Source organism: Chionomys nivalis, chromosome X (assembly GCF_950005125.1).
Source record: "Chionomys nivalis chromosome X, mChiNiv1.1, whole genome shotgun sequence".
NCBI lineage: Eukaryota > Metazoa > Chordata > Mammalia > Rodentia > Cricetidae > Chionomys > Chionomys nivalis.
This window is the reverse complement of record NC_080112.1, coordinates 63,490,962-63,563,050: the sequence shown is the minus strand read 5'-3', so window position 1 is coordinate 63,563,050 and position 72,089 is coordinate 63,490,962. Positions and strand designations below refer to the sequence as shown.

The following is a 72,089-nucleotide window of genomic DNA, read 5'->3' as shown; positions in this document are numbered from 1 at the left end:
AACTTGGCCTTTTTCCTTTGCTGCTCTTAGTATTCTTTCTTTATTCTGTATGCTTTGTGTTTTGATTATTATATGGTGAGAGGATGTTTTTTTTTTGATCCAGCCTATTCGGTGTTCTGTATGCTTCTTGAACCTTCATAGGTATATCTTTCTTTAGGTTGGGAAAGTTTTCTTCTATAATTTTATTAAATATATTTTCTGGACCGTTGAGCTGCACTTCTTCTCCTTCTTCTATTCCTATTATTCTTAGGTTTGGTCTTTTTATTGTGTCCCATATTTCCTGAATGTTTTGTGATGAGAATTTGTTGGCCTTGCTGTTTTCTTTGATCAGCGTGTTTATTTTCTCTATGGTATCTTCAGAATCTGAGATTCTTTCTTCTATCTCTTGTATTTTGTTGGTTATGCTTGTTTCTGTAGTCTCTATTCGTTTACCTAGATTTTCCCTGTCCAGCTGGCCTTCTGTTTGTGTTTTCTTCTTTGCCTCCATTTCAGTTTTTAAGTCTTGAACTGTTTCCATTATTTGTTTGATTGTTTTTCCTTGGTTTCCTAGGGTATCATTCACTGATTTACTCAATTCTTCAAACTTTCTGTTATACTTCTCATCCATTTCTATGAGGGCATTTTTTACATGCTGTTTAAGGGCGTCAATCACTTTCATAAAGTCAATTTTATCTACTTCTTAATGATTAAGGTGTTCATGTGCTCCTGTTGTGAGGTCGCTGGGTTCTGGTGGTTTCATATAGTTTTTCAGATTGTTGGGTGAATTCTTGCATTGGCGCCTGCCCATCTCTTTCTCCGAATGCTCCCCTATGGATCTTCTTTTACCGGATCAGGTCTCCTTGCCTACTGATGTACTTTCCCAGTGATGGCACCCTGCAGTGATAGCTCTCCTGGTGCTCCAGTGATGTCTCTCCTGGTACCAATATCAGATCTCCGTGCCCAAAGACGGCTCTCCTGGTACCCAGATTAGCTCTCCCACTGATGGCTCTCCTGGTGCCAAGATCAGATCTCCGTGCAGGTTGGGTAGTTCGTAAACAAAGGCCTTACCTTGCTTGGTGCAGGCAGGCCAGTGAACCAAAGGAAGTCTCGCCTGCCTACTTGCCCTGAGGATTTGCCCCCAACGCCAGACAGACTGAGCTGGATGGTGTTATGTGCCCAAAGAGGAAAGGGGGCAGAAGGAAGAAGGGTTCTGGATGCAAACTGGGTGGGACAAGAAGAGAGAGGCAGTATGCAGGGTGTAGAGCCCCTGCAGGGAGCCCAGGGAGTATAGGGTGGGGGATGAGGAACTTCAGAGTTCCCTGTCCAGGGCTGCTTCCGCCGCCGCCAGTCAGGTCACAAACTCACCCCGCTGCTGTCTCTCCTGGTGCCTAGATCAGATCTCCGTGCAGGTTGGGTAGTTTGTAAACAAAGGCCTTACCTTGCTTGATGCAGGCAGGCTGGAGAGACAAAGGAAGTCTCGCCTGCCTACTTGCCCTGAGGATTTGCCCCCAGCGCCAGACAGACTGAGCTGGATGGTGTTATGTGCCCAAAGAGGAAAGGGGGCAGAAGGAAGAAGGGTTCTGGATGCAAGCTGGGTGGGACGAGAAGAGAGAGGCAGTATCTAGATCATGTTTTTCAACCCCATCTTCTAATCTATGTATTTATTGGGGGAACTGAGTCCACTAATATTCAGGATAATTATTGAAAGATATGTATTCTTGTTGTTAAATTGGTTTTGTGCTGATTCTTTGACCTCTGTTGATATATTGTCCTGGTATATTTATTTTTCTATTAGTTGTGTTTATTCTTCACTCTTGACTGAAATAGCCCTTTCAGTATCCACCATAGAGTTGGCTTAGTGTTCATAAATTCTTTTAATTTGTCCCTGTGGAAATTTTTATTTCTCTATGAATTTTAATAATTCTTCTGGGTATAATACTCTGGATTGACAATTATACTCTTTCAAAACTTGAAACACATTTTTCCATGCCCTTCTGACTTTAAATTTCTGACATATAGTCAGGAGTTATTCTGGTGGGCCTGTTTTTATAAGTGACTTGACCTTTTCTTCTTGCATCTTTCAATATTCTTTCTTTATTTTGTTTTTAGTGTTTTTATTATAATATGTTGTGGATAGTTTCTTTTCTGTCCTTATCTGTTTGGAGTCCTGGAGGCACCAGTATGGGCATCTCTTTCTCATGTGTGAACATTTTTATAATGTGATTTTACTGAAAATAGAGTCTATACCTTAGATGTGGTAATTCTCCTTTTCTCATGCCTATAATTTGAAAGGTAGGTCTTTCCATGGTATTCAAGAGTTTTCACTTCTGTTCATGGGAGGTTTTGTTTGTTTACATATAAAACATATCTCTAAATTTTAAAGTAATGTAGTTTCTCTACTTTTCTTTCACTTTTGATTTTTCCCATGGTTCACTCTATTAGTGAGGTCTCAAACTAAGGTTTTAATTTGACTTATGTAGTTTTTCCACTTTTGGCATCATTTAAGTTTAGTTTTTCTTCAGTAATTCTGTATCTTCTTGAATTCTGTTTTCATATTATGTATTAGCTTCCTTACTTCATTTATCTCTGATTTATTTTACTCTGAGTCTTCTGAAACCAATTTTAATCAGTCTTTTGAATTTCTTATCTGTCAGTTCTTCAAGGCCATTCTCATTGACTTCCATTATTATGGGACTTGTAATTTTTGGAGGACACATGTCTTGGATTTTTTGTGGATTTTACTTTCATTCTGTGTCTTTGCCAGTGTGGTGTGTCTCTTGCAGACCAGAAACAACTGTATCTTATTTTTTAATCCAGTGAGCTAGTGTGCATCTTTTAGTCATAAAACAGAATTAACTTTGGGGGTAAACACCGATTCTTGTAATTTTGTTCATTGTTTCCTTTCTCCCTTTTTTATTTTCGGAGTTTGGTTGCTATGTTGAGCATGTTTGGTTCTTTTCTTGTTCTTGTTTGTTAACTAGTCCTTTCGTAAAGTTTATTCTTTCCTGAGCACTTGTGTTTGTGACTGTCTTCCTCCTCTATGTGTATAATTCCTTTAAGTCTTTTCTACCATACTGTGTGAGTGGTCATTAATTGCTTTAGTGTGTGCCTATCTTGGAAGGTATTTATTTCACCACTGCTTTTAAAATATGACTCTCCTGGGAGCTAGGGGGAAGGGTAGTAAAAGTTTCCAAAACACATTGTATGGATTTCTTAAATAATTAATAAAAATATTCTCAAAAAAGAGAATTCGCCTAAATATAGTAGTCCTGTTGGACATTTATTTACTCTCACAGCTTAGATTACGTTATTTCTTACTGTTCGGGATTTTTGGTTTTTCTGCCAAGACAATGTTATTCTAATGAGTTTCACTTTGTATATAAGCTGACAATTTTCTTTTGTAGTTTTTACTATTGCTTTTGTGGTTTCAGTGTTTTAGCAATGTAACATAGAGAGGTTTGTAGCAGACTCTCTCAGCCTACCTCAAATAATGACATGGAGACTTATTATTAGTTATGAATGTTCAGCCTGATCTTATGCTTGTCCCACTAGTTCTTATCTTTTAATTTAACCTCTTTCTCTTCATCTACCTTTTGCCTCGGGGATTTTTACTTTATTTTTTAAACTCTGCATGTCCTACTTTTCCTGCTTCTGTGGGTGGCTGGCTGATGACTACCTGACTGTCTCTTTCTCCCTCATTCTCTCTTCTGGAACCTAGATTCCTCCTCCTCCTTATGCTCTCTGACTGCCAGCCCCACCTATTTCTCTCCTGCCTAGCTATTTGTTGTTCAGGTTTTTTTTTTTTTTAAATTTTATTTAACTTTTTATTATTAAGTTTTTTTTTTAAATTAAAAATTTCTGCCTCCTCTCCGCCTCCTTTTTCCCTCCCCCTCCCCATACTCCCCACGCCCCACTCCTCTCCCCCCTCCCTCTCCAGTCCAAAGAGCAGTCAGGGTTCCCTGCCCTGTGGGAAGTCCAAGGTCCTCCCCGCTCCATCCAGGTCTAGGAAGGTGAGCATCCAAACAGGCTAGGCTCCCACAAAGCCAGAACATGAAGTAGGATCAAAACCCAGTGCCATTGTCCTTGGCTTCTCAGCAGCCCTCATTGTCCACCATATTCAGTGAGTCCTGTTTTATCCCATGCATTTTCAGTCCCAGTCCAGCTGGCCTTGGTGATCTCCTAATAGATCAGCCCCACTGTCTCAGTGGGTGGGTGCCCCCCTTGCAGTCTTGACTTCCTTGTTCATGTTCTCCCTCCTTCTGTTCCTCATTTGGACCTAGGGAGCTCAGTCCATTGCTCCATTGTGGGTCTCTGTCTCTATCTCCATCCGTCGCCAGATGAAGGTTCTATGGTGATATGCAAGATATTCGTTAGTATGGCTATAGGATCGGGCCATTTCAGGCTCTCTCTCCTCAGCTGCCCAAGGACCTAGTTGGGTACATGTCTCTGAACCCCTGGGAACCCCTCTAGAGTCAAGGCTCTTGCCAACCCTAAAATGGCTCCCTTAATTAAGATATATACTTCCCTGCTCCCATATCCAACCTTCCATTATCCCAACCATCCCAATCCCCCAAGTTCTCCTTATCCTCCCCTTCTCACTTTTCTCTCCCCATCTCCCCTTTCCCCCATCCCACCCCACCCCCCAGTTCCCAAATTTTTGCCCAGCAATCTTGACTACTTCCAATATCCAGAGGGATAACTATATGTTTTTCTTTGGGTTCACCTTCTTATTTAGCTTCTCCAGGATGGCGAATTATAGGCTCACTGTCCTATATTTATGGCTAAAAACCAATTATGAGTGAGTACATCCCATGTTCATCTTTTTGGGTCTCGGTTACCTCACTCAGCATAATGTTAGCAGGCAGAGCAACACATCTTTTCATTGTTAAACAAATACAGCATGAACAAAAGCAACATCTCACATCACTAAACAAATACAGCATAAACAAATGTACCATACCTTTCCATAGTTAAGATAATATTGCGCAATGCAATTGTGTTCTAATTAGAAATTAAACTTTTAGAAGTAACACCTTGCAGTTTTGTAGCAAACTTCGCATCAACTTTCCATTCACATATTAGCAATCAGTCAGTAGCAAAAAGCACTCTGATCTTGGGGACATAGCAATGGTAGAGCATATGTCCAGTGTCTGATACCATTCCCACCAGGCTCCATTCCCAAGACCCACTCCAAGAACATATTATTATTGGAAAAAATAAGGATAATATAGCCACTTGGTTTTATTTTCTAAAAGACTAGGGGTACTTTTTTTTTTAACATTCTCTAAGTATTTAATGATTGTGTCCCTATTATTACCTACATAAATATTCACTCAGAATACATAAGAGTATTTTTTTCTTGGTTTTTGCATATGAGATTCAAAGTGTAGTTAAATTAGATGATTTAATTGACCTTCTGAACAGATGATACTTTTCCAGTGTCTTTTAGAGGAATTTCTCTACTATTTACAGTAAATGTTTGATTTATATAATTAAAATATATAATGTAATCTTAAATTTTTTTCTTTTCTATTTTTACTATTATTATTTTATTTTTTACTGGAAAGGCACTCTCATGCCTACAGTCTTTTGTTTACAATTTATATTCATTTATATGGACCTTGTGCCTACAAAACTTGCTTCCTTCCCAAGAGATAAGATGCCATTAGGGAGTATGCTGGATTTATCGCCTTGCACAATAATATTTCTATCTGTTGAAAGCTCAGTGTTTCTTTGTTCTGCTTAAATGGGTGCTTCACAAAACACATGCCTTAATCCACAATTATCTCTCCTCCATGTAGATGGATGGTGTCTTTCCTCTGCAGCAAGCACAGAGTGTGCCATAGACATTGCTTTTTCAACTGTCACAAGAGATCCATTAGCAAGAATGTAGGTGAAACTGCCACTCTTTATTTATTTATTTATTTATTTATTTATTTATTTATTTATTAAAGAATTCTGCCTCCTCCCCACCCCCACCTCCCATTTCCCTCCCCCAATCAAGGCCCCCTCCCTCATCAGCCCTAAGAGTAATCAGGGTTCCCTGCCCTGTGGGAAGTCCAAAGACCATCCACCTCCATCCCGGTCTAGTAAGAGGAATATCCAAACTGCCTAGGCTCCCACAAAGCCAGTATGTGCAGTAGGATCAAAAACCCATTGCCATTGTTCTTGAGTTCTCAGTAGTCCTCATTGTCCGCTATGTTCAGCGAGTCCGGTTTTATCCCATGCTTTTTCTGACCCAGGCCAGCTGGCCTTGGTGAGTTCCTGATAGAACATCCCCGTTGTCTCAGTGTGTGGGTGTCCCCCTCGCGGTCCTGAGTTCCTTGCTTGTGCTCTCTCTCCTTCTGCTCCTGATTTGGACCTTGAGGTTTCTGTCCGGTGCTCCAATGTGGGTCTTTGTATCTGTCTCCTTTCATCACCTGATGAAGGTTACTGTTCAGGAGGATGCCTATATGTTTTTCTTTGGGTTCACCTTCTTATTTAGCTTCTCTAGGATCACGAATTCTAGGCTCAATGTCCTTTATTTATGGCTAGAAACCAAATATGAGTGAGTACATCCCATGTTCCTCTTTTTGGGTCTGGCTTACCTCACTCAGGATAGTGTTTTCTATTTCCGTCCATTTGCATGCAAAATTCAAGAAGTCATTGTTTTTTACTGCTGAGTAGTACTCTAATATGTATATATTCCATACTTTCTTCATCCATTCTTCCATTGAAGGGCATCTCGGTTGTTTCCAGGTTCTGGCTATTACAAACAATGCTGCTATGAACATAGTTGAGCATATACTTTTGTTGTATGATAATGCATCTCTTGGGGATATTCCCAAGAGTGGTATTGCTGGGTCCAGAGGTAGGTTGATCCCGAATTTCCTGAGGAACCGCCACACTGATTTCCAAAGTGGTTGCACAAGTTTGCATTCCCACCAGCAATGGATGAGTGTACCCCTTTCTCCACAACCTCTCCAGCAAAGGCTATCATTGGTGCTTTTTATTTTGGCCATTCTGACAGGTGTAAGATGGTATCTTAAAGTTGTCTTGATTTGCATTTCCCTGATCGCTAAGGAAGTTGAGCACGACCTTAAGTGTTTTTTGGCCATTTGAAATTCTTCTGTTGAGAATTCTCTGTTCAGCTCAGTGCCCCATTTTATAATTGGGTTGATTAGTCTTTTACGGTCTAGTTTCTTGAGTTCTTTATATATTTTGGAGATCAGACCTTTGTCAGTTGCGGGGTTGGTGAAGATCTTCTCCCAGTCAGTGGGTTGCCTTTTTGTCTTAGTGACAGTGTCCTTTGCTTTACAGAAGCTTCTCAGTCTCAGGAGGTCCCATTTATTCAATGATGCCCTTAATGTCTGTGCTGCTGGGGTTATACATAGGAAGTATTCTCCTGTGCCCATGTGTTGTAAAGTACTTCCCACTTTCTCTTCTATCAGGTTCAGTGTGTTTGGACTGATATTGAGGTCTTTAATCCATTTGGACTTGAGTTTTGTGCATGGTGATAGATATGGATCTATTTTCATTCTTCTACAGGCTGACATCCAGTTTTGCCAGCACAATTTGTTGAAGATGCTCTCTTTTTTCCATTGTATACTTTTATCTCCTTTGTCGAAAATCAGGTGTTCATAGGTTTGTGGGTTAAAGTCAGGGTATTCTATTCGATTCCATTGGTCGACTTCTCTGTTTTTATGCCAGTACCAAGCTGTTTTCAATACTGTAGCTCTGTAATAGAGTTTGAAGTCAGGGATGGTAATGCCTCCAGACAGTCCTTTATTGTATAAGATTGTTTTGGCTATCCTGGGTTTTTTGTTTTTCCATATATAGTTGATTATTGTCTTCTCTAGATCTGTGAAGAATTTTGATGGGGATTGCATCGAATCTATAGATTGCTTTTGGTAGAATTGCCATTTTTACTATGTTGATCCTCCCAATCCAAGAGCAAGGGAGATCCTTCCATTTTCTGGTGTCCTCTTCAATTTCTTTCTTCAAAGACTTAAAGTTCTTGCCAAATAGATCTTTCACTTCTTTGGTCAGAGTTACCCCAAAATATTTTATGCTATTTGTGGCTATCGTGAAAGGTGATGCTTCTCTGATTTTCCTCTCTGCTTTCTTATCCTTAGTGTATAGGAAGGCAACTGATTTTTTGGAGTTGATCTTGTATCCTGCCACATTCCCAAAGGTGTTTATCAGCTGTAGGAGTTCTTTGGTAGAGTTTTTTGGGTCGTTTATGTATACTATCATAACATCTACAAATAACAAAAGCTTAACTTCTTCCTTTCCAATACAAATCCCCTTGATCCCCTTATGTTGTCTTATTGCTATTGTTAGAACTTCCAGCACTATATTGAAGAGATATGGAGAGAGTGGACAGCCTTGTCGTGTTCCTGATCTTAGTGTGATGGCTTTGAGTTTTTCTCCATTTAATTTAATGTTAGCTGTTGGCTTGCTGTAAATAGCTTTTATTATATTTAGGTATGACCCTTGTATCCCTAATCTCTCCAAGACCTTCATCATAAAGGGGTGTTGAATTTTGTCAAATGCTTTTTCAGCATCTAATGAAATGATCATATGGTTTTTTTCTTTCAGTTTATTTATATGGTGGATTACATTGATAGATTTTCGTATGTTGAACCAGCCCTGCATCTCTGGGATGAAGCCTACTTGATCATAATGGATAATTTTTCTAATGTGTTCTTGGATTCGGTTTGCCAGTATTTTATTGAGAATTTTTGCATCGATGTTCATGAGTGAGATAGGCCTGTAATTCTCTTTCTTGGTTGGGTCTTTGTGTGGTTTTGGTATCAGGGTAACTGTAGCTTCATAAAAGGAATTAGGCAATGACTCTTCTGTTTCTATATTATGAAATACATTAAGGAGTATAGGTATTAGCTCTTCTTGGATGTTCTGGTAGAATTCTGCATTGAAGCCATCTGGTCCTGGGCTGTTTTTGGAAGGGAGATTTTTTTATAACAATTTCTAATTCTTTGCGACTAACAGGTCTATTTAGATCGTTCACCTGTTCTTGGTTTAGCTTTGGTATATGGTACTTATCTAAAAAAATGTCCATTTCTTTTGCATTTTCCAGTTTTGTGGCATATAGGCTTTTGTAGTAAGATCTAATGATTGTCTGAATTTCCTCTGTGTCTGTGGTTATGTCCCCCTTTTCATTTCTGATCTTATTTATTTGCGTGTTCTCTCTCTGTCGTTTAATTAGTTTGGATAGGGGTTTGTCGATCTTGTTGATTTTCTCCAAGAACCAACTTTTTGTTTCATTGATTCTTTGGACTGTTTCTGTGTTTCTATTTTGTTGATTTCCGCCCTCAGTTTGATTATTTCCAGTCTTCTACTCCTCCTGGGCACATGTTCTTTTTTTTCTAGAGCTTTCAGGTGTGCTGTTAAGTCCCCAATGTATGCTTTCTCCGTTTTCTTTAAGTGGGCACTTAGTGCTATGAACTTTCCTCTCAGGACTGCTTTTATTGTGTCCAATAGGTTTGAGTATGTTGTCTCTTTATTTTCATTAAATTCAAGGAAGACTTTAATTTCTTTCTTAATTTCTTCCTTGACCCAGTGTGGTTCAGTAGTTGACTGCTCAGTTTCCACAAGTTTGTTGGCTTTCTGGGGTTAGCATTGGTGTTGCCTTCTAACTTTAATCCGTGGTGATCTGATAAGACACAGGTGGACACTGATATTTTTTTGTATCTGTGGAGGTTTCCTTAGTTTCCGAGTATATGGTCAATTTTCGAGAAGGTTCCATGATCTGCAGAGAAGAAGGTATATTCTTTCCTATTTGGGTAGAGTGTTCTATAGATGTCTGTTAAGTCCATTTGCTTCATTACCTCCAACAATTCTCTTAATTCTCTATTAGGTTTCTGTCTGATTGACCTGTCCCTTGGTGAGAGAGGTGTGTTGAAGTCTCCTACTACTAGTGTGTGTGGTTTGATGTCTGCCTTAAGTTCTAGTAATATTTCTTTTTTTTTTTTTTTTTTTTTTATTCTTTTTTAATTAAAATTTCCACCTGCTCCCCGTTTCCCATTTCCCTCCCCTCCTCCCAAATATTGCCCCCTCCCCCCACTCCCCTCCCCCTAACCCCACTCCTCTTCTCCTCCCCCCACACCATTCCCCCTCCCTCTCGATACTGAAGAGCAGTCCAAATTCTCTGCCCTGCGGGAAGACGAAGGTCTTCTATCTACGTCCAGGAAGGTGAGCTTCTAAACAGGCTAAGCTCCCACAAAGCCAGTTCATGTATTAGGATTGAAACCTAGTGCCATTGTCCTTGGCTTCTCATCAGTCTTCATTGACCGCCATGCTCAGAGAGTCCGGAATCAACCCATGCTTATTCAGTCCCAGACCAGCTGGCCTTGGTGGGCTCCTAATAAATCAGTTCCACTGTCACAGTGGGTGGGTGCATCCCTCGTGGTCCTGATTTTTTGCTCTTGTTCTCCCTCCTTCTGCTCCTCATTTGGACCTTAAGAGCTCAGACCGTTGCTCCAAATTAAGAATCTGTCTCTACCTCGATCCATCGCCAGATGAAGGTTCTAAGGTGATATGCAAGATATTCATCAGTATAGGATAGGGTCATTTCAGGTTCCCTCTCCTTAGTTGCCCAAGGTACCAGCTGGGGACATATTCCTGGACACCTGCGAACCCCTCTAGAGTCAAGTCTCTTGCCAACCCTAAGATGGCTCCCTTAGATAGGATATATACTTCGCTGCTCCCGTATCCATCCTTCCTATATCCCAACCATCCCAATCCCCCGAGCTCCTCCCATCCTCCCCTTCTCATATTTCTCATCCCATTTCCCCTTTGCCCCATGCCACCTCACCCGCAAGTTCCCAGTTTTTGCCCTGCAATCTTGTCTACTTCCCCCTCTCCATGCGGATGACTATATGATTTTCTTTGGGTTCACTTTCTTATTTAACTTCTATAGGATCACACATTATATGCTTAATGTCTTTTATTTATGGCTAGAAACCGATTATGAGTGAGTACATCCCATGTTCCTCTTTTTGGGTCTGGGATACCTCACTCAGGATAGTGTTTTCTATTTCCATCCATTTGCACGCAAAATTCGAGAAGTCATTGTTTTTTACTGCTGAGTAGTACTCTAATATGTATATATTCCACACTTTCTTCATCCATTCCTCCATTGAAGGGCATCTAGGTTGTTTCCAGGTTTTGGCTATTACAAACAATGCTGCTATGAACATAGTTGAACAGATACTTTTGTCATTTGATGGGGCATCTCTTGGGTATATTCCCAATAGTGGTATTACTGGATCTTGGGGTAGGTTGATCCCAAATTTCCTGAGAAATCGCCACACTGATTTCCAAAGTGGTTGCACAAGTTTGCATTCCCACCAGCAATGAATGAGTGTGCCTCTTTCTCCACAACCTCTCCAGCAAAGGCTATCATTGGTGTTTTTGATTTTAGCCATTCTGACAGGTGTAAGATGGTATCTCAAAGTTGTTTTAATTTGCATTTCCCTTATCGCTAAGGAGGTTGAGCATGACCTTAGGTGTCTTTTGGCCATTTGAATTTCTTCTGTTGAGAATTCTCTGTTCAGATCAGTGCCCCATTTTTTTATTGGGTTCATTAGCATTTTAAAGTTTAGTTTCTTGAGTTCTTTATATATTTTGGTGATCAGACCTTTGTCTGTTGCAGGGTTGGTGAAGATCTTCTCCCAGTCAGTGGGTTGCCTTTTTGTCTTAGTGACAGTGTCCTTTGCTTTACAGAAGCTACTCAGTTTCAGGAGGTCCCATTTATTCAATGTTGCCCTTAATGTCTGTGCTGCTGGGGATAAACGTAGGAAGTGATCTCCTGTACCCATATGTTGTAGAGTACTTCCAACTTTTTCTTCTATCAGGTTCAGTGTGTTCAGACTAATATTGAGGTCTTTAATCCATTTGGACTTGAGTTTTGTGCATGGTGATAGATATGGATCTATTTTCATTCTTCTACACGTTGACAACCAGTTCTGCCAGCACCATTTGTTGAAGATGCTCTCTTTTTTCCATTGAATACTTTTAGCTCCTTTATCAAAAATTAGGTGTTCATAAGTTTGTGGGTTGAAATCAGGGTCTTCTACTCGGTTCCATTGATCAACTTCTCTGTTTTTATGCCAATACCAAGCTGTTTTCAATACTGAGGCTCTGTAATAGAGTTTGAGGTCAGGGATGGTAATGCCTCCAGACGATCCTTTATTATATAAGATTGTTTTGGCTATCCTGGGTTTTTTGTTTCTCCATATAAAGTTGATTATTGTCCTCTCAAGATCTGTGAAGAATTTTGATGGGATTTTAATGGGGATTGCATTGAATCTATAAATTGCCCTTGGTAGAATTGCCATTTTTACTATGTTGATCCTCCCTATCCAAGAGCAAGGGAGATCCTTCCATTTTCTGGTATCCTCCTCAATTTCTTTCTTCATTGACTTAAAGTTCTTGTCAAATAGATCCTTTACTTCCTTGGTTAGGGTTACCCCAAGATATTTTATGTTATTTGTGGCTATCGTGAAGGGTGATGCTTCTCTGATTTCGATCTCTGCTTCCTTATCCTTTGTGTATAGGAGGGCAACTGATTTTTTGGAATTGATCTTGTATCCTGCAACGCTACTAAAGGTGTTTATCAGCTGAAGGAGTTCTTTGCTGGAGTTTTTGGGGTCGCTTATGTACACTATCATATCGTCTGCAAATAATGAAAGTTTAACTTCTTCCTTTCCGATTTGAATCCCTTTGATCCCCTTATGTTGTCTAATTGCTATTGCTAGAATTTCAAGCACTATATTAAAGAGGTATGGAGAGAGTGGACAACCTTGTCGTGTTCCTGATTTTAGTGGAATAGCTTTGAGTTTCTCTCCATTTAATTTGATGTTAGCTGACGGCTTGCTATAAATAGCTTTTATTATATTTAGGAACGACCCTTGTATTCCTAATCTCTCTAAGACCTTTATCATAAAGGGATGTTGAATTTTGTCAAATGCTTTTTCCGCATCTAATGAAATGATCATATGGTTTTTTTCTTTCAGATTATTTATATGATGGATTACATTGATAGATTTTCGTATGTTGAACCAGCCCTGCATCTCTGGGATGAAGCCTACTTGATCGTAATGGATAATTTTTCTAATGTGTTCTTGGATTCGGTTTGCCAGTATTTTATTGAGTATTTTTGCGTCGATGTTCATGAGTGAGATTGGCCTGTAGTTCTCTTTCTTGGTTGTGTCTTTGTGTGGTTTTGGTATCAGAGTAACTTCAGCTTCATAAAAGGAATTTGGCAATGACTTCTCTGTTTCAATATTGTGAAATACATTAAGGAGTATAGGTATTAGGTCTTCTTGGAAGTTCTGGTAGAATTCTGCATTAAAGCCGTCTGGACCTGGGCTTTTTTTGGTGGGAAGGTTTTTTATAACAACTTCTAATTCTTCGCGACTAACAGGTCTATTTAGATTGTTCACCTGGTCCTGGTTTAACTTTGGTATATGGTACTTATCTAAAAAAGTGTCCATTTCTTTTACATTTTCCAATTTTGTGGCATACAGGTTTTTGTAGTAAGATCTAATGATTCTCTGAATTTCGTCTGTGTCTGTGGTTATGTCTCCCTTTTCGTTTCTGATTTTGTTAATTTGCGTATTCTCTCTCCGCCGTTTGATTAGTTTGGATAGGGGTTTATCAATCTTATTGATTTTCTCCACGAACCAGCTTTTTGTTTCATTGATTCTTTGGATTGTTTTCTGTGTTTCTATTTTGTTGATTTCAGCCCTCAATTTGATTATTTCCAGTCTTCTACTTCTCCTAGGTGAGTCTGCTTCTTTTCTTTCTACATCTTTAAGGTGGGCTATTAGGTCTCCAATGTGTGCTTTCTCCGTTTTCTTTATGTGGGCACTTAATGCTATGAACTTTCCTCTTAGCACTGCTTTCATAGTGTCCCATAGGTTTGAGTATGTTGAGTCTTCGTTTTCATTGAATTCAAGAAAGACTTTAATTTCTTTCTTTATTTCTTCCTTGATCCAGGTGTGGTTCAGTAGTTGACTGTCCAATTTCCATGAGTTCATAGGCTTTCTGGGGATAGCATTGTTGTTGAATTCTAACTTTAATCCATGGTGATCTGATAAGACACAGGTGGTTACCGATATTTTTTTGTAACTGTGTAAGTTTGCTTTGTTACCGAGTATGTGGTCTATTTTCGAGAAGGTTCCATGAGCTGCAGAGAAGAAGGTATATTCTTTCTTATTTGAGTGGAATGTTCTATAGATGTCTGTTAAGTCCATTTGATTCATTACCTCCCTTAATCCTCTTATTTCTCTGTTAGGTTTCTGTCTGATTGACCTGTCCATTGGTGAGAGAGGAGTGTTGAAATCTCCTACTATTAGTGTGTGTGGTTTGATGACTGCCTTGAGTTTTAGTAACGTTTCCTTTACATAAGTGGGTGCTTTTATATTAGGGGCATAGATATTCAGGATTGAGACTTCATCCTGGTGAATTGTTCCTGTTATGAGTAAAAAATGTCCATCTCCATCTCTTTTGATTGATTTTAGTTTGAAGTCAACTTTCTTAGAAATTAGTATGGCCACACCTGCTTGTTTCTTAGGTCCGTTTGCTTGATAAACCTTTTCCCAGCCCTTTACTTTGAGTAGATGTCTGTCTTTGTGGTTGAGGTGTGTTTCTTGTAAGCAACAGAATGTTGGATCCTGTTTTCGTATCCAATCTCTTAGCCTGTGCCTCTTTATAGGTGAGTTGAGTCCATTGATATTAAGTGATATTAATGACCAGTGGTTGTTAACTCCGGTCATTTTTCCTTTCTTTCTTTCTTTCTTTCTTTCTTTCTTTCTTTCTTTCTTTCTTTCTTTCTTTCTTTCTTTTGGTAGTAGAGTTTGTGTGTTTCCCTTCTTCAAGTTGTGTTGGTGAAGGGTCATTAGATGTCTGAGTTATTGTGGGCATTGTTGGACTCCTTGGCTTGTGATTTTCCTTCAATTACTTTCTGAAGGGCTGGATTTGTGGCTACGTATTGTTTAAATTTGTTTTTATCCTGGAAAATTTTGTTTTCTCCATTTTTAGTGAACGAAAGCTTGGCTGGGTATAGTAGTCTGGGCTTGCATCCATGGTCTCGTAGTTTCTGCAGTATATCTATCCAGGACCTTCTGGCTTTCATGGTTTCCATAGAGAAATCAGGTGTAAGTCTGATAGGTTTACCTTTATAGGTAACTTGACCTTTTTCCTTTGCAGCTCTTAATATTCTTTCTTTATTCTGTATGTTTTGTGTTTTGATTATTATATGACGAGGAGATGTTTTTTTTTGATCCAGTCGATTTGGTGTTCTGTATGCTTCTTGGACCTTCAAAGGAATATCTTTCTTAAGGTTGGGAAAGTTTTCTTCTATAATTTTATTAAATATATTTTCTGGACCATTGAGCTGTAGATCTTCTCCTTCTTCTATCCCTATTATTCTTAGGTTTGGTCTTTTTATTGTGTCCCAGATTTCCTGAATGTTTTGTGATGAGAATTTGTTGGTTATGCTGTTTTCTTTGATGAGAGTGTTTATTTTCTCTATGGTATCTTCAGTGTCTGAGATTCTTTCTTCTATCTCTTGTAATCTGTTGGTGGCACTTGTCTCTGTAGTTCCTGTTCGTTTATTCAAATTTTCCATCTCCATCCTTCCCTCGGTTTGTGTTTTCTTTATTACTTCCACTTCATTCTTCAAGTCTTGAACCGTTTCCCTTACCTGTTTGATTACTTTTTCTTGTTTCTCTTGGTTTTCTTGGGTATCTTTGAGAGATTTATTCATTTCCTCTACCTTTTTGTTTGTAATCTCTAATTGGTTGTGGCAGTTTTTCACCTCCTGTTTAAGGTCCTCTATTATTTTCATAAAATTCACTTTTGAGTCGAATTCTTCTAATTCTTCTGAATTAGGGTGTACACTTCTCATTTCGGGATTCCTGGATCCTGGTGATGTCACGTTGCCTTTCAAGTTGTTGGGGGAATTCTTGCATTGGCGCCTGCCCATCTTTTCCTTCAAATGGAGCCAGGAGAGGCCTGATGTCTTGGACCAGTCTTTGCTGTGACTAACTCTCTAGGTGTATCTCCTCAGTGTAGGGGCAGGAACCGTTCCCTTCCAGATGAACTCCTCAACACCAAAACATGGATGCGTGGTATTCCAATGACCCGCGTAAAGAAGGCCGAATGCAAGGGGTCGGGCAAGGTCGAGTAGAACACAGGCGACACTGCAGTACAAGCTGGAGGTGCCTGCACTCCCTTTCGGGGGTTGCTGAGGCCTGCCTGCTAGGCAGGCACTCACTGCTCTGGTTGGGTAGCCTTAGTGTAGGGGTGCTTGTGCTCTCTACCGGGACCGTCCGCCCCAGGATAGTACACACTCACCCGTCCCGATGAAACTTCTCGGCACCTACACAGGAACTCCTGGATGCCCCAATGAGCCAGGGACTAAGGGATGTAGGGCGCAGGCAGAGCAGGTCCAGGAGATCACAGCAGAGACTGCAGCCCCAGCAGCAGGGGCCCGCTTTCCCTGGCGGGGACCTTGAGGCCTGCCCTCTAGTCAGGCACTCACTGCTCTGGGCTGGTAGCCTTAGTGAAAGGGCAGGAAACTGTTCCACAGCTAAGGACCATGCAGACAAGGCAGGCTTGGGGGTGGGGGTGGGGGCGGGTGTGTAGGAGAGAAAGCCCTGCAGCAGGAGCTGGGGGAGGGGCGTTTGTGCTCTCTACCGGGACAGTGCGCCCCAGGATAGCACACACTCACCCGTCCCGATGAAACTTCTCGGCACCTACACAGGAACTCCTGGATGCCCCAATGAGCCAGGGACAAAGGGAAGTAGGGTGCAGGCAGAGCAGGTCCAGGAGATCACAGCAGAGACTGCAGCCCCAGCAGCGGGGGCCCGCTTTCCCTGGCGGGGACCTTGAGGCCTGCCCTCTAGTCAGGCCCTCACTGCTCTGGGTTGGTAGCCTTAGTGAAAGGGCAGGAAACTGTTCCACAGTAAAGGACCTTGCAGACAAGGCAGGCTTGGGGGTGGGGGTGGGGGGCGGGTGTGTAGGAAAGAAAGCCTTGCAGCAGGAGCTGGGGGGGGGCGTTTGTGCTCTCTACCGTGACAGTGCGCCCCAGGATAGCACACACTCACCCATCCAGATGGGACTTCTCAGCACCTATGCAGGGATTCCTGGTGGCCCCAATGAGCCCGGGACCAAGGGAAATAGGGGGCAGGGAGAGCAGGTCCAGGAGATCACAAGCAGAGACTGCAACCCCAGCAGCAGGGGCCTGCTTCCCCTGGTGGGGACCTTGAGGCCTGCCCTCTAGTCAGGCACTCACTGGTCTGGGCTGGTAGCCTTAGTGAAAGGGCAGGAAACTGTTCCACAGCTAAGGACCTTGCAGACAAGGCAGGCTTGGGGGTGGGGGTGGGGGCGGGTGTGTAGGAGAGAAAGCCCTGCAGCAGGAGCTGGGGGAGGGGCGTTTGTGCTCTCTACCGGGACAGTGCGCCCCAGGATAGCACACACTCACTCGTCCCGATGAAACTTCTCGGCACCTACACAGGAACTCCTGGATGCCCCAATGAGCCAGGGACAAAGGGAAGTAGGGCGCAGGCAGAGCAGGTCCAGGAGATCACAGCAGAGACTGCAGCCCCAGCAGCGGGGGCCCGCTTTCCCTGGCGGGGACCTTGAGGCCTGCCCTCTGGTCAGGCCCTCACTGCTCTGGGTTGGTAGCCTTAGTGAAAGGGCAGGAAACTGTTCCACAGTAAAGGACCTTGCAGACAAGGCAGGCTTGGGGGTGGGGGTGGGGGGCGGGTGTGTAGGAAAGAAAGCCTTGCAGCAGGAGCTGGGGGGGGGGGCGTTTGTGCTCTCTACCGTGACAGTGCGCCCCAGGATAGCACACACTCACCCATCCAGATGGGACTTCTCAGCACCTTAGTAATATTTCTTTTACATACGTGGGTGCTTTTATATTAGGAGCGTAGATATTCAAGATTGAGACTTCATCCTGATGAATTGTTCCTGTTATGAGTATAAAGTGTCCATCTCGATCTCTTCTGATTGATTTTAGTTTGAAGTCCGTTTTGTTAGAAATTAGTGTGGCCACACCTGCTTTTTTTTTTTTAGGACCATTTGCTTGAAAAACCTTTTCCCAACCCTTTACTCTAAGTAGATGCCTGTCTTTATGGTTGAGATGTGTTTCTTGCAAACAGCAGAATGTTGGATCCTGTTTTCATATCCAATCTCTTAGCCTGTGCATTTTTATATGTTAATTGAGACCATTAATATTAAGTGATATTAATGACCAGTGGTTGTTTGCTCCAGTTATTCTTATTGTTTTTGGTGAGTTTGTGTGTCTCCCTTCTTTGAGTTGTGCTAGTGAAGGGTCGCTAGATGCCTGAGTCATTGTAGGGAGTGTTAGCAATGTTGGATTCCTTGGGTTGTGATTTTCCTTCTAATACTTTCTGCAGGGCTGGATTTGTGGCTACGTATTGTTTAAATTTGTTCTTATCCTGGAATGTCTTGTTTTCTCCATTGAAAGTCAACGATAGCTTAGCTGGGTATAGTAGTTTGGGTTTGCAACCGTGGTCTCTTAGTTTCTGCAGTACCTTTATCCAGGACCTTCTGGCTTTCATGGTTTCCATAGAGAAGTCAGGTGTAAGTCTGATCGGTTTACCTTTATAAGTTACTTGGCCTTTTTCCTTTGCAGCTCTTAATATTCTTTCTTTAATCTGTATATTTTGTGTTTTGATTATTATATGGCGAGGGGATGTTTTTTTTTTTGATCCAGTCTGTTTGGTGTTCTGTATGCTTCTTGAATATTCAAAGGAATATCTTTCTTTAGGTTGGGAAAGTTTTCTTCCATAATTGTGTTAAAAATATTTTCTGTGCCTTTGAGTTGTGACTCTTCTCCTTCTTGTATCCCTATTATTCTTAGGTTTGGTCTTTTTATTGTGTCCCATAATTCCTGAATGTTTTGTGATGAGAATTTGTTGGCTTTGCTGTTTTCTTTGATCAGTGCATTTATTTTCTCTATGGTGTCCTCAGAATCTGAGATTGTTTCTTCTATCTCTTGTATTCTATTGATTATGCTTGATTCTGTAGTCTCTGCTCATTGACCTAGATTTTCCATATCCAGCTGGTCCTCAATTTGTGTTTTCTTCCTTGCTTCCATTTCAGTTTTCAATTCTTGGACTGTTTCCATTACTTGTTTGATCGTTTTTTCTTGGTTTCCCAGGGTATCATTCACATATTTACTCATTTCTTCAAACTTTTTGTTATACTTCTCATCCATTTTTTATTTAATTGTAGTGGGGCGATCTGCTCTCAGTGTGGGCTTCACTGTTTCATGCTTGGACTATCCCACATCCGCTGGTCTCTGCCGCATCTGCGCGCTGGTCTTCGCCTGGCGCCTGCGTGCGTCTGCCGAAACTGCCACTCTTGCGGCCTGTTTTCTATATGAGTGAAGCTGTTTCTCTGTCCAGTGACTAACTATGCTGTTCTTTCCCTAGGGGATTCTAATATCAAGATACAATGAGCAGATTACTGAGACTGATAACATGTATGTGAAATCCTGTAAATCATTATTCTTATTTTGGATAATAATATAACAGAAGATCTATTTTTTTAGCCAATCCAGAGAATATTAAATCCTGAGGTCAGTAAGTGGGTAAAATTTGACACATTGGGTTAAAGATCTTGCCATATCATCCTAAAGAGCAGGATATCCTTCATACAGGCAAATGATATTCAATTGCTTATATATACTCCATTCTTTATCCACTAATCCATCTATGAACGTTTATACTACTTTCATATATTAGCCATTGTAAATAATGATCCCACCCACTATGACAGTGGAACTGATTTATTGTGAGCCCACCAAGGCCAGCTGGTCTGGGTCTGAATAAGCATGGGTTGAAACTGGACTCTCTGAGCATGGCGGACAATGAAGGCTGATGGGAAGCCAAGGACAATGGCACTAGGTTTCGATCCTAATACATGAACTGGCTTTGTGGGTGCTTAGCCTGCTTAGACGCTCACCTTCCTGGACATAGATAGAAGACCTTCGTCTTCCCGCAGGGCAGAGAATTTGGACTGCTCTTCAGTATAGAGAGGGAGGGGGAATGGTGTGGGGGGAGGAGAAGAGGAGTGGGGATAGGGGGAGGGGACTGGGGGAGGGGGCAATATCTGGGAGGAGGGGAGGGAAATGGGAAGAAAAGAAAAAAAATAGGGGTGCAAATATTTTTTTCATAGTCTTAATTTCTTTGGACACATGATTGCTGGGTCATATATTAATTGTGCTTTAAAACTTTTGAGGAGCCTCTGTGTTGTTTTCCATAGTGTTTATACCAATTTACACTTCTACTAACAGTGACAAGTTTGCTTTTAATCACCTTTGTCAAACAGCACTTGTCTTCCTTTGTTTTGTTTTAGACAATTTGACATTGTAACTTGTATAAGATCATATCTCAGGTGGTTTTTGAAAAATTTCCCCTATGATTAATGATGTTCAGTGATTTCTTCATATTTAGTCTTCTAAATGTTTTCTTTGAGGAAATTCCTGTTCATTTCCATTGCCCTTTTAATGTTAGCTTATTTGTCCTATTTATTTTGTGATATTTTCTAATTAGATTATAGGAATTACATTTATATAACCATTCTGTCAAATATATAGTTGACACAAATATTCTGTACATATGTTGTGTTGCATTTTAAATTTGTTAATTTTTTCTTTGATGTGCATACCTAATACACTTGAAAATTTTATTTAAAATTTATTGTTTTTTCAGTGTGTGTATATCTACTTATATTTTTAATATTTTTGGAGCTATACTTTATTTGTTTGTTACTTTAAACAACTAAAAAACATTCCATATATTGTTTTAATTACATTTTTAAATTTATATTTCTTTAAGAAGTTAGCATCTTAAAATATTTTTTAATATTCTATTCAACATTTAACAAAAGGGATCATTCTTCACATTAACCTGTACTTTTGCAAGGTAGCAGGCAGGTTCTTACCTGAAACATTTAATAGTGTATCGTTTATCAATTAGAATGTAATTAATGCCTTAAAATTTGAAAATGTACATGAAATGCAGACAAGAAAGTCAGCTGTCTAGAAAGTTCTTATACTGGGATGAAACTCAAGAGATCAGAGGGAAAATAATAAAACAAAATATAATGAGACTAAATAAAATCAAACACATAAGAATGGGAAAAAACAAACATAAAGAAGAAAAGGTGTCCAAGAAAAGGCACAAGAAACAAATTAGACACAGAGATCCGCTTGTTCACTCACTTAGGAATCTCATAAAAACACAAAACCACAAGCCATAATATATCCCCAAAGGGGGGGGGGGGAGAGAGAGAGAGAGAGAGAGAGAGAGAGAGAGAGAGAGAGAGAGAGAGAGAGAATATAAATGAATTTTAAAATAAAAAAATAAAAAGGAAATGCCTTGACATGACATTATGAGACCAGAAACTTCCAAAGATGCCATTGAGTTCATCTTGTGTAGGCCATCTACTTCTGGGCATTTGACTTGCCCTTAAGAGTAGTTTGTTTCCTCAGGAGACTCCCTTGGGAAAAAAACTAGATTTTCATTTCCAAATAGTTATTAATTGGAGATAGCTCCTGGGTAAAGGATGGGGCATGGCTCCACTTCTTTCTGCTCTAGGGCCCTATCTGATACAGACCCATACATGCTGTCTCAGTCCTGTGAGTTTACATGGCATTCGACGTGTTGTGTTTAGAAGGCCTAGTTTCCGTGGTGTCTTCCATCTTTGGTTCTTACACTCCTTTTGCCTCCTTTTCCACAGGGTTCCCAAAACCCTAAGGGGATGAATTTGATGAGACATCCCATTTAGGGCTGAGTGTTTCAAGGTTTCTAACTCTCTGCATATTGTATTGGGTCTCTGTATTTCCCATCTGCTACATGAGGAAACTTTTCTGATGATGGCACTGATCTATGAGTATAGCAGAATATAGAGTCATTTATCATGACCTGTCTTTTATCTTGTTCAGGCCAGTATTATTTGATTTTACCCTAAGTCCCTGGGCTATCTAGTCTCAGGTTCTTGGGCATTCAAACCGCTTTAGATATGGGTTTTACTTTGTGTAGTAGGCCTAAATCAAACCAGATATTGGTTGGTTGTGTCCACAAGATTTGTGCCACTATTTTACTAGAACATCTTGCAAGTAGGTCACCATTGTAGATAGAAAAGTTTGTAGCTAGGTTGGTATTTGCATTTCTCCATTGGTAGCATGCAGAGGACCTTCTAATACCAAGAACACTAGCCTGTAGGGGTGAAGACTCTAGGTAGTCACCAGCTCCACTTCTCCATGTTCAATGAATTGTATAGTTGTTATCTTCAGGAATGGGACCTTGCAGACAGTTTGTGGAGAGCAACCTATAGTCTTGGCAACAGCCTGGGTTGTTTGGGGTTCCCATGGGGCTCCTTTGGACAGTAACTCAATTAGATGTAATACATTCCCAGTACTGGGAGCTTCATTTGGTGAATAGAGATGTCTAGCTTGGGCTCTGCTTCTCCCATTATGTGGCAATTTTATTTAGATTGCCTTCATATATATATATATGAAATATATATGAAAGATATATATTAGGAAGCTTCTATTGTATTAGGTGTACCTCCCTGGATTCCCTTCCTTGTCCCCATCTTCCATCCCCATCCCAAGATTTTATTGATATAATTTTGTACATTTATGGGTACAATGTGGCAATTCAGTATGTGCATGAAATGTGTAATTATCAACATAGGCTCATTAGTAATTTCATATCTTTAAGTATTTTTTCATTTCTTTGTGGTGGAAACTGAAATCTTCTTTTAAGTTTCATAAAATATCTAATAAGATGTCTTAAAGCGAGTAACCCTGATGTGCTGTAGATCAATAGGTTTATTCTTTCTGTGCTACCCATTAATCAATTAATCTGTCTTCCTCGAACCATTTACTAACTTTAATTAGAACCATTATATGTTCTTTTATGCTCCCACATATGAGCAAGAACATATGGTATTTATCTGCTGTGGCTTATTTCACTTAACATAGGGTCAGCCAGTTTCATTCTTGTTGCTACACATGACAGGATTTAATTATTTTGTGGCTAAGGAGCATTCTATTGCGTATATTTTGTGGTAAAACATTCATGCCAAAACTACATAAATATGAGTGTGGAATTTTCACAAATGTGATAAACTGTTGCCTTTCTCAATAAATATAACCCATTCCCAACCCTTCAGTTAAATCTATTATGTCCTTTTAGTCTCAGAGTTTTTACTGTTCTTCAATGACTGCTTTGTTGACTTCTAACATTATGGATTTATTTTGCCTAATTTATATAATTTAGTAATGTATTGTGTTTTGCCTTGATTCATTTATACAAGCTCATGTTTGTGAGATTCTGTAGCATGATTAATAAAAACCCAGAGACAGAAATTGGGGTTCAACCTGAGGCCAGAAAAATAAAACAGCCAGCCACTGGCTCTTACCTCTACCTCAGTCTGAAGTGGTGATCCTGCCTCCTGGAATCTTAGAGAGAGACTGTCTGAAAGCTGTGTCCTCCCATTTTATTTTTCTCTCTAGGGCTGGGATTAAAAGCATTCACCACTACCACCCAGTTTCTATGGCAAACTAGTGTGGCTACTGGGATTAAATGTGTGTGTCACCACTGCCTGGTCTGTAAGGCTGGCCATTGTGACTGTTTTACTCTCTGAAGTTCAAGAAAGCTTTATTTATTAAAATACAAATGAAGTATCAATACAAGATTAATTCAAGTTACTGAATGTATAGAGTCATGCATTTGAATTTTTATATAGAAACACACAAGATACACTCAAATGTTAATAGACCTATTTATTATTTCTATATATAGGTTACAAGAAAGAATGTTTCTCATACTTATGTATATTTTGCTGTATTTTCCTATACTTAGAAGTTATGGATGGCTTTCCAAAATGGTTTTGAAATGTCTAAGTCAGTGATAGTATTTTATCATAGCTTAACATTTCATTTTCCTTATAATAGCATTTGATAAACTTTTCAAGTTTATTATACATACATTTAAATTTCTTATTTTGGAAGTACCTTTTCTAGTTTTATGTTATCTAAATGGGCAAGTGTTTTTGTCTTATTTTAGGCATCTAAAAATATATATGTTCAAGGTAAAGCCATGTATTAAAATAGGTAAATGGTAAACATGTTGTTTTACTCTTTTCTCTCTTGTAAATATTATATATCAGTGAACAGAAATTTTAATGTTACCCCGTTTTCACAGTAAAAAATTGTTTGTTTATTCATTTTTCTCTATTATTAAAAAACTATTGCTATTCCCAAGGCTATGAAGATTTTCTCCTGAGTTACTATGTAGAATCCACCACACACCTGAAATTAATTTTTACAAACTACATGAAGTACGCTACAACACTTATTGTTTTTACCATTTAGGTATGAAGTTTACCAAAAGTATGTATAAAAATTAAAAAAAAGTAAAAACCCAACTTTGTCTTGTCTTCCCTACAGCTGAGGGTACAGATAACAGTTGCTTTGGGAAACTGTGTGCTTAAGCATACAATAGGGAATTATTACCTATTGATTTATATGGATTCCCTCATTCAGAGTTTAACTTAGCTACTAGCAATTTCTAACAATCAAAGCTCTAGAAGCGTTTGTATTCCAACTTCTCAGTGGTGTGGGTCGACATGCTCCACCAGAGAGGTGGTTACAGAACATTATATAGATGTGCAAACAACAGAAATACTGTTATTTTTTTCTCCTGGATCATGTGCACCTAGGATGAGAACTTACTTTTGTACTTGACTTACTGAGCTAGTCATTTCTGTGACTTCTCTTTGGTTCTTTTTCTAAATGCCCATGTATGATTCATTTTTCATTCATATATTACATTGTTTCCATGTTATTCAGTTGTTTGTGTTGTTGTAGATCTCTCTAAGTTTTTCAAAAGTTGATCTTTGGCGTCTCTATACTTCTGGTTATCTATGACAGCTCTCTTCTACCACATGCTTCTACTGCCATGCTATTCTCCCCAAATTCTTGGAGCCAAGCTACTGTCACCCCTGTTAAACTATAAACTAAAATCGATCTTCCTCTCTTTTGAAATACTCAATCTTTATAATTCTTAAATATTTTAGATATTTTGATGTGTTTGGTATCTATTGTTAGTGTTATGTTCTTCTGGAAGTATGAAAATATATTCAGTATTGGCACAAGCACAAATCAACATAGAAGTATGTTTTTTCATATATTTGTGCTTTTTGTGTTTCAGGTACATCAGTTATCTTTATAACATATATAGATATAGATATAGATATAGATATATATTAGTTTTATGAAGAGACAGATGTCTCAGAAGATGCATCTTATGATATACATTTTTGGTGGGTTATATTTATTAGTGGTTAGCTACTATAGTAGTCTCTCACTATAGATTTTTTTGTTGTCATTTTGGGTTTGGGTGCATATTACACCATGTCAGAATTTGAGAACTACTATAAGTCATTTAAAAAGTACAGACGTCAACAGATCAACCTGATATGTTTCAGAGTGTATTATGTATGTTATGTTCAGTATGTATCTATCCCTACTACAGGAAGGAGGCCCCTATTAAATGATTTTCCTCACAACCTACTCCTACTCACCTATGTCATTAGCTCAGATCAGAGGCAGGGTAACAGTTTAGTTTGTTTTCCTTCTGATCTTTTTTTTTTCCTGCTAGTATGTGACCAGTAGTAGGTTGTGGTTGAATTTAAGCCCATTCGCCTTTGGTTGGAGTGGCTGTTGAAGTTAATGGTCACTCACAAAGCATACTGACATAAGGCTCATTTTCTTATGACCATCTCATTCTATGGCATCACAGCTCTGCTCGAAGCCAGCATAGTAGGCCCTTGTTCATTGGCAACAGTGGAAGCACAGACTTCTTTCACTACTCTGGTAGTGACTGGCACCTATGTGCAATAGCATTGGGGAAAATACAGTGATAATTTCATATGTAACTGCTTCATTCCTGACACTATCATGAATCTACTTATGACTGGACATACCTCTGCTCTCAAATAGCAGGATTCCATATCTCCACATTCTTGAAGATGTTGTCTTCCATTCTTCTCCCTACTACACTCATCTCCTGTAGTGCAACACCCTCAGTAAGTTTCTAACAGCAGTTATCTACATAGTCAATTCGTAGAGTTCCTTAACTTTCACAATTAATGGTGTTCTTTATTGATAAATAATAAACTATTCACCATTATAAACAAAAACTAGCTACAAACATTCTGACACACAACTAAACTCCTATACTTATTTACAAATTTCTAAGCAGATGCTAAACAGTTCAGGACAGAACAGATTCATATATTCAGTCTTGAAAGGAGAACATATAAACCAGTAACAGTCTGCCTGGCAGACTTTCCTTGGGAAAGAATTTTTAAAAAGCTTAAAAAAGTAAAAAAGCTTAGCAAGTTCATTGCCATGAGGTAAATCCTTTTTGTTTTTCTATTATTTTTTATTCTTTGTGGTTCTGAGAATTGTGACTATAGTTTCACACATGATAAACCTACCATTAAGCAACATTACCACTAGGCCAATCTCGATAAGTATTAGGAAAATAATAACATTCTACTAATAACATAGAAACAAGAGAAAGTGGGAAATTCAGCAGTATAAGTTACTCATACTCAGAATATGGATGTGATACTGACCATAGGGAGAACAAACTCCCACAGGATACTTATTTTTTTCAATAATATATATATTGAAAAAAATTTCTGCCTCTTCCCTACCTCCTATTCCCTCCCCCTCCCCCCACTCCCCTCCCCTTTCCCCCACTCTCTCCTCTCCCCTCCCCCCTTTCTTCTCCCCCTCCCTCTCCAATCCAAAGAGCAGTCAAGGTTCCCTGCCCTGTGGGAAGTCCAAGGTCCTCCCCACTCCATCCAGGTCTAGAAAGGTGAGCATCCAAACAGGCTAGGCTCCCACACAGCCAGTACATGCAGTAGGATCAAAACCCAGTGCCATTGTCCTTGGCTTCTCATCAGCCCTCATTGTCTGCCATGTTCAGAGAGTCCGGTTTTATCCCATGCATTTTCATTCCCAGTCCAGCTGGCCTTGGTGAGCTCCCAATAGATCAGCCCCTCTGTCTCAGTGGGTGGGTGCACCCCTCGCGGTCCTGACTTCCTTGCTCATGTTCCCCTCCTTCTGCTCCTCATTTGGACCTTGGGAGCTCAGTCCGGTGCTCCAATGTGGGTCTCTGTCTCTGTCTCCATCCATCGCCAGATGAAGTTTCTATGGTGATATGCAAGATATTCATCAGTATGGTTATAGGATAGGGCCATTTCAGGTTCCCTATCCTCAGCTGCCCAAGGAACTAACTGGGGACATCTCCCTGGACACCGGGGAGCCCCTCTAGAGTCAACTCTTGCCAACCCTAAGATAGCTCCCTTAATTAAGATTTATACTTCCCTGTTCCCATATCCACCCTTCCTTTATCCCAAACATCCCATTTCCCCACGCTCTCCCCATCCTCCCCTTCTCACTTTTCTCTCCCCATTTTCCATTTCCCCCATCCCACCCCACCCCCAAGTTCCCAATTTTTGCCCGGCAATCTTGTCTACTTCCAATATCCAGGAATAACTATATCTTTTTCTTTGGGTTCACCTTCTTATTTAGCTTCTCTAGGATAACAAATTATAGGCTCAATGTCTTTTATTTATGGCTAGAAACCAATTATGAGTGAGTACATCCCATGTTCATCTTTTTGGGTCTGGGTTACCTCAGGATACTTCTTTAAAATTATATGAAACTTAACTTAAAAATCAAAATGTTGAGGGGGTGTGATCTAAAGTGTAGAATTGTTGTATGCAAGTAATGTTATGTTGCTTTGAATTTGAAATAGTTGGTTATATGCACAGAACAGCCTCTTGGTAACCATAAAGCAAAAAATTTAGAGAAGATCACACACAGCAATAAAACAATTCAAAACCTGCCACTATAGAAAGCCCTCAAATCACAAAACAGAGGAAAGAGAGATAGGAAAAGAAAGCAGAAAACAAATTGTAAAATGACAGTAATATATACTTACCTATCAATAATTACTTTAAATACAGATAAGTTAAAGTTTCCCATCACTAGACATAATGGGACAATGGTGATTAGTTTGACTTGTCAAGTTGACACACTCTAGAACCACCTGAGAGAAGAACCTCTGAGAATGTATTTTAGGGATTATCTTGATTATGTTGAAGTGGGAAGATCCACCCACTGTGGGTGGTACCTTTCCTCTGAAGGAGATACTGGATTACTTAAGAGTAGAGAAAGCAGGTTGAGTATTGGCATGCATGCACTCGTTGCTGGGTATTTATAATTATGAATGTGATATAAGCAACTCCTTCAGTCTCCTCTCATAGCTGCTGCTGTGATTTCCTTGCTATGCTGGACTGTAAGCTGGAACTGTAAGCTAAACCCTTTCTCTCATAAGTTATTTTTGTCAAGGTATTGTATCATAACAATAAGGAAGAAACTAAGAGAGTGGTTGAATACATTTTTGAGGTAATAAATTTTTATTAGATTTTTAACAAATACCAATCCAAGTTCCCACTCCAACCCCCTCCTCCCATTTCCTCCACACATCCTTCCATCCTACCCCTATCCAATCCTCAGAGAGGGTAAGGCACATTGCTTTGGGGAAGGTCCAAGGCCCTCCATACTATATCTAGGCTGAGAAAGGTATCCATCCAAAGAGAATAGGTTTCCAAAAGCCAGTACATGCAGTAGGATAAATCCTGGTGCCACTGCCAGTTGTCCCTCAGTCTGCCCCAGCCATGCAACTGTCAACCATATTCAGAGGGACTAGTTTGGTCCTATGCTTGTTCCTTACCAGTCTGGCTGGAGTTGGTGAGTTCCCATTAGCTCAGGTAAACTGTTTCAGTGGGTGAACCCATCATAGACTTCGCCTCTTTGTTCATATTCTCACTCCTTCCACTCTTCATCTGGACTTTGGGAGCTCAGTCCAGTGCTCTGCTGCAGGTCTCTGCCTCTGTTTCCATCAGTTTCTGGATGAAGGTTCTATGGTGATATTTAAGATAGTCATCAGTCTGACTACAGGGTAAATCAAATTGGGCCCCCTCTCCTCAGTTGCTTAGGGTTTTATCTGGGGTCATCCTTGTGGATTCCTGGGAATTTCTCTTGAGCCAGATTTCTGCTAACCCTATAATGACTCTCTCAATCGAGATATCTCTTCCCTTCCTCTCATCTCAACTATCCCTTTCCCTCAAGTTCTTCTCAACCCTCCTTCTCTCTTCTTCCCCTTCCACCTTCCCTTATCCCTGGGCCCCTGGACTTCAAAATTTGTCAGGCAATCTTGTCTGTTTCCAATTTTCAGGTGGATCTATGTATGTTTTTCTTTGGGTTCACCTTATTACTTGGCTTCTCTCAGAATATGAACTATAGGTTCAATGTTCTTTGTTTATAGTTAGTATCCAGTATGAATGAGTACATACCATATTCATCTTTTTGGGTCTGGGTTACCTCACTCAGGATAGTGTTTTCTAATTCCATCCATATTTGCATGCAAAATTCAAGATGTCATTGTTTTTTACTGCTGAATAGTACTCTAGTGTGTAAATGTGCCACATTTTCTTGATCCATTCTTCAGTTGAGGGGCATCTAGGTTGTTTCCAGGTTCTGGCTATTACAAATAATGCTTCTATGAACATAGTTGAACAGATGCTTTTTTAGTATGATTGAGCATCCTTTGGGTATATTCCCAAGAGTGGTATTGCTGGATCCTGAGGTAGGTTGATTCCCAATTTTCTGAGAAACTGCCATACTGATTTCCAAAGTGGTTGTACAAGTTAGCATTCCCACCATCAATGGGGACAGAGAAAAAGCTTGGAAGAAGGAGGGAGAGTTGTCAGTCAGACACAGATGAAGCAAGGTGTTGAGGAGAAGAAGTAACAGCCATAAGCCATGTGGCAGGATGTATATTAATAGAGATGGATTAATTTAAATTATAAGAACTAGTTAGAAACAAGCCTAATATATAGGCCAAGCTTTCATAATTAATAATAAATATCTGTGTCTTTATTTGGGAATTGGAAGGGAAGAGAGAGACTCACTACAGAACTGTGACCAAATTTTACAGTCTCCTCTGAGCTATCTTATCAACTAGTCATAAATTTTGACTGATGTAGAGTTTAAGAAACATCACTTTTTTTAAAAAGTGAAAACTTCACCTTTTGGATGACTTTAGCTCACCGCAAGGTGCCTACTTTTAAAATACTTAAGAATTGATATTTGTTTCTAGCTTATATTTTGTTTTGAAAGCCTCCATGTAAATCGGGGTTTCTGTATCAGAGCAGAGTGAAGGGAGGGTCAAAGGGAGAGAGGAGAGTGAAAAGAGGGTCAAAGGGAGGAGGGGAGTGAAGAGAGGGTCAAAGGGAGAGAGGAGAGTGAAGGGAGGGTCAAAGGGGGAGAGGAGAGTGAAGGGAGGGTCAAAGGAGGTATCTTAGGGTTTCTATTGCTGTGAAGAGGCACCATGACCATGGAAACTCTTATAAAGGAAAACATTTAATTGGAACTGGCTTATAGTTCAGAGGTTTAATCCTTTAATATCATGGCGGGAAGCTTGGCAGTATGGAGGTAGACATGGTACTGGCGAAGGAGCCTAGAATTCTGCATCTTGATCTGCAGGTAGCAAAAGGAAACTGTGTCACACTGGGCATAACTTGAGGATATGAGACCTCAAAGTCCCCCTCCACAGTGACATGCTTCTCCAACAAGGCCACACCTATTCCAACAAGGCCACACCTCCTAATAGTGTCACTCCCTATGGGCCAAGCATTCAAACACATAAATCGATGGTTGCCATACCTATTCAAACCACCATAAGAGGGAAGCACAAATGAAACCCACAGAAGTAAATTTCACCCATAGTTGGAAATACTGAATGTAGTAAAATAATGTATGTAACAAAAAGAAGAACAATTGCTGCTTTGACTACTCCTACAGTAGGGTCTAAGTTACCCTCAGCATTTGATGAAAATAAGTCAAGTGGTAAATATGACTTCAATCAACACATGCTGAAATTACAGTGGTATTTGGATATCCCACCGAATTTAAGCAGACTAATTCCTTAAATCATGGGAATATAAGACATATAGGTATGCCTTACTTTAACTGTGCTAACTATATAGTCTTTTCTAAATTCCCCATGTTAAAATATGCTGTGGTTGTTATGGATAATCTTCTTCGATGAGTGAAGTCAAATGAATTCCCCATGGACCACCTCCCCTGGTTAAATAGATATATTCATATAAAGTAAATGGGCCTTCAAGGATTGAATTCTATTATAGAAGACCTGTTTAGAGGAGAGGTAATGGTCTTTAGTGTTTCTCCAGTTAGTAACCAAATGACCTGGTTCTTAACACTATGAAAATTGTTGACTTCATAAAATCAAAAAATATTTTACTATTATAAATTTGAATAATATGTTCACAAATTACACACATACAGATTTTTGTATAGTTAGAATAAAAAGAGAATAAAGAGAAAAATATAGAAATCTAACAGAGTCAGGAGGGTGCAAGTCACCCACAGGCTAACCTGTGTCCTCCAGACCTGGGCTGGTGGGGAGACATCCACAGGCCTGCCAGGTGGGTGGAGGCTCAGTTGATGTGTGTGGCTCCTATTGCAACCATGTGGTTGCCTGGGGTCTGATCAGCCACATGGGACCATGTTGGTGCCTAAGGGCCATGTTGCATCTGGAGCCATACAGATTTGTTGCCATGGTGAATTCCTGTCTAGGACTCCAGCTGGGGGCAATGTCTGGGTCTGTGACTCTACTGTTTCGGGGATCTGTGTTGATGTCTGAGGTTCCTCTTGCCATGGAGGCCATGCAGACTCCCAGAGGGCTGGTCTGCCACCTGTGACCATGTTGGTGTGTGAGCGGCATGCTGTCGTAGAGGCCACGCTGATCAGGGTGGTCTGCACCCCCACCAAGGGCCATGGTGACATCTAGACCTGGGCTTCTGCCAGGGACCATGTCTGAGTCTATAGCCCTACTGCAGCTTAGGTCTGTGTTGAAGTCCATGACCCATGCTGCCACCAGAAGCCATGTGGAGCCCGGGGTCTGGGCCACAACCTGTGACCTTGTTGTAGTCTCGGGTCCATGCTGTAGCTGAGGTCTTACAGATCTGAGTGGCTTGTCCTACCATCTGGTGCCATAGAGGCTGCCGCAGAGGGACATGTCTGCATCCCTGGCCCTATAGCACTCAGGGTCTGTGTTAATGTCCATGACTCCTGTTGCCATGACGAGGGCCATATGGATTCCCAGGAGCGGGACCACTGTTTTGGTGTCTGAGGTCCATGGCCATCCCAATCTGGTGGCTTGCACTGCTACTTGGGACCATGAGGATGTCTGAACTGGACTACTGCCAAGGACCATGTTTGGGTTTGTTGTCCCAGTCAGGGTGTGTGTTGATGTTTACTGATCTATGTTGCCAGTGAGGGCTGTGTGGATGCCCGGGGGTCAGGTCAGTCACTGGAGTCCATGTTGGTGGTCAGGAGCCATGCTGAAGCTAGGGCCATGCAGATCTGAGTGGCCCAAGCTGCTACCCAATGTCATGGTGACATCTGGGGCAGAGCTTCAGCTGAGGGCCATGTCTGGGTCTGTGGTCCTACTGTGGCCAGGGCCTGTTTGATGTCCCAAGTTCCTGTTACCATTGAAGGCCATATGGATGCCTGAGATCTGGGGCTGTGTTGGTGTCCAAGAGCCATGCTGCAGCTGAGTGGCCTTCTCTGCCACCTGGGACAAAGGTGACATCCAGACCCAGTTGCTGCCAAGAACCATGTCTGCATCTGTGGTCCTGCCATAGCCAGAGTCTGTGATGAAGTTTGAGGTGTGTGTTCCCACCAAAAGTTACTCGAAAGGCCAGGGTTGGGTTGCAACCTGTAGCCTTGCTAGTATCCAGGGGCTGTGACGCCAAAAGAGTCATCCTGATCTGAGCAGCATGTACATTCACAGGGGACCAGGATGTCTTCCAGGCCCACGCTGCTGCCAAGGGCCCTATCTGGGCTTATGGTCCTGCTGCAGCTGGGATCTGTGTTTATGTCTGTGACCCCTGTCATCTCAGGGAGCCATAGGACCTATGCATGATGAAATCAGAGGGTCATGCTAAGTCAGCCCATCCTTTGCTGACCCTGGAATAGCTGGCCCTGCCCATCACTGTACACTAGAGCAAGAGAGCTGGCCCCGACCCTCGTGGGCGAGCTGTGTCTCTCCACACACACACAGAAGAGATGGTGCCACCCCTCACCTTGGGTGAGAGAGAATTGACCCTAATGGCATGAGTGTAGGGGAGCTAACTCTGCCCTTCACTTAAGGGAGTAGCTCCAGTAGCCTGAACTGACCAACTCAACTATTACTCAGGCCCACAGCGGGCCTTGGGTTAGCCCACCGTAACATCTGCCTACCCCTTCTAGGACCTGCTGGAGCTCGTGGAGGGGCTGGTCCTGTGGAACGGTACCTACAGGATCTCCATGACTCAGAGCAGCTTTCAGATATTCCAGAGTTTGGGTGAGGTTCCAGTGATAACAGTGTATCAGAAACCAGAGGCCTTGAAGCAGACCAATGACAATGTTACAATGAACATTTGCTCGTTAAGCTGATTGGACAGGAGTGTGCTGTGTGACACACCAGGGCTCCCCAGGCCACCAGGATGACTGAAGAGGTGTTGGGGAGGTGGGAAAGATGGAGAAGTAAAGAGATTTTTTTGTTTGTTTGTTTGGTTGGTTGGTTGGTTTGGGGCTTTTTATTGTTTTTTCTTTTTGTTTTTGTTTGTTTGGTTTGGTTTGGTTTTATTCAGTATAGACCAGCTTCTGAATCTTTCGCTAAAACTTTCAGAAGGAGATGGAGAAGCCAAATGTCTAAGACATTAGAAAACCTCTCTCTGTGGTTATGGATGATAAACAAATTTTCTGTGCCAGGAAATCCCTGGTCATGGGTCAGTTAGGCATTAGGCAAGCCACCAAGTAAAAGAGTTAAGCTGCTAAAGGCACATTGTAAACATCTATGCCTAGTTTCCTTCTTTTCCTGCTAGAGTGCGCTACTAGCCACTCTGGTGCTGGAACCACAGCTTGCCTGAGAGCTCTCAAAATAAGATGGTAACCCACACAAACAATAACCTATTTTAGCAGCATTGAGGGGTTTTTTTCAGGTAGACATTTTGAGGTGAGTAGGCCTATTCTCTGGATGAATCTTTGAGCTGTTAGAAACTGCTAGTGTTTGGTTATAGGCCAAATTGGTGCTGGAGTATATAAGAAAGCAAGTTGAGCCAGCCATGAAAAAGCAAGTCAGTAAGCAGCATTCCTCCATGGGTTGTGCTTCAAATCCCGCCTCCCAAGTTCATGCGTTGAGTTCCTGCCCTGATTTCCCTTGATTACGGAAATTACAATCACAATCTGTGAGGTGAAATAAACCTTTCTTCCCCACATAGTTTTTGATGTTTTATCACAACAAAATGTTTACTATTAATGTCATTTCACCCAATAACAAAATTAGCATTTATGTTATAAATTTCAGGTGAAAATTGTGATAAGGAAAAGGCTTTTACTGGAGTTCATCATCATCACTATCATCATTGTCATCATTGTTATCACTATTACTGGCTTTAGAATATCTGAAGAAATCAGCATCGCCTATGTGATCACAGTCTCACTCCTTGTATTTTCCCAGGCTAGAAAATTTTAAAACATAATTTTTTGTGTAGTAGTTTTAATCCTTTCTCAATACATCCTTTAATTGAAAATATTTTATTGGAAACCATCTACTGACTGGTAATTCTCAAAGATTGACTCTGGAAAACCATATGTTGCTAAGAAGACTCATTCCAAGGTAGCCATGACTCATATAGTAGGAAAAGAGAAGGCTTTAATCATAATGCTTGTGCCAAATCATAGCATCATGGGACTCATAAGTGCAGGAGACTATATTATGGGACTCATAAGTGCAGGAGACTACATTATGGGACTCATAAGTGCAGGAGACTACATTATGCAGTTTTTGAATCACACAATCATCAGACCACCACTATTTTAGTGTTCTTTCCCCTCACATATAGGATGAAGCAAAGACACTTTAAAAAATCCCCCAAATACACCAATTAGAACATCATTTTTAGTAAAACTCAGAATTCACATCTGAAAATGGCTCTTATTTCTCCATATCACCAACTGAAGATACCTGGAAACTTAAATTTATACCGGCTGGCTGAGATAGAAAAACTGGAGTAATCAATTAGAGTTTTGACAAATGCATACAATGTAGTGTGGAACTTGACCTGAAAAGCTTTCATCTGAGTGCAATAAAAAGGATTTTTTTTCAAGACAGGGTTTATATGTAACTGAAAACTATTTTTATGGCATAAGTTCCTTCTTGGGAATCTAAGAAATAATTTGAGGCTATGTGGTTACCAAGAACAATATAGCTTAAAGACTCAGGATATCTGCGTTGGGTACTAATGCTTCTGGTATTCTAGAATCCAGGAATTCTACTAAATAGCTCTTCTACACAGAGCCAATTCCTAGTTAAGACTTCTGTATACTGGCAACTATTGGTGAATTATTGAAGTTAACTCCCTAAGGAAGTCACATTCCTGGAAGTGTCGACAATTATTATCCTCATATTTAGACTAGGCTTCATCATGATAATTACTACTGATAAGGCTATTTTTGTGACTATGATGCTGAATAAATCCTTGGGTAAATCCATGCTCGAAAATTATTGGAATAATAAGGTAACCTAAAAGGCAGTATTCTCTCATATGTCAAAAATTAACGCATTATTATCTTTAGGAATGAGTTTCACAACCACACTAAACATTACCAAAAGGGACACATAACTGGCAATATATACAGCTAAAATTTAAAAGTTCATTGTTTGGTAACAAATTGGCAGTGTTCTGAAACAGTGTTGTTTGAGCTAGCTTATGAAATACTGTTAGTCTTGCAAACAAAAGGAATGCAAAGTAAGCCTGCTCAAGCAACCAAATCTAGAAGTTTGAGATATTGGAAATATATATGAGAACCACATGTCATTTTAATTATTTAGTATGCATGTGTATGTGTGTGTGTGCGCGCACATGCTCATATGTGTGCATCTGCCTGCAATTCTCTCTCTCTCTCTCTCTCTCTCTCTCTCTGGTGTGTGTGTGTGTGTGTGTGCGTGCACACATAAATTCATGGAAAGGGGAGCTTCATGTGGGTGTATGTATGCCATAGTGTATGCACACAAGTGTGGTGTTCAGAGGACAACTTGTGGGAGTTGACTTTCATGCAGATCCCAGGTGTCCAACTCATATTGTCAGACTTGTCAGCAAGTACTCTCACCTGCTAAGCTATTCCACTGACCCAACATACTATTTCATAAATAGTTTATGGATCTAGGACTGAATAAAAGGTTATTTTCTCCAGGGAAGACTTTCCAGTCTGACCATTGTTCTTAAGGCTTGATCAAGTACTTTAAGAATAGCTCACTGATTTTTGTCTGATTCTCTATCTTTTCCTGAATACATAGAATGAGGTTTAAAGTCAACTGTAGTTAAAAGTTTCCAGAGTAAGGGGGTGATCCACACCAGACTGGGTGCCTTTTTAAAGTGATAAAAATAAATATAAACTCTGCCCTTTACTTTTGCCTTACAAATATTGGTTAACAATATCTTTTTTTCCTGATCATTGGCAATTTTATTAATGTATTAGCTTTATTCTTTGGATTATAAACTGTACAAACAGCTACTACCAATGTTGTATAGTTAAAGAACCCAATTTTACTCACCTCACTTATGCTATCTTTATCGTTTCTTTTTTAATATAATTTCATTTCTTTTACTTTTTAAAAAAAAACAAACTATCTTTTTTTATTTTACATACCAATCCCTGTTCCCACTCCCTCCCCTCCTCCCATCCCCTCCATTTACCCCCACCCTCCCCCATCCATTCCTCAGAGAAGGTAAGGCACATTGCTTTGGGGAAGGTCCAAGGCTATATCTAGGCTGAGCAAGGTATCCATCCAAAGAGAATATGTTCCCAAAGAGCCAGTACAAGCAGTAGGGATAAATCCTGGTGCCACTGTCAGTGGCCCCTCAGTCTGCCCCAGCCATGCAACTGTCAACCACATTCAGAGGGACTAGTTTGGTCCTATGCTTGTTCCTTCCCAGTCTGGCAGGAGTTGGTGAGTTCCCATTAGCTCAGGTAGACTATTTCAGTGGGTGAACCCATCGTGATCTTGACCTCTTTGCTCATATTCTTACTCCTCCAACTCTTCAACTGGACTTTGAGAGCTCAGCCCAGTGCTCTGCTGTGGGTCTCTGCCTCTTTTTCCATCAGTTGCTGGATGCAGGGTCATTGTATGGTGACATTTAAGGTAGTCATCAATCTGACTACAGGGGAAGGACAGTTGGGGTACTACCTACTCCTCTATTGCTTAGGGTCTTAGCTGGGGTCATCCTTGTGGATTCCTGAGAATTTCTCTAGAGCCAGGTTTCTTTTTTTTTTTTATTAATTAATTTAATTATTAAAGATTTCTGCCTCTTCCCCGCCACCACCTCCCATTCCCTCCCCCTCCCCCAATCAAGTCTTTCTTCCTCCTCAGCCCAAAGAGCAAGCAGGTTTCTCTGCCCTGTGGGAGGTCCAAGGACCACCCACCTCCATCCAGGTCTATTAAGGTGAGCATCCAAACTACCTGGGCTCCCACAAAGCCATTACGTGCAATAGGATCAAGAACCCATTGCCATTGTTCTTCAGTTCTCAGTAGTCCTCATTGTCCATTATGTTCAGCGAGACCGGTTTTGTCCCATGCTTTTTCAGTCCCCGGCCAGCTGGCCTTGGTGAGTTCCCGATAGATCATCCCCATTGCCTCAGTGTGTGGGTGCACCCCTCGCCGTCCTGAGTTCCTTGCTCGTGCTCACTCTCCTTCTGCTCCTCCTTTGGATCGTGAGACTTCAGTCCAGTGCTCCAATGTTGGTTAGAGCCAGGTTTCTTGCTAGCCCCATAATGGCTCCCTCAATCAAAATATCTCTTTCCTTGCTCTCATCTCTATCCTTCCCCCATCTTGACTATCCCATTCCCTCAAATTGTCCTTGCTCCTTCCCTTCTCTCCTCATCTTTCCTTTCTGTCTTCTCTACTCCTCCCCATCTCCATGCTCCCAATTTTGTCAGGTGATCTTGTCTATTTCCCCTTTCCAGGTGGATCTGTGTATGTTTTTCTTAGGGTTCAGCTTATCACTTAGCTTGTCTAGGATCATGAAAATAGACTCAATATCCTTTGCCTTACAGCTAGTATCTACTTATGAGTTAGTACATACCATGTTAATCTTTTGGAGTCCGGGTTACCTCACTCAGGATGTTTTTTTCTAGTTCCATCCATTTGCATGCAAATTTCAAGATATCTTTTTTTTTTTTTTTACTGCTGAGCAGTACTCATAAATGTGCGAATGTGCCACATTATCCATTCTTTGGTTGAGGGGCATCTAGGTTGTTTCCAGGTTCTGCCTATTAGAAATAATGCTGCTATGAACATAGTTGAATAAATGTCCTTGTCGTACGATTGAGCATCTTTTGGGTATATGCCCAAGAATGGTATTGCTGGGTCCCAATTTTCTGAGAGATCACAATACTGATTTCCAGAATGGTTGTACAAGTTTGAACTCCTACCAGCAATGGAAGAGTGTTCTCCTTACTCTGCATCCTCTCCAGCATAAGCTATAATTGATGTTTTTGTTCTTAGCCATTTTGACTGGTGTAAGATGGTATCTCAGAGTCGTTTTGATTTGCATTTCTCTGATGGCTAAGGATGTTAAACATTTCCTTAAGTGTCTTTCAACCATTTGAGATTCTTTTGTTGAGAATTCTCTGTCTAGTTCTGTACTCTATTTTTAATTGAATTATTTGGAATTTTGATGTCTAATTTCTTGAGTTCTTTATATATTTTGGAGATAAGTCCTCTGTCTGATGTGGGGTTGGCAAAGATCTTTTCCATTCAGTAGGCTGTCTTTTTATCTTATTGAATGTGTCCTTTGCTTTACAGAACCTTTTCAGTTTTAGGAGGTCCCATTTATTTTATTGTTGTTCTCAGTATCTGTGCTACTGGTGTTATATTTAGGAAGTGGTCTCCTGTGACCATGCATTGAAAGCTACTTCCCACTTTCTCTTCTGTCAGGTTCAGTGTGGTTGCATTTATATTGAGGTCTTTAATACATTTGGACTTGAGTTTTGTGCATGGGGATATATATGGATCTATTTTCATTCTTCTACATGTTGACATCCAGTTATGCTAGAACCATTTTTTGAAGATACTTTCTTTTCTCCATTGTATAATTTTAGCTTCTTTGTGTAGGAGCCCACTCCTACAAGGTCAGCTAGGGTTCCTGGATAGGGGATCCTCGAGGCCAAATAAAAGTCAGAAGAAACAGAAGACAGGATAGAATCGGGAGGTCTGTCTGGTCATGCCAAAGCAGCCAAACAGCCCAGAGTTTGTTTCAGAACTTGCTTCTGTACAAAAGCAGAACAAAGCACAGCACAGACCATCAGTCAGTATCTAACCACAAGACCATTCCTGTCCTTGAGTGAGCAGCCTCCTCTCCAACACGTGCTTACTGCTTGGAAGCAGCCGTACTTTCTATGTTGATGTTCCTGAGGTTTGTCCTCAGCAGTATACTCTCTATTAGATAGAGTGTTCTTTTCTCACGGGCTAAATCAGAAGTCTGTCATAGCCCTCAAGGTTATAAGACAAAGTAGAGCAGGCAAGCTTGAACTCAAATGACTTCGAGTCAGAAATGACTCCAGATGGAAACTGAGTCACACGTGGGCTCCCACACTTTGTCAAAAATCAGGTGTTCATAGGTGTGTGGACTAATATCCTGGCCTTTGATTTGATTCCATTGGTCAGTCTGTCTGTTTTTGTGCCAACACAAAGCTGTTTTCATTACCACAGCTCTATAATAGAGCTTGATGTCAGGGATGGTGATGTCTCTAGAAATTCCTTTATTGTACAGGATTGTTTTGGCTATCCTGGGTTTTTTGTTTTTCCATGTGAAGTTGATTATTGCTCTTTCAAGGTCTGTGAAGAATTATGTTGGGATTTTGATGGGGATAGCATTGAATCTCTAGATTGATTTTGTTAGGATTGCCATTTTTACTATGTGACCCTTCCTATCCAAGAGCATGGGAGATCTTTCCATTTTCTGGTATCTTCTTCAATTTCATTCTTCAAATACCTAAAAGTTCTTGTCAAACAGGTCTTTCACTTCTTTGGTTATTGTTACCATAAGATATTTTATGTTATTTATGGTATCGTGAAGGGTGATGTTTCTCTGATTTCTTTCTCATCTTTTTTACCATTTGTACATAGGAGGGCTACTGATTTGTTTGTGTTGATCTTGTATCCTACCACGTTACTGAAGGTATTTATCAGATGTAGGAGTTCCTTGGTAGAATTTTTGGGGTCACTCATGTATACTATCATATCATCTGCAAATAACAAAAGTTTGCCATCTTCCTTTCCAATTTGAATCCCCTTGATCTCCTTTGTTGTCTTATTGCTATAGCCAGAACTTCAAGAATTATGTTGAATAGATATGGAGAGAGTGGGAAGTCTTATCTTGTTCCTGATTTTAGTGGAATCACTTTGAGTTTTTCTCCATTTAATTTGATGTTGACTTTTGACTTGCTGTATATATTGCTTTTATTATGTTTAGATATGTTCCTTGTATCCCTGATCTCTCCAAGACATCATGAGGGGTGTTGGATTTTGTTGAATGATTTTTCAGCATCTAATGAGATGGTCATATATTTTTGCGGTGGATTACATTGATTTTCATATGCTGAACCATCTTGCATCTCTGGGATGAAGCCAACTTGATCATGGTGGATGATTATTTTTATGTGTTCTTGGATTTGTTTTGCCAGTATTTTATTAAGTGTTTTTGCATCAAAGTTCACGAGTAAGATTGGTCTGTTACTCTCTTTCATGGTTGAGTCTTTGTGTGGTTTCAGTATCAGGGTAACTTTAGCCTCATAGAAAGAGTTTGGCAATGTTCCTTCTGTTTCTATTATTTGGAACAATTTGAGGAATATAGGTATTAGCTTTTCTTTTAAGTTCTGGTAGAATTCTGCACTGAAACCATCTGGCTCGGGGCTTTTTTGGTTGGGAGGCTTTTGATGAATGCCTCTATTTCCTTGCGGGTTATAGGTCTATTTAAATTGTTCACCCAGTCTGGATTTAATTTTGGTATACAGTACCTATACAGAAAATTGTCCATTTCTTTTACATTTTCCAATTTTGTGGAATACAGGTTTTTGTAGTATGACCTAATGATTCTCTGGATTTCCTCAGTGTCTGTTGTTATATCCCCCTTTTCATTTCTGATTTTGTTAATTTGTATGTTCTCTCTCTGCCTTTTGATTAGTTTGGGTGAGGGTTTGTCTATCTTGTTGATTTTCTCAAAGAACCAGCTCTTTATTTCATTGATTCTTCATATATAGACTAGACCAAAAAATGTGCCTTCACCATATAATAATCAGAATGCAAAACATACAGAATAAAGAAAGAATATTAAGATCAGCAAAGGAAAAATTTCAAGTAACATATAAAGGCAGACCTATCAGAATTATACCCGACTTCTGAAAGGAAACCATGAAAGCCAGAAGGTACTGGGCAGATGTGCTGCAGACACTAAGAGACCACAATGCAAGCCCAGACTTGATGGAGGAGGGTCATCTGTCTATGACCAATGAAGAACACAAGTATCTCCTTCAGCAAACAATGGAATGCTGGTCAAACCATCATATTCATACTGCAGTCAACTTTCACCTTAAAAACAAATGCAAAGAAAGAAAAACTTCCAGGACTTCAAAACTAGTCATACACAAAAAGTGGGGGAAGGGGGAAAACGGAAGGGGACATGAACTCCAACGAATGTGCAAAACTCAATAGACACAATAAGACATAGGGCAGCATTCCACTGCAACACAGAAAACTGACTACTTCTCAATGGAAAAACTCAGAAAGGAAATAAAGTCTTTGGTTATGACTGAGCCTTATTTGAACTGTTTTCTAACTTTTATCTGAGAATTAGTAGAGTTTGATCTATATAGGATTACATTGCTTCTGCCCCCCTTTTAAAGGTTGCATATCAGACGAGAGCATATTTCCTCACTGGTAAATATATTTTTCCTTTTTTTCTTATATTGAAAATAGATTATATTTTTATGTAATATACCCTGTTTATAGATTTCTTTTTTTCCACTACTCCTGCTTCCTTCCCATCCCCTCCCATCTGGATCCACTCCCTTGCTGACTCTCATTAGAAAATAACAGACTTTTAAGAAAAATAACCAAACATGACAAAATATAATAAGATGAAGCAAAAACTATCATATGGAAGTTGGGCACAGCAACCTAGAGTCCCAAGAGCAGGAACAAGAATCAGAGACTCACTCATTCTCACATTCAATATTTCCATAAAAATACTAAGCAAGTAACTATAATATGTATACAGAGGACCTGGTTCAGACCTGTGTAGACCTGTGCTTGCTGCCTCATTCTCTGTGAGCTCATGTGTGCCTTGCTTAGTTGACTCAGAAGGCCTTTTTCTCCTGGTGTCCTCCATCCCCTTCTGGCTCTTCCACCTGCTCTTCAATGGGATTTCCTGAGCTCTGAGGAAAGGTATATGATGGAGCCATCCAATTTAGATTCTCTCTCTGCATAATGTTTGGCTGTGGGTCTCTGCATCTGTTCCCATCTGCTACTGGAGAAAAGCCTCTCTGATGATGACTTGATAAAGCACTGATCTATTAATATAGCAAATTATCATTAGGAATTATTTCATTGATTTTTTTAGACCCACAGTATTTGGTTTTACCCTAGATAACTGGACTATCTAGTCCCTGGTGATTGGTTACAAAAGCAATGTCTAGTGTAGGTTTCTTCTTGTGGAGTGGTACTTAGATCAAATCATGTTAGTTGACTATTCCCACAAGTTCTGTGCCACTATTGCCCCAGCATATTTTGCAAGCAGAATAGATTGTAGGTCAAAGGTTTTGTGACTAAGTTGGTGTCCACATTTCTCTTTCTGTAGCCAGCATGCAGAGTATCTTCCCTCACCAAAGAAACTAGAATGTAGGGATGACTAGGAGTACTCATTAGGCCTACCTTCATAGATTCCAGGGAAGTTCCACTGTACTAGGTTTCCACCTACCCCCAATTGATGTGGGAGTGTCATATCAATCTGTTGATTTCATTGGTTAAGTAATAAAGAAACTGCTTGGCCCTCATAGGTTAAAACATAGGTGGGTGGAGTAAACAGAATAGAATGCTGGGAGGAAGAGGAAGTGAGCTCAGATGCAGGGCAGCTCCTCTGAGAGACAGACGCCATGCTCTCCTCTCCAGAGCAGACACGATGAAGCTCTGACCCAGGATGGACGTAGGCTAGAATCTTCCCGGTAAGTGCACCTTGGGGTGCTACATACATGAACAGAAATGGGCCAAGCAGTGTTTAAAAGAATAGAGTTTGTGTGTCGTTATTTTGGGGCATAAGCTAGCCAGGCAGCCATGAGCCGGGCTGTGGGAAGAGGCCCGCAGCTCCCTACTACAAATGGCGCCCACGTGGATAACTGAATCTACAGAAAGCTTGAGAAAGCTTGGGAAAGAATAGAGTAAAGCATGTTTTCTTGGTAGCAACAATTTCTCGGGTCTGCTCTGCTTGCTAGAGGCAAGCAAGTGCTCTCATCTAAGAGAGGCTTCCTGACTCAGCTTCAGCTGTGAAACCTTGCGCTCACTTAAGAGGTCCTGCCACGAAACACTTAAAACGGTGTTGGTGAAAAGCTGAAGGTATACTTTTCGGTTTTCAGCCGTAGCAGGAAAAAAGTTGTGCTGTTTTAAAATGCCGGCTTTGTGGGCCATCCTGCCAGGGCAAACTCTGACTCTGAGGCAGGAGGTCAGCTACAGAGAGAGTATTTGAGTGTTGTAGCTTGTTTGCTGGCAAGGACCTTGAAATGCCCCAGAGTTGTGGTGATAAACATGACTACAGCCGGTACCTCTGCCATGAGGCTGGAAAGCTAAGGAATGGGCTGAATCGAGCCGGCAAAGCCACGGCTTTAATCCTACCCATATTGCTCAGTAATTTAAAGGCTCGTGTGGTCAGAAAAAGAGAGAGATACAGTAAAGAGAGATTCAAAGACAAAGAAAACTTTAAATGATTTACAGTGTGTTTAAAAATATATGCAGGCTGAAAGATAAAGTTCTTAAAAGTAAAAAAACAAAAATAAGGAAGTAGTTGGGTGTGGTAGTACACACCTTTAATCCCAACACTTGGGAGGCCGAGGGAGATTGACCTCTGAGACTTCAAGGTGTGGTAGCACACGCCTTTAATCCCACTTCCTTGGGAGGCAGAGACAGACAGATCTCTGTAAGTTCAAGGACAGCCTGGTCTAAAGAGTTATTCCAGGACGAAGATATACAGAAAATATAAAATAAAAGTAAAAGTAAATGAAATAGAGGTTAAAATAAAGCCGCACGAAGATGGAAAATACAATGAGAATCTTGATACTATATGCTATTATGCTCTCTTTGAATTGTTTGAATGCTGAGGAAGGAGCAACAGATGCTAAAAGATATTTGTTTATAAATGCTGCTGAACTAATCCAAGATAGATATTTTCAAAATACCTTGACTTCAGAATTTGGATCTAAGGATATGATACTTTGGAAAAGAGTCTCGTCTTTTGTTTTCACAGAGGATGCGACCCTGTGGATTTCTTCTATCCCAATATGGTATGATAGACCACGCCCTCCTGAAAGGTTGCTGTGAACACCTTCAAAAAATTGCTTCCCTCAACTGCCAACTGAGATGAACCTAGCAGACAGGTTATCCCATAAAAGACCCGAATAACAGCGCCCCCATTCAGCAGGAAGCAGTTTGGAGAGAAAAAACTGCGCCCATGTTCCCATATATTGTTTATAAATGCTCTTTTACATTTAAAGGGGGAGATGATATAGATGTGAATAATTTGCATTGATATGAATCTTGGTTTACTGATATTTAAGGTCAATTTTATTATATGTGTATGTATTTATGACCTTGATTAAGGTATTGTGATTGTGTAGTTCATTTAAAAATGTAATGTATATAGGTTGTTAATGGATAATTATCAATAATAGTCAAGCTTGTAGTCATGTTAGATTTTCTAGATGTACATAGATATATTTTAGATAGACATTCTTCATATCTTTCAAAGATTATAAAATATGGCATTTTAAGTGTTTTAATAACTTAGGGTTTTTCATGACAATGAGACACTCTGCTCCTGGCAGCACCAATCTACTTCAAGAAGAAGATGGGCATCGAAGAGGCACCTTATGGAGTTTGATAGCCATTTGGGCAAGAAACTGCTCTTGCCTGGACTATTGTATAAACTGGACTCAGAGAACCCACAGAGAGAGGACTACTGAACTTGCCTAAAGGTGAGATGATCTTTTGGGGTTCCTGATTTATGAAAGAGTCTGCGAGACATTCTGCAGGACCTAGCAGATAGTGACTGAACTACCTTTGAAATTTCCTGCTTCATGGAAAAGTCTCTGTAGGCCGAAGATGGATGCCCCAACGGTACAGAGAAACTTTGGGTGACTGTCCAGGCAGCGAGATGTCTCTGTCATTTCTAGAGTTTTGAAAATTGCTTACTTTTTGTTTGCTTAGGTAATATTGTATTCTTCTGGAGTCTTTGATGGAGTTGAAGAATAGATAGATAGTTATAGTTATAGTTTTCCATTGTTATGATAAAAGATAAAATAGATATAACTGTTTTGTCATATGTAATTTTGCTATGTTAAAGTTAAAGCCTTCTTTTTTTTTTGTTTAAACAGAAAAAGGGGAAGTGATGTGGGAGTGTCATATCAATCTGTTGATTTCATTGGTTAAGTAATAAAGAAACTGCTTGGCCCTCATAGGTTAAAACATAGGTGGGTGGAGTAAACAGAATAGAATGCTGGGAGGAAGAGGAAGTGAGCTCAGATGCAGGGCAGCTCCTCTGAGAGACAGACGCCATGCTCTCCTCTCCAGAGCAGACACGATGAAGCTCTGACCCAGGATGGACGTAGGCTAGAATCTTCCCGGTAAGCGCACCTTGGGGTGCTACATACATGAACAGAAATGGGCCAAGCAGTGTTTAAAAGAATAGAGTTTGTGTGTCATTATTTTGGGGCATAAGCTAGCCAGGCAGCCATGAGCCGGGCTGTGGGAAGAGGCCCGCAGCTCCCTACTACACCCAATGTCCCTCCAATTACACCTATCCTTCCCTGCACTCTCCCAACCCCACTGATTCTCCTGGCTCCCATTCCTACCAGCCCTAAGTTTACTTATAAAATCTATTCTATTTTCCTATCCCAGGGAAAACCATGCCCCCCATAAAGCCCTCATAGAGCCTGATTTCTCTTGGTCTGTGGATTGTAGCTTGGTTGTCTAGTTAATGGCTAATATCCCCTTATAGGTGAATATTTACTATGTTTATCTTTCTGGACTGGGTAATCTCACTCAGGATGATTTTGTCTAGTTCCATCCATTTGCTGAAAAATAGTATTTTGAAACATGAGGCCCAAATAAGAAATGTTGGATTGTTCTATGACATATGATCTAATAATTCCTACTATCTGATATTATCAATAGTTAGTCAGAATAATAGTTAGAACCATAAAACATAAAAGGACAGTTTTAAGGGAAAATTGTTGCATTTGTTTGGAAATACTAAATGCAAAATTTAAAATTAATTAATTAATGCCAACACTACACCTCTATTTGGTAGTATATATTCTAAAATTGGGCCTAGACTACAAGGAATTACTATTATATTTACTATTTCACTACCTGTAGAATCTTCATTTCAGTTCTCTGTTTGGAAGGATTTTCTCCCATACACACCAACATTCCCAAGAGTTGGGGGATGTGGGTGGTCTTTGGTTATTTGGTGGGGTATGGATGTTTGTTATCTTTTAGGAAAATACAGTATATTGATACAAATTTAAATTTGTTTTTGTTTCACTGTGCATATGTTTCTACTTTTGTTTAAGGTATTGTACCTATGTAGTTCATTTAAAAATGTAAAACAAAATTCTAGTTTTGGTAGCTATTATTATAAACTATTTAGGATACTCAAGAAACACAGGTTAGTAGTTAGTCATTTATAACAATCAAATTTGTAGCTATGTTAGGTATGTTTTCAAGATCATAGAGCTCTATATCACTTCAAACCATTTAAAATGTTTTCTTAACATAAGGTTTTTCATGACAATAAGAAACATCTGTTTCTGTCAGTACCAATTTTCTTCAGAGGTGATAGGCACTGAAGAAATTCCTTATGAAGTTTTCTTTCATTGTGGTAAGGTTAGCCACTGGGCAAAGAAATTGCTCTTGCTTTTGACTGCTGATAATGTGGTGTGCAGACTGGACATGCAGGATACACAGGAAAAAGACTATTGAACTATGCCAAAACAAGGAAAGATAGTCCTTCAAAATTCCTGCTTCACAGAAGAGTTTACCAGACATTCTTCAGGACACAGAAGAGAGCAGCTGAAAAACTTTTCCAAGACAAGGCAGGAAAATACTTTAAATTTCCTGCTTCACTGAAAAGTTTGTCAGATATTCTAGGCCTGTAGGCTAAAGATGGATGCCCCAGCATTGCAAAGGAGCGTTGGGTAACTGTCCAGGAAGCAAGATGTCTTTGTTGTTAGGTAATATTAATTCCTCCTGGTGTCTTTGATGGCGTTAAAGACTAAGTAATTAGAGTTTCAGTTTTTCTTAGCTGCGATAATAAGTTAGGTATAAAACTTTGGACTCACTAAGGTAAGATAGATAATAGAGCATTTTCTCCAAATTTGCTAAATACAAATGGAGTGAATATAATAAATATAATTCTTACTTGATAACTGTTTTTTAGAGAAAAAGGGAAAAATATTATTTTAATATGTGTTACTTTTTATGCTATGGAATATTTGTTTTAATGATGCAAAGATGTGTTGCGTTCTTTTATGTTGTATTTGTTTAACTCTGTGAAGCTGTATTACTTTGCCTGTCTAAAATACCTGATTGGTCTAATAAAGAACTGAACAGCCAATAGCAAGGCAAGAGAAATATTAGGAAAAGCTGGCAGGCAGAGAGAATAAGTAGAAGAAGAAATCTGGGAGGAGGCTAGAAGTAGCAAGATAAAACAAGGAAAGGAGAACATCAAAGGACCAGCCAGCCAGCTACACAGACAGCAAGCCACAGAATAAGAAGTAATGCAAGTTATATGTCCAGAGACCAAAGATAGACAAGATAATTTAAGAAAAGATGGCCAAAAACAAGCCAAGCTAAGGGTGGGCATTTATAAGTAAGAAAAAGATTCTGTGTGTGATTTATCTGGAAGCAGGTTGTGTACCACACAAAGAGTAAAAGAACCAAGAGTAAAAAACAGCCAATAACAATATAGTTTATTTAGACTGTAACTCATCATCCCAATGAAGTGTGTTCTAAACTATCATCTTACATATATTCTGAAAAAGGTCTCATATATAACTTTCTTATTTATATTAATGAGACAGCTTTTATGGTTTCCAAGAAAACTTTAGTCATTTTTCACCTTTCCTTTTCCTTCTGAACATATTCTTCAATATATTGAATAAGTCACTAAAATAGGCACTTAGAAGCTAACACTGCTTTAAAAATTATGGAGTAACACTTGGATCCATAGGTAACTAAAAGCAAAAATTAAAGTTTGACACTCTGCATCCTTTTTTCTTGCTCCTACACTTTGAAGGCAAATCATTGTCCTGACCCTGTAATCACCTTGGATTCCTGGAAGCATAAAACTCCATAGGACAGGATCCTCTGTCCCCCTTTACCAAAGATGAGAGTAATTATTCATAAAGAAAGGCTACACCATGGATAAACAATCAACTTGCAGGGATCATATTGATCCCCTCACATGGTAAAGAGTTCTTGGGGGAACTTTGTAGGGCCAGAACTGAGACAATAATCAACTAAACCACAACTTGATCTGGGATGCTGTATTTTTAAGGTCTTGTTCCAATACATCTATTTAAACCTAGGAGAGATGGCCCAGAGATGAATAGCACCTACTACTATTACAGAGGACCCAAATTTAGCTCCAGTCACCTACATTGGACAGCTCAACACAGCCTGTACCTCCAGTTCCAGGAGGGATCTGTTGCCTTTGGCATCTGAGGATACTACATTCACATACACATAGACACACACAGCTAAAAATAATCAAAACAAATCTTTAAACCTAAAGACAATGTTAGTATCTTCATGTTGGACTTGGGGCATCACTGGACCCATTTATTTGTTCCTGTTCTTTTCTTCCCAATTTGAAGACAGTAAATAAATCCCTTCTCTCTACTACTTTTACTACTACTACTTGTCTCTAACTGGAATATCAGGGATTGGTAGTCAGTGACAAAGCATAGTTTGTTGGAGATAATGAGAACTCAAGCTTCCACCCTAAACACTCTATTAGTATCACCAAGTTATATTTGTTTCTTCATTTTGGAAATAACTGTCTCTTCTTTATCTTTCTTTTCTTACCACCATTATATTTAAATCTTTTACCAAAGGATTCATAGATTCCCAAATAATTTTCATATCATTCCCCCTTCAAATATCCATTATTTGTATTTGCCATATTAATCTTATTCATATTTTGATTTCTCTTTTCAGATTATCTTCACTGGCTTTAAAGCACCTCCAAAATAAAGTCCTCTTTAATCTCATTTGTCTTTATATCCTGCGGAATTTGGGTTCATACAGTCAGTCTAGCCCTAAAATCCAACATTCACCAAATATAAGTTTTGCATTTTGTTGTGAAATATTAGTTTAAGATGTGTTACATTCATTTATGCTGTGGAATATTTCTTTAATGATGCAAGCATGTGTTGCATTCTTTTATGCTGTGTTTGTTTCACTCTGTAAAGCTGGGTTACTTTGCCTGCCTGAAACACCTGATTGGTCTAATAAAGAGCTGAGTGGTCAATAGCAGGGCAGGAACAAGAAATAAGTGGGGCTGGCTGGCAGTGAGAATAAATGGAAGGAGAAAAAGAAGAGGGAGGAGAAGGAGGAGAGGAGGAATCAGGTATCAGTCATTCAGCCTCACAGGCAGTCATAGAGTAAGAAGGAAAGAAAAATATAGTGAATAAAGAAAGGTAAAAAGCGCAGAGGTAAAAATATAGAAGAGAAATGTGATAATTTAAGTTAGAAAACCTGGCTAAAAACAAGCCAAGTTAAGGCCTGGCTTTCATAAGGAAGAATAAGTGTCCGTGTATTTATTTGAGAGTTTGGTGGTGGGCCCCCAAAGAATAAAAAGCAAACTAATAAAAAAAAAAACACAACAACAAGAAATGAACTACAGCATTTGTGTTGCTTTATCAAAGGTTGTGCACTGAGAACTGAAGAACAATGGCAATGGGTTTTTGATCCTATTGCACGTAATGGCTTTGTGGGAGCCTAGGTAGTTTGGATGCTCACCTTAATAGACCAGGATGGAAGTGGGTGGTCCTTGGACCTCCCACAGGGCAGGGAAACCTGATTGCTCTTTGGGCTGAGGAGGGAGGAAGACTTGATGGGGGGGGGGAATGGGAGGTGGTGGCGGGGAAGAGGCAGAAATCTTTAATAATTAATTAAATTAATTAATTAATTAAAAAAAAGGTTGTGCAGTGAATTCCACTTTGTGATCTTTCTTTGTGTTTCCTCCTTGGGCAGAACACATCAACTTTTTTCTATTTATAAATAAATTTTCTACTCCATTCTTTCTCTAAAACATTAATTTAATGTCTGAAAATACTTACTGTGAAATGTTCAGTATACGCATGTCTGATCTTTCCCCCAAATTCAGATATGACTGACATTTTACTGATTTCCTATATTCTTAGTACTATACCTTTCACTCCAAATAAGCTCCATAACTTGAAACACGGGAACGGTTTTTCTGAGAAATGCTGTTTGAAGCTTGCCTTTGCAAGTCAAACTTTCACCTAGCCTGTAATCAAGTTAATAATGTGATGTGAGATCATTTATAACTATGTGCTCATTCTGTTTACATACCAATGTATTCAACCTGATCAAAATTAACAGCCCTCGACCAAAACCATTGTCACCAATCTTATATACTTTGGACTTTATATTGCTATATGCCCTTACAATCTCAGCTGAATGAATGTACAGCTTTAGCATATGGTAATATTCCCTATTTTTCTTTTGTGACCCATTCATACCCTTGTCTCAGGCTAAGATACATCTTCATAAGATGTGGTGGCTAGATCTAAGAACATTTCTAAAAACAGCAATGCATTTGAAACAATGTAGCCCCCACCCAAGAAAAATATTGAAGCAACATGTAGGTATAGATTGATAATATTTTATTATTGCTTTGTTTATTATATGGAGTAAATAGGGCTTCAAACTAACTTTCTCCCGCTGAGATCCTTGTAAAAGACTGATTTGGACAAAATTTCATCATTTCTTTTCAATATCACATTCGCTGTGCTGTTTAACAGAAAGAATGACCTTTATTTGGGAGATCAGATCAGAGGAGAGATTAGAATTCTTCTGAACAAAGCAGGCCCACTCTTAAGTAAATGACACCAGGGGTTAGTGCTTTTTCTTTTTCATTATGCTGCTTAAATATACAATAGGATTCCAAGTTTAAATTGTTATTGCGTTCACATAAGGTGAAAAATTAAAAAAAAAAAAAAAAAAAAAAAAAACAGGAAGAGGGTTCCAGATGAGGGGTCTGTACAGAAGAAGTAAAGTCGAGGGGCAAATAATACCAAGGTTGTTTGATGAGGTCTCTAGGAATCATTTTATCTTTACTTAAAACTATAGAGTCAAAAACAAAAAGAATAAACAAAACCCAAATGACCCATTCAAAAATGGGGCTGTAACCCGAAGAGGGTTTTCATTTTTTATTTTTATTGAGCTCTACATTTTTCTCTACTCCTCTCCCTACTTCTCCCCTCCCCTTCAACCCTCTCCCAGGGTCCCCATGCTCCCAATTTACTCAGGAGATCTTGTCTTTTTCTCCTTCCCATGTAGATTAGATCTATGCATGTCTCTCTTAGGGTCCTCATTGTTGTCTAGGTTCTCTGAGATTGTGATTTGTGGGCTGGTTTTGTTTTATGTTTAAAAACCACTTATGTGTGAGTACATGTGATAATTGTCTTTCTGGATCTGGGTTACTGCACTCAAAATGATGTTTTCTAGCTCCATCCATTTGCCTGAAAAATTGAGGATGTCATTATTTTTTTCTGCTGTGTAGTACTCCATTGTGTAAGGACCTGGATATTAATCCACACACCTTCAAACACCTGATTTTTGACAAAGAAGCAAAAAATATCAAACAGAAAAAAGAAAGCATATTTAACAAATGGTGCTGGCATAACTTGATATCAACATGTAAAAGAATGAAAATAGACCCATATCTATCACCATGCACAAAACTCAAGTCCAAATGGATCAAAGACCTCAACACAAAGCCAGCCACACTGAACCTTATAGAAGAGAAAGTGGAAAGTACACTTGTATGCATTGGCACAGGAGATGACTTCCTAAATAGAACCCGAGCAGCACAGACACTGAGAAACAATTAATAAATGGGACCTCCTGAAACTGAAAAGCTTCTGTAAAGCAAAGGACATGATCAACAAGACAAAATGACAGCCTACAGAATGGGAAAAGAACTTCACTAACTCCACATCAGACAGAGATCTGATCTCCAAAATATACAAAGAACTCAAGAAATTGGTATCAAAAGAACAAATAATCCAATAAAAAATGAAGAACAAGGAGTTTTATTGATTTTTTTTTTTAATCTTAAGCAGTCTTTACTCTTTTGGGTTTTTTGGGAGGCCCACCACCCGCTCCCAAATAAATCACCACGGAGTCTTATTCTTTTTTTTATAAATTCCCAGTCTTAGCATGGCTTGTTTCTAATCAGCTTTTCTTAAATTATCCCTCTGTTTTTTTTTCCTTTTCTTACTTCTGTGTATCTTACTTTTACTCTTACTCTGTGGCTGGCGGTGTAACTGACCCCTGACATCCTCTTCTCCTTGTTTTCTTGCTTCTCCTTCCCAGATTTCTCCTATTTATACTCTCTACCTGTCAGCCCTGCCTATCCTTTCTCCTGCCTTGCTATTGGCCATTCAGCTCATTATTAGACCATCACGTGTTTTAGACAGGCAAGGAATCACAGTTTCATAGAGTTAAATTCATCATAAAGAAAAAATTATATAATTATAATCTCAAAAATAAAATTAATAATTTGAAAATTGAATTATATATAATGTAATACAAAATTTACACTGAAAAATGATGGTGGCTTGAGGAAAATAATTACATTTTTGTTTATAAGATATTTATAGTAGATAATTCCAGCTATCTCATGAGCAATTAAAATACTCATTATCAGCCTTAGTCTTAGTTTTCTATACAAATAAGAATATTTTATACTTTTAAGGGCAAGGATGTGTATTCTTAAAATATCTTTCTGGATCACTGAACAGATCTGGAAAATTTTGAAATATTGTTATAGGCCATCTATATCCATGATTGCAAATAGTTTTAGAACAATTTCAGGGGTAATTTACAACCAAATAAACACTCTATTCCTGTACATAAAATCAGATTTGGAGAAACTATCATTTCTAGGTCTCTACCAACCATAACACCACAATAGTGTATTGTGCTTAGAACCATCATCAGATTGGATTCTGGAAGTATTTTGCAACTACAACAAACCTAACCACTTGTAACAATTATGTTATGAAAATCCCATAAACTTCTTAGCATTTCATATTTTTCAGTTGTAAAATGAGGATAATAGTAACAAGTATGAGCTATCCATGAGAACTCTGTACATCAGAAAGCAGATGGACATAACATCTTTTATCCCCAACCTTTGTGGAATGCCATTCTGTAATGGTAAGTACTGGCACCCAACTTGACAGAATCTAGGATTACCAGGAGGATGGGCTCTGGGATCCTTTGGGGGATTGTGTTGATTAGGTTAACTGATGTAGAAGTTCCATCTTAATTTTGGGTGGGGATACCAATCCCTGAGAAGAGGATCTTGAACTGTGGAAGTGGAGAAATCATGAGTAAGCCCTCACTCATTCCTTGTTCTCTGTTCCTGATGACATATGTGCTGTGTTCAGATCCCTCGAGTTCCTGCTCCTTAACTTCTCCAGTATGGTGGATAATACTATGGAACTGTGAGAAAAAATGAATCCTTTCTGCCTTTAAAAAAAAAAATGTGACAGGAGCCGGGCGGTGGTGGTACACACTTTTAATCCCAGCATTTGGGAGGCAGAGACAGGTGGATCTCTGGGAGTTCGAGACCAGCCTGGTCTACAAGAGCTAGTTCCAGGACAGGCTCCAAAGCTACAGAGAAACCCTGTCTCGAAAAACAAAAACAAAAGTGGAAGGAAAAAATCCTGTACGTTTCAAAAGCAATATACATATACAATTTAATCCAGTTTTACATTTCAATTATGGCATATTTTGAGTGAGGTACATATGTTATGTTTTTGCATTATTAAAAACTCATGTGTATATGTTTAATACTAAAGGATTATGAATTGCTCCAGAGAGATAATATTCTAAATATACTGTTATACTAAGTCCTTTTCTTTTCTAGATGAAAATATGAAGCATTTTCTGAAAGATGACCTGACAATCTATCAAATTTTATTTCTACTACTCAAGACTTTGAATTATTTAATATTATAATGAAATACGTGGCAACATATCAAGCTTAACATATTTTATATGATCAAATTGGTTCAACAGGACCCTTTGAAAACAACCTTCCTATAAGACATTGTTATTAACACAATTAATTGGCAAGCTTTAATCAATCAAGAAAGGATGAAAAACACAAAAGGCAAAGGAGATTAACTCATGACTCGTCATTTTTAAAATGTCAAATTTATGTTAAGAACAGAAGTACAGCCATTATGTTTGCAGTCACGTTTCTGACTGCAATTCCAGTCATTCCACCATCAGGCTGAGAAAGCATAATAATAACATGATTCTTATCATCAAGAAATTAAAATTTATCCTTTGGAAATTCTATAGACCATAGGTAATATTATAGTTTTAAGTGAAGAAATGTAAAAGAATTTAAATGACACTTTAAAAAATCTTTATGGTTATATATCTTAATAAATGCTTATGAAATGTGTGTTTACCTCAGGCCTTTGCAGTCCTTCCAAATAAAATGAGAAATGTTTGTTTTAAGTCATGAAAATGTATTTCTAAAATAGTCTTTACAGTCTTTTCAAAGTGCTAAGGGAATAATATTATTGATGCTTGGGCACACTAAAATTCTGAATACTTCTTTAAATTATAAATTAATGTATACTTTTTACCTTTTCACTCAATAGGTTCAACCAATTTAAAAATTATAAAGAAAGTACATAATGCATTTCAAAGTGGCAAATTATATATTGCCAAGGTACTGGAAAACTGTTTTCCTCAAGTAGTCTCATGAAAACTCCAAGTATTGAATTGGAGTATTTCACAATGGCTATTTGCTAGTAGAAAACACGGTGAACAAATTTAGAGAGGTCCTTGTCATTAGACTTTCCAGAAAGAAAGAACCCCATTATCACCTGACTCCTATAGACATGCTTGCAATCTGGATTCAGAAATACCTTCTCAGTGCACACACTGGCTGCAGAAATTATTGTGACGAAAATTAGATCATGTAAGAAAAAGGTGACCAAAATAAGTGTCAAATTAGAGAAAAAGGTAGGAGCATGGCACACACTGGTGCATATAGCAAGGATGATAGTAAGGAGTGAAACAGAACAGCATAAGGGTAGAAGTATTTACTTAGGAGGAATAAAAGAATTGCTCCTAAACAAAATGACGATGGAACTCAAGAGAGCAGAATGGGAGAGGTAGAAATATGTCCTCTTATTTGAAACACAAATAATAGTTACTAAGTGAACTCCATCTGTCATAGGCCAGGAAAGGTTTAGTATCAGATGAAAGTCACGCTTTCTCATCACGATTATAACAATCAAATATATTAGATAAATTTCTATATAAATCATAGAATGCTACAGTCGTGTTATAATTGACAGTATTTCAGAATGCACAGCAAGCCTGCCATTCCAGAGAGGGCTAGGAATGAGGGCCCCGGATAGAGAAATGAACATCTCCTTCTGGTCCGTTCTCCAATTTTATTAGACTAGTAGAACCAGGCTGAGAGCTGGCATTGATTCAGAGCAGACACTAGTACTTGACAAATGGAACTGTGACCAATGTTAACTAAGAACACTGTAGAGAAAGTCCTCCACCATCTGTGGAAGGAACAAATTCCCATGTTTGCTTAATGCTCATAAACGTTTACTGGTTGCAAAACTATGACATAAACATTTGTTAACTTTCTGTTAACTTTTGTTGTCTAACACTTTAAGAAGTGAAATGGGGGGGGGGGAGAAAACTGGAGACTGACAAAAGTGAAAACATATTTTCCCCCAGTAACAATCCCAAGCATAAAATTGATCCAAATCCATGAGAACAATGCTCATTTTCACGACGACTATAAAGCTCGGAAAGTAAGGCTCAGCAAGACGAAATCACTAATATAAGGCCACTTTTTCAATGGTAACTAGGCGATGTTTTAAGCTATGCTTATAATACAGCAAAACCCTGACATTTTTCAAAAACGAAAATAAACCCTCCAATTTCTAGGCAACACAAGAAAACTGACAAAGAACCAAATAATACTCTGTATTTTTACATTCTACTGCTATTATGGATGTTGTGAAAATGAGGTATTATTTATATTAAAACTTAAAAACACCAGTTCACCTAGCACTGACCATTTAATGTTCAAAGGGATCATAGCCCTTTTCATTACATTAGAATCAAATGTAACCACTAAAAAATACCCTAAAAATTACATCAAGGGAATACAAAGAAAAGAAAATAGAAACAATCTACACAAAATGATACTTTTATAAATAATGAAGTAAGGCTCAGCTAGGTTGGGAGACTTGCTGAGGGTCACAGAACTCATGAGTTCCAGGCCCAGGATGAGAATGTAAATCTCTAAATTTGTAGTCCACAGACGCGTTCCTCTGCAAAGCAGCAAGAAACGACTGCACGGAAGCCCTCCTTCCAGAACGTCCTCAGACCAGAGTGTGATAAAAGTGAGCCGCACGGCAGGGCACGACAGGGCAGGGCAGGGCTGGGCAGGCAGGGCAGAGTAGGTTCATACCAAAAACGGGGTGCCAGTCACCGTGATGAGATCTGTTTCTTTCTGAGAACCGTGGCTTCCCATTGGGTTGGAGAATCCAAACTGGGTCTCTTCCTCGTGCCCAAAGAAGTCAGAGTCGGGATGCACGTTCCAGTCGGCTTTGGCAGGGGTCAGCAGTTCCGAGACACTGTTTTCACAAAGGGTGCTGGAGGGAGTCAGAGCTTCCGTGTCCACGGTTAACTTATTGCTGGGTGTCAAAGCTTGGGGCTCCAGGCTTGAGTTTTTCAGGGCCAGGGAGCCAAAGAGCCCCCCCACGCTTCCCCCGGGGACATCGTCCATGTCTAAGGGGCTCTGCTGATAAGCGGCCACCGAGGTTCCGAAGAAGAGAGAGGTATCCAGACCCTGGGGAAGGTCACTGGGGGCCCTCAGGGCCCGGGGGTCCGCCGCTGGCCCCAAGGAATGGTTACTGTTCTCGGCAGGGAGACCTCCTGCGAGAGTGGAGTTCACAGAGGCCACGTCAATAGTCAAGATGCCAGAGTTGACCAGGGCCGTGTCCAGCACCGCGGCAGAACTGTGGCCGGGCGCATCCGAGAAGAGAGACACCAGCTCGGGGCTGCTGAGATCGCTCTGCCCCTGGCTGGCCAGTTCACTGCTGGGCGTGAGAGAGTTGGCGGCTTCGAGCTGGGCCAAGAGGTCCTGGCTGAGGTTGTGCCTCTTGGCCATGTGGGTCTTCATGCTGTGCTTGGACGTGAAGAGTTTGTTGCAGGTGGAGACCGGGCATCGGTTCTTCCAGGTGCCCACGTCCTGCAAGTGCTTCTTGGAGTGGATGTAGAGGCTGCTGCGGGCAGAGAACCTGGCACAGCAGCCTTCGACGGGGCACACGAAGGGCTTCGTGCCCAGGTGGGTGATGCTGTGGCCCTTGAGGTGTTCGGCCCTGGTGAAGGACTTGCCGCAGCCCTCCACGGGACAGGTGAACCTGCGGTCGTCGTCGTGCTTCCTCTTGTGTCGCAGGAGTTTGGACATGCTGGTGAAGTTCCAGCCGCAGCCATCAAAGTCGCAAAGGAAAGGCCGCTCTCCCGTGTGGCTCCGCAGGTGAATCTTGAGGCGGCAAGCCTTGTCGTACTGCTTGCTGCAGCCCGGGAAGGAGCAGGCGAAGAGTTCCTGTTCCCTGAAATGGGCGCGGTTGTGAGAGAACAGGGCACTCACGGTAATGAAGGTCTTCTTGCAGCCGGAGAAGGCGCACTGGTAAGGCCGCTCGGGCTCGAAGTGGCTGCGCTGGTGGCTGCTGAGCTTGGCCTGCGTGGGGAAGCTCTCCTCGCACACCTCGCACTTGAAGGAGTTCTCCTGCTCGTGCCCCTTCATGTGCGCCTTGAGGTTGTACACGGTGGTGAAGCTCTTGCCGCAGCCCTCCACCGGGCAGCCGAATGGCCGCAGCTTGTCGTGCGACTGCAGGTGCCTCTTGAGCTTGTAGGAGGTGGTGAAGGTCCAGCCGCAGCCGCCCAGGGGGCACTTGAAGGGCCGCTGGCCCTGGCTGCTGCTGTGCGTCAGCAGGTGCACCTTCAGCTGGTGCTTCTTGGCGAAGGTCTGGCCGCACTGAGCCTCCGGGCACAGGTAGAGCAGCACGCCCGGGCCCGGGCCGAGAGGCCCGCGGGGGCTCTGGGCCGCGGCCGGGGCCTCGGCCTCCTCCTCCTCCGGAGGCGCCGGCGCGGGCGCGGGTTCCGCCGGCTCGGCCAGCAGGAGGTCGGGTGGCAGCTCGGGGCAGTCGCCCAGCTGCGAGGAGCCGGCGGCCGCGGCGGCGGCGGCGGCCGCGGCGGCGGGCGGGTAGCCGGCCTGCGGGCCGTCCGGGCCGCCGGGGCCTCCGGGGCCGCCGGGGACCCCGGGTTGCGGCTGCGGGACCGGCGCGACCCCCGGCTCCCAGGCGGGCAGCGGGGGCGTGGTCAGGGTGAGGACGCCGTTCTCGAAGCGCAGCAGCAAGTCCTGGTTGTGGATGGTGATGGTGCCCGCGAAGGCCGCCGCGGGGCCGGGGCCGGGACCGGGGCCCGGGCACGGGCCCGCCGCGGGGAGCGGCGACGGAGCCGGCGCGGCCGACGGGCGCCGGGGCCCCGGCTCGGGCCGGCCCGCGGGGTTCGCCGCGCCGCTCGCGCGCCGCTCTGGTCCCGGGCCTGCCCCGGCCTCCTCCCTCCGCACCGGCCCTCCGGCCTGCTCCGCGCCCGCCGTTTCTACGTCGCCACCCACCGGGTCGAGCAGCAACAGGAAGAAGTCGTCGCCGCCGCCGCCGCCTCTGCCTCCTCCTCCGCCGCCGCGGCTCCGGGGATCCGGCTTCGGCGCCAAGCGGTTCGCGCTAGGGCTCGGGCCCAGGCCCCGTGAGGCCCTCTGGGCCTCTGCGCTCCGCGGCCCCGGCCCGCCATCTTGGGCCCCCCGGAGCAGGAGGAGGCGGCGCGTGGGGGCCTGACAAGCCAGAGAGTCCGGGGCTCGGGGCACCCCGCCGCCACCCGCGGGGCAGCAGCCGCCGCCGCCGCCGCCCTGTGGTGTCCCGCGAGCCGGGAGCAGCCTCGGGATTTCCATCTCGGCGTCGGTGAGGCTCGGCTGGAACCAGAGCCGAGGCGGAGGCGCGACCCCGCCCCCTGCCGCGGGCCCGAACACGTTCCTGAAAGGAAAAAAAAAAAGTGCAATGCGCAGAAACTGGCCCTATCAGATATTAAAACGTATTTAACGCCACAGTGATTTAAATATTCTGGTACCGTGTCTCTGGAGCACCAGAGACGGCCCAGAGGCAGAGTCTGGCGCGGGGAAATAACTTCCACACTTGGCTTACAAAGTAACCGAGGTCTTCCCAAGTGCGGGGAGAATGACAGTTCCTCCAGGAGGCTGCTGAGGCTCCCACACACCCAGCCAGGGAGGGCAACCTGAACCCCTACCTCCCAGTGGGCAGCAGATCAGCGTCCTGTGGCCCCTCCAGGAGCTCAGCCTCTTCCCTGGCCTTTCTCCTGCCTTGGAAGTTGTGTGCTGCTGGGCCGAGGAGAAAACTTCGGACAGCATAAACTGTATTACCCGCAGGAAATGGTCTACCTTAAGGCTGCTACCATTTCTGCTGGAGATGCCTGCTCCAAGCACACACACACACACACATTCACTCACACCATTTCTGAGGAAATGCCCACTCCAAGCACACAGACACATTCACATACACTCTCACTCACATCATTTGAGGAGATGTCTGCTCCAAGCACACAGATACACACACACCATTACTGAGTAGATGCCTGCTACAAGCGCACACATACACTCCTCGAAATTGGTTCCTGTGAGCCATGTCCTGGGTCTAAGTTTTTCACATACTTGGTCTTTAGCCCTCCTGGTACAGGAGTCCGAAGAAAAAATGGGGCCAAAACTGACTGGCACCCTTCCACCTACAGGTGTGAAACCTGGCGGTTGAAGCAATTGATAATGAAATCTGGAAAGTCCAGCCAGCTCCTCAGGTCTCCCTGCTTGGAATGCTGTAGGGTGCAATTCCATAAACAATGCAGTTTATATGGAGCTATGTAGTAGAAACCATACCACATGTTTCTATTTGTAGATCGCTTCCCTTCTTCTGCATTGTATTTTATATGCCAGGCCCATCCATGTAGCCTCTCAGGACCTTATGTGATAAATCCCCGACATCAATGAGAGCACTCAGCCATGGGCTTAGGGCACGGTGACCATGTCCCCCCATTCTACAGTAAACACACAGAGAGGGTCTTTCCAGTGGTTTTATTGTGATCATGAGCATTTTTGTGTCTTCATCAGGAGAAGCCTGTCTGCTCTGTGACTGTGCACAGCACCAGCTTTACAAACGTTGACAAACTGCGTTGTTGTCACGGGGAAGGGGTGTTGTTATCAGAGACAGGATCTCAGAATGTCCCAGCTTGTTTTCTGTTGCAAGTGTCTTTCCACTAGCAACACAGAAACCCTTTTCATCAGGGACACCAAACATCCAAAGAATTTTCCCATCTCAAAGTGATCGGCACTCAGGATACTACTCTCTTCTGTGCAAGGCCTGGTACAAACTAAACTCCTAAGCTGCATAGGTTCTGGTTCCCATTTTGTGACTGCTGATCTCAGTAAACTGCAGTCCTGTGTGTAGACACAGGATTACCTTCAGGGCCTTGTTGCTTGAATTTTACCTGCTGTGTACTGTATTGCGTTAACAGGGCCTTGTTGCTTGAATTTTACCTGCTGTGCACCGTATTGTGTTAACAGGAGAAATTCTTGGTACTAATATAGTCAGATGTAACAATAGTGTGCTTCATGGCTAAGGCTTTTCTTTATAGATACCTGTATGAAGAAATAGGATCTGGACTAAAAGGGGGAATCCACAGAGAGACATAGATACCCTGGGGCAGGCAGGACAGGTGAATGATAAACACATGCAGTTTGACCAGGGATGAGATTCTGCATTCACCACTACCCACTGCAAAAGCAGCCTTTTGGCCAGGGTTGAGAACAGCAGAAATCCGTGGGTGTGTAGATAATTGCTGGCACAGCTCCTCTGACCTGAAAAGTGAACTTCTGAGATTCAGCTGGCTCTGTCAGGTACCACTTGGTGATGTGTGGGGGAGGGTCAGGTGAGAGCCTAGGTCTCTGCAGCCCACATGGTCAGGTATGTGAAGACAAGAAGGTTGGAAATCCTTCCCTGTAGTGGTTCCCGAGGAATTCAGTGTCCCACCAGATGGCTGCATGTCCTGTAGGTCTAGCGTGTGTGAGGAACACCATTTTCCTTGTTATTTCTGGTCTAACACAGGAAGCTTCACTGGGCTCAAGCAGAGGTGATTCAAGAAGTCAGAGAGGTGAGCTCTGATTTTCAGCTTGATTTCCTCCAGAGATTATCTCCTGATTCTGGGAAAATAAGGCCTTCTTCTTTTGAGTCCTTACTCTCCTTAATATCTATATCTATACAGAGAGAGAGAGAGAGAGAGAGAGAGAGAGAGAGAGAGAGAGAGAGAGAGTTTCAGAAGTAAGCCAAAGGACAATTCATTATCAGAATTCTGGATTCTGGCCTGGCCTCTGATGGAAAGGAAGGCTTCCTCTCGAGGTGCGAACAGTGATGTTGGAGATCATAGGAGGAACAATAAGTGCAGGGCAGGGCCAGAGTAGACAATGTCAGGAGCAGTCTTATTGAGGATGCTGGCCTGGCCTCTGGGGAAAGAGGGGCTTCCACCAGAGGTATGAGCCAGGTGGTATAACTAGGATTTAGGGGAAAGTAGGGGTGATGTTGGGCACTTATCAATACGGAAATGGGGGTGGCTTACCTGGTTTCCAAGAAGCTGGCCTGGTGTTTGATGGGATGGAAGCCTTCCACCAGAGGAGTGGGCCGGGATATGATAAGAAGGAGAGGAAGGGCAATTGGAATATGGTTCTCAAGAATGGGCATGGTGGGGGGGTGCAGTCTTACCTGGGATTCAGGATGCTAGCCTGGCCTCTGGTGGAAGAGGGGTTTCTTCCAGAGTTTTGGGCTACGATATGGTGCCAAGGGTTGGGATTAAATTGGGAAGACAGCAGAAGAGTTGGGAAGATCTTACCAAATGTTTAGAGTGCTGGCCTAGACTCTGTAGAATGGGAAATTTCCACCAGAGATGTGGGCCTGGTTTTCAGGGAGCTGGTCTGGAATCTAATGGGGTGGAAAGCTTATGCCAGAGATACAGGCCCTGATATGGTCTCCTCATTCCTTCTTAATGAAAAAAGACTTCTTGGTTTGTTCAGCATTCAGGTCCCTCCCATTTACTAATTTCTTTTATCAGAATGGTGCAAAGTAAGTTATCAAACTAGGTTTTCATTCATGAGACGGGGGGGGGGGCACAACTTGTTAATCACGGCATCTCTACTTCCCTATCCACCTTCTCCACAGTTGACTGTTCTCTTTAATATCAGCCTCACTCCTCCTAGACTGCAAGCAATGGTCAGGCATCCTCATTTGGTCATTTCAGTTCCCTGTTCTCTGAGAGGTGATGTGTATGCTCTTGGTCAAATCAGAAAGCAGGGCCTGAGGCAAGAGGTTTGGGAAGCCAGAGAGTCACCTTTGTTGGTAGAAAAGCTTTGTCCTGCAGCTGCCTAGCTTGCACCTGGAGCTACTGGTGTTCCACCATCTGTCACAGACATTCAGGCGCAAGGTCTTCCTGTCTAAACAAGTCGACTTCAGTGAACATCTTTCCCCAGCTTCTCCAAATCCCCTAGGACAGGGCAGATCAGGGTGAGAAATTTGCTTCTCACCTCCAGCTCTCAACTCAGAATATTGTGCCTTGGTCTGAATTGAACATGCCAAAAGCAAAAGTCCTTACACAAGATCTAACAAGATAGACGACCAAGTGAAGAAGACACGTTTGGGAAGGAGATAATCTGTCAACTGAGTTGGTGGGACCTTTTTAGCAGGGAATCTGACCAGTTAGTTCCTTCAAGTATGGTCTCATCCAAGGTTATTTGCATTATCTGCTCATGACTCAGTCACTGTCCCAGGGACAGGGCTACTCCAGAGTTTGCTGTCAAGATCAGATGTGGATACACTAGGAGTTCATAGCTGAGGGAAGCTACTCCTAATCCTCACAGTGGAAAGCAGGACCATAAGTGTGAGCTGTTCACTGCTAACAGTGAACATATATATTCATAGAAATGAACAAATATGCGGGAAATATGACTCAGAATGTAGAAAATATACATTACAATAAACACAGACATACAACTGTAGCCGTCAGGATTCTGATGTCCAATTCATTTTTAAAGGAAAGTTCAGTAAGAAGATAAAGAAAAGAGGCTACTCCTTAACTCTACCACCGAGGCTGGTGGAGAAGCCACTCCACAGAGAAACAACTCTCACCTGCCAGGAGGCAGGCTCTAGTTTATTCTGCACACACATTTGAGTGACCTTAGACTTTGATCTCAAATTCGGGTTACCTCGAATTCCATGTTTGAACGTGGCCACTGTCTCATCATGTTTTTATATTACTAGAATAAAGAATAGTCAAGAACCAAGTCGTTTAGAAATACGTTGGAATGAATAAGTCCACAGATTGCAATACAGTGGGGAAAGCTGTGCTATGGTCCAGAGATGCCATCTAGGGACACAGGAAGCCCCTAACTTGGTGCCACCCATTGGTTTGTTAGTACATTTCCAAGTCACGTGCCAGTCACAGGATGTGAGGTCGGGCACAGGGTTGGTCTGTGAATGTCTACCATGGAGGATGAAGATATCCCAAGACAAAGTGTGGTTGAGCTCTGAGCTGCAGTGTCCCTAGCTCTCCACTATAACAGAAATTCTAAAAGGTAGGTAGACTTGCAGAAAGTTCAGAGTAAGCTGCTGTTCTTTCAAGAACTTTGTTCTCAGTAGAGAACTGATCCCCAGAAACTTTACACTCCACTCTTGCTGCTGGGATACCATAATATTCAGATTTAATTTTTTTTTGTTTTGTGAAACATGGTTTCACTGTGTACCTTGGAGCCTATCCTGACACTCTCTCTGTAGATCAGGCTAGCCTCAGACTCACAGAGATCCATCTGCCTCTGCCCCAATTGACGGGATTAAATGTCTGGTCTACTGCTGACTGGCTACATTCAGAACTATTAATTCTCCAGGTTGCAAACAGGCCCCATCCAGTGTGCCTATGTGAATGGCTGACCTGAGAGCAACGTGGATATGACTGTGGATGCAAGTGTACTTGGGCAAACACTGAGGGATGCTGGGAAAAGAACCCTGGGGGTCTCCAAGATGACACACAAGTGAGACTGTTGGTAAGAAAGCCTTTTGCCACCAATGACAACCTCAGCTTGATGGTAGAGACCCACATGGTATTAAGAAGGGAAACAACTACCAGGTGTTTTACTCTGACTTGTCCATGTTCACCATGAGAAGCCCACAGGCTTGAATATAGGACACACACAGACACATACACACACATGGTGACAAATATTTAATAGATAAGTAAATGTATTATGTTTGGGGGGCTAGGAGAAACTTTATTCACTCTGAGGTTATCTGACAAAGTTGTGAAATTGAATGAAAAGACGTTAGGAGGTTAAGCAGCATGAAAAAATACAGGTATTTTGTATTAGTCCCAGTGAAAAGAAATCTGTCTTCCCACAGAGATGGCTACATAATCGTCTCTGTTCTGATGGATGTGCTCATTTCCAGGGGTATTGTAGTTATGAAATGGGTTTGTTTTATAATTCTAGGTCCAATTTCATATTAGGTTCCCAACTTAACATTATTTATTTCTGTGTTTTTTATTTGTTTGTTTATTTATTCCATTAAAACATTTATACTTCCTCCCATCTCCCCCAGTCCTTCTTCTCCCTCCCTCTCACTCCTTAAGAGAAGGCAGGGAACCCTGCCCTCTGGGAAGTCCAAGCCCTGCCCCCCTACATGGAGGCCTAGGAAGCTTTGCATCCAAACAGACTAGGGTCCCAAAAAGCCAGTACATGCAGTAGAAACAAGTCCCAGTGCCTTTATCAATGGCTTCTCAGTCAGCCCCAATTGTCAGCCACATTTAGAGAGTCCGGTTTTATTGCATGCTCTTTCAGTCCTGGTCCAGATGGATTTTGTGAGCTCCCATTAGAACAGGCACACTGTCTCAGTGGGTGGACCAACCCCTCACAGTCCTGACTTCCTGGCTCATCTTCTCCCTCCTTCTGCCCTTCAACTGGACCTTGGGAGCTCAGTCCATTGCTCTGATGAGGGTCTCTGACTCTCTCTCCATCCGTAGCTGGACGAAGATTATATGGTGATATTCGAGATAATCATCAGCGTGACAGTGGGGCAAGGCCAGTTCAGGCACCCTCTCCTCTGCTGCCCAAGGACCTATCTGGGGACAATCTCACAGAAGCCTGGGATCCCCTTAGGAGCCAAGTCTCTTGTCAACCCTAAAATAACTCCCTTAATGTAGATATCTTCTTCCCTGCTCCTATATCTGCCCTTCCTCCATCTCCACCCTTCCCCTCCCCCAAGCTCTCTCCAGAGTTTCCTTTCTCCCTTCTCTCTCCCCCTCTCCCCTTCCTCCAAACCTACCCCCACCCCTATCCTCACCCCCATGCTCCCAACTTTTGCCTGGCAATCTTATTTGCTTCTAATTTCCAGGAAGATCTATATATGTTTTTCTTTGGGTTCATCATTATATGCTGAAAAAGTATTTGACAAAATTCAACACCCCTTTATGATAAAGGTCTTGGAGAGGTAAGGGATACAAGGATCATATCTAAATATAATAAAAAGCACTATACAGCAAACTAACAGCTAATATCAAATTAAATGTAGAGAAACTCAAAGCCATTCCACTAAAATCAGGAACAAGACAAGGCTGTCCACTCTCACCATATCTCTTCAACACAGTGCTTGAAGTTTTAGCAATAGCAATAAGACAAAATAAAGAGATCAAGGGGATTCGAATCGAAAAGGAAGAAGTCAAACTTTCATTATTTGCAGATGATATGTTTGTGTACATTGGTGACCCCAATAACACTACCAGAGAACTCCTACAGCTGATAAATACCACCAGTGATGTGGCAGGATACAAGATCAACTACAAAAATCAGTAGCCCTCCTATACACAAAGGATAAAGTAGAGGAGGGAGATCAGAGAAACTTCACCTTTCACGATAGCCACAAATAGCATAAGGTATCTTGGGGTTACAGTAAGCAAGGAAGTGAAAGATCTGTTTGACAAGAACTTTAAGGCTTTGAAGAAAGAAACTGAAGAGGACACCAGAAAATGGAAGGATCTCCCATGCTCTTGGATGGGTAGGATCAACATAGTAAAAATGGCAGTTCTACCAAATGCAATCTATAGATTCAAAGCAATATCTCTCAAATTCCCAACAAAATTCTTCACAGACCTTGAGAGAACAATAATCAACTTTATATGGAAAAACAAAAAACCCCAGGATAGCCAAAACAATCTTATACAATGAAGGAACTTCCAGAGCCAACTTAACATTTTTAATTTTGCCTTGTAGGTTTTGCTTCATGGATCCCAATCCCACTTATATCCCCCTCCCTTCCAATCACCCCGCTGACCTTACTAACTCCCCCCACCAAAAAAAAAAAAGGAAGACAAAAATTACAAGAAAAGAAATGAGGAAGAAAGGAATTGAAAGTCTCATAGCGGAAGCTTTAGTGACTCAGGGAGTCACACAGTCAAACTTCTAGTCCATATACACTTGCAAGTGTTCTGGACAATGAGTCATTGAATGGTCTGGTCCCAGGACTCTGGTTTTTGCTACACCATCTCTCCCTAGAGCTCCTCTTGAATATCCTGTTGTTGTCCTTGTCATGAAGATCCTTTGGGTCTGCAGGGCTGGCCTTTTCACTGTTGTTGCCTTTGTCATGAAGATCCTGTAACTTTGGGTCTGCAGGGCTGGCCCTTTCATGTGCTCCAGGAGATCACAGAAGGGGTGGGTGTTGGGATGGGTCTACACTTAGCTATGTTTTGGGGTCTGGGGAGTTGCTGGGTTGGTCAGCCTGCCAGGTCTCTCTCACCCTCAAAACAAGTGTGAGCTTTCCAGCAACACCCCAGGTAGCTCACCTATGCAGTGAGCAGCAGGGGTTGAGGTTGTTTGTCCTGGTCTTCTGTGCTCTGGGCCAGCCCACCTGTACCACCAGGGTCAGCACTATTGTGTTGCTCAGGCCATGTGTAAGGTCCACTCTGCAGGCTGCTGCAGCTGGTGAGAGGCAGGGATAACGCCAGCACTCTATGTCTTCTGACCACATGGACAGCTCCTCCACCTTCCAAGGGCCTTGAGGTGTGCTGAGGGGGCTTCTGTCCCTTGCTCATGACACTGTGTGTTAGATGAAGTTCCGGGACTGGATCATTCACCCTTACATTCTCAGAGTTTGCTCACCTGTCCCCACAGCAACATGGTCAGCTCTACTGTTTTTCCCCGGAGAGGGGCAGGGCCTACACTCCCTAGTGCTGCATTTGTTGAGGGGACAGGTCAGCTCTGGTTTGCTGCAGGTCACAAGGAGTGAGGGGGCATTTAATTCATTGTGATGAAATCTTGTTTGTGCTCTAACAAATATAGCTTGCTTAAAGATCAGAGGGTGGCATTAGCCACTGGTTAGTCATAGATCAGGTAGGGGTGGCATAGGCCTTTAAACCCAGCACAATTGAATAGGAAGGACTTAGATCAGGAGTTCAAGGCCACACTGAGTTATATGAGGTTGATCCATTCTAAGTAAAAGAAAAATAGAGCCAGTTGGTGGAAATTCATGCCTTTAATCCCTGCACTATGAAGGTGGAGACAGTAATATAAGGCAGGAGAAGACAGGACTTTAAGACTAAGGAGTTGGTGAGGAAGGGGGTGGCTGTAAATTGCTCTTTGTCTCTCTGATCTAGTAGCATTTACCCCAAAGTCTAACACCAGGTTTTTATTATTAAGACCAATTAAAATTCACACTGTAAGGAAGGGCATCTTTCCCGCACCCTTGCTAACCCTTGTCAGACGATGGGGCAGGACCAGCTCTCCCAATCCCACATCCTCTGATAAGGGTCACCCATGTTCCCACCCACTGGGTAGCACTACTCTGGTGACATGGAGAGGTGTAGGGCCTGCTCCCATAGTGTTGCAGCCGGTGTGGGGCAGGACCATCCCTTCCACTCTGATGACACAGGAGTTTATGTGGTTTTTAAGAGCAGCTTGATCCTGCTAGGATAAGAATATCCAGCTGCAAAGCTGAATGGAAGCATGCAGTCCCTCAGAATTTTGAACACTGAAATATGTGGGTGGAAAATGTGAACAGCCAGCACACTGAAGATGGAACGTAGCAGGGTGTGGGTCAAGAGGGCGACCCATGCTGAGGGTAGAGACAATCTTTTTGTTTTGCAACACTTATTATTTTCTTTGACCATTGCATACATGAGCACCTTATTTTCATGATGTCAATCCCAACCCGTACTTCAGTGATCATGGTGGCCTCCTTCTCACTCTCAAACGTTCTACAAGAACTGCATACCTGTCTCCATACATTTGATTGAACAAAATGGAACCAAGTGCATATTGAAAACAGGCACAGATCAGTGGCTGGCAAGGAGCTGTAAAAATAACAAAAGTTTCAAATTTGAGAGGGGGAGGATCAGGTAGGATAACCTGAGTTCCACCAGGGCATGAAAGGACTAAGGGCACTGCAGCTCAAATTAGTCCATGAAATGGAAAAGGAATGAACAATACCAATCACACGCCTTGAAAGTTGTATCAACGTGATACTCAAACTGCACAACGAATCATCAACAGCAAAAGTAATTTTGATGGCAATTTACCTCATGAATATACACAAATGCTCTTAATGAAAATAATGTACAAATGTTCTTATAAATCAAATTCAACAATGCATTAAATCAGACCTTACACTACGGCGAAGAAGATTACATTCAGGGATGTAAGGATGTTCCAATGTGTTTATCAATAAATATGGAACAGTGCATATGAATTCCAGATGCCCCTCCAAATTTTTGCTACAATCATTCTATCTTGCATCAAGGCTTCATATTGCTCTGCTCTCTGTGCCAGATGGTACCAAAACAAACGACCTTTCCTAAGAGACTGTACAGTCTTTGTCAACCCCAAGAGAATGTCTGGTAAGTATGAAACATGACTGAGAATAGAATCACAGGACTCCTGTATTTTCTTTACCTTATGTTATCTGAGTCCCCAGTCAGTCACCTCCTACTGCTTAAGTTGGCATATAACACCCTGAAGTCAGGTTTATGTATGTCCTACTCTAGACTAGAGTCACATGAACAAGGAACTAGGAAAGCTGAGGGTGGTTGGTTGGAGGCTGGTGGGTGACTTTCAGGAAAGCACAGCTATCCATAAGTCACCCAGCACTCTGCAAATAGCCCCTGAAGAACACGGTTCACTCTAGAGATGAGATTGAGTGAGTCATTCTTTGGACCGTTGGTACTGTCTGATCTCAGCAGAAGATGATATTTTTAGATTTCCCTGAATAACACCAATGTAAATACACTCAAGCACAGAACACATATGATCATCCTAACAGATGCAGAAAAGGATTTTGACAAATTTCCAAAGTCCTGAAGTAGGAACATAACTTCACATGGAAAATCTACCTACAACAGACTTTAGGTCAACATTGTCCTAGCTTTGGGAAGGTTGAAAGAATTTCCTCTAACATCAGGGATGAGCCAAGGGCTCACTCTTACTCAACGCAGTGCCTGCATTTCACTAGAAAAAAGGCAAGATAAAGGAACAAAAGGAAGAGAAACAAGAAAGGAAAAAGTCAAATTATCCCTACTTGAAAACCATATGATGCTAGATTTGAATCGCCCCAAATATTCCACCTGCAAATGCTTATGCCTGATAGAAATATTCTTATAGAAAGACAGCATTTCAACTAATTCTGTTTTCTATATACCAATAATAAACATGCTCAGGACGATATCAGGGGAAAGTCCCATTACAGTAGTCTCAAATTAAATGAATAAAATATCATTAAATTAAATTAAATAATGTTGTAATAGGAGCGGTGGACCGCTTCCCAGCTAGCTTTACCCGAAATAATTACATAGAAACTGTAATCTTTTAAACACTGCCTGGCCCATTAGTTATAACCTCTTATTGGCTAGCTCTTACATATTGATCTAACCCATTTCTAATATTTAAATGGGGATATGCACAAAACTCAAGTCCAAATGAATTAAAGACCTCAATATAAATCCCACCACACTAAACCTAATAGAACAGAAAGTGGGAAGTAGCCTGCAATACATGGGCACAAGAGATCACTTCCTACGTATAACCCCAGTAGCAGAGACAATGAGAGCAACAATGAATAAATGGGACCTCCTGAAACTGAGAAGCTTTGGTAAAGCAAATGAATTAATTCCATTAAGAAAAGACAGCTCAGGCCGGGCGGTGGTGGCGCACGCCTTTAATCCCAGCACTTGGGAGGCAGAGGCAGGTGGATCTCTGTGAGTTCGAGACCAGCCTGGTCTACAAGAGCTAGTTCCAGGACAGGCTCCAAAACCACAGAGAAACCCTGTCTCGAAAAACTTAAAAAAAAAAAAAAAAGAAAAAAGAAAAGACAGCTCAAAAAAGTCCACTATACACTCACCGTGTAGTTATTACTGGTAACTCCAATGAAGGTCTATAAAGACATGGGGTAAACTGAGCTGGGTAAAATATAAAATATTAATTTTGAGGAGAAAATAGCACAAGGAAGCAGAATACTGTTACGTTCTATGTTCAAGGAAAAATGGCTTAAAAAATGGAATATAGAGAGTGGTAACCACAGGGCCAGATCCCACCCAGCTATGTTTCCAACTTGTGAAAACCAACATTGAAAAGTTTGAGCCAGGTGTGTTAGAGCACCCCTCTAATTCCAGCACTTGGAAGGCAGAGGCTTTTGGATCTAAGTTTCAGGCCAGACTGGTCTACAGAGCAACTTTCAGGATAGCCAACTTTAGGCAGCTAAGGACAGAAAACTGATGAAGATGTAATGGAATGATGGGACCATGTTCTACCCAAGTAAGCAGAAAAATTTAGCAGCTTCAGCAAATGGTCCAGACTTTAGAATAAAGTCTAGAAGAAACAGGCTATAGAATTTGGCTCCACACCTAGTGAAAGCTCCTGAGGCCAGGCATGTGTCAGGGATGTCCCTGAATGGAAGCCTAGTGACCATTGTGTAAAGCTGTGGAATTGAAGCCTGGGTTGCCTTGAAGTCACAATGTTTTAGAGATGTCAGAGTCATGGGATACCTGCCAAGGAGACCTGCTAACAGGCAGTGTAACCGGCCCAAGAGAAAGAAGTCTATTGAAGTCAAGAAAGCTGAACGG

General features: G+C 41.5%; 1 protein-coding gene across 1 annotated transcript; it reads right to left on the bottom strand.

Moving 5' to 3' along the window:
* Nucleotides 1-53,386: 53,386 nt before the first annotated feature.
* Nucleotides 53,387-60,238, bottom strand: LOC130867871 (zinc finger X-linked protein ZXDB-like). The gene is made up of 2 exons (XM_057760092.1): nt 60,195-60,238; nt 53,387-59,923 (listed from the first exon to the last, which is right to left on the bottom strand). The coding sequence occupies exon 2, from the start codon at nt 59,839-59,841 to the stop codon at nt 57,292-57,294; it is 2,550 nt and encodes an 849-aa protein (XP_057616075.1). The 5' UTR covers nt 59,842-59,923; nt 60,195-60,238; the 3' UTR covers nt 53,387-57,291.
* Nucleotides 60,239-72,089: the final 11,851 nt, after the last annotated feature.

Excerpts from the sequence above, each read along its gene's own strand:
- LOC130867871 (XM_057760092.1), bottom strand. The coding sequence starts at position 59,841 with ATGGAAATCCCGAGGCTGCTCCCGGCTCGCGGGACACCACAGGGCGGC.